This window comes from Xenopus laevis, chromosome 2L (genome assembly GCF_017654675.1).
Source record: "Xenopus laevis strain J_2021 chromosome 2L, Xenopus_laevis_v10.1, whole genome shotgun sequence".
Lineage (NCBI taxonomy): Eukaryota > Metazoa > Chordata > Amphibia > Anura > Pipidae > Xenopus > Xenopus laevis.
The window spans coordinates 94,709,558-94,781,352 of record NC_054373.1 but is presented as its reverse complement, the minus strand read 5'-3'; the positions used below and the strand labels follow the sequence as shown (position 1 = coordinate 94,781,352).

The 71,795-nt window shown below is 41.2% G+C and overlaps 2 protein-coding genes and 2 non-coding genes across 8 annotated transcripts; all 4 read right to left on the bottom strand.

The window, feature by feature from the left end:
- Window positions 1–12,676: 12,676 nt before the first annotated feature.
- Window positions 12,677–25,251, bottom strand: ppie.L (peptidylprolyl isomerase E (cyclophilin E) L homeolog). 2 transcript variants are annotated; one of them, XM_018245388.2, is made up of 10 exons: window positions 25,092–25,251; window positions 24,687–24,785; window positions 23,755–23,798; window positions 22,506–22,532; window positions 21,725–21,806; window positions 21,548–21,648; window positions 21,280–21,403; window positions 17,213–17,398; window positions 14,386–14,528; window positions 12,677–12,867 (listed from the first exon to the last, which is right to left on the bottom strand). In XM_018245388.2, exons 1-10 carry the CDS (start codon window positions 25,120–25,122, stop codon window positions 12,799–12,801), a joined length of 906 nt encoding a protein of 301 aa, XP_018100877.1. In that variant the 5' UTR covers window positions 25,123–25,251; the 3' UTR covers window positions 12,677–12,798. The 2 variants fall into 2 exon arrangements, with proteins under 2 accessions (XP_018100877.1, NP_001090502.1); NM_001097033.1 differs by lacking the exon at window positions 25,092–25,251 and adding an exon at window positions 24,925–25,084.
- Window positions 25,252–30,743: 5,492 nt separating this feature from the next.
- Window positions 30,744–54,660, bottom strand: pabpc4.L (poly(A) binding protein cytoplasmic 4 L homeolog). 4 transcript variants are annotated; one of them, XM_041580986.1, is made up of 15 exons: window positions 53,950–54,659; window positions 48,154–48,347; window positions 47,965–48,080; window positions 47,587–47,726; window positions 47,235–47,329; window positions 46,956–47,093; window positions 46,301–46,396; window positions 44,212–44,484; window positions 41,977–42,064; window positions 41,748–41,864; window positions 41,226–41,344; window positions 37,966–38,059; window positions 37,743–37,873; window positions 32,378–32,497; window positions 30,744–31,081 (listed from the first exon to the last, which is right to left on the bottom strand). In XM_041580986.1, the coding sequence occupies exons 1-14, from the start codon at window positions 54,140–54,142 to the stop codon at window positions 32,411–32,413; spliced, it is 1,881 nt and encodes a 626-aa protein (XP_041436920.1). In that variant the 5' UTR covers window positions 54,143–54,659; the 3' UTR covers window positions 30,744–31,081; window positions 32,378–32,410. The 4 variants fall into 4 exon arrangements, with proteins under 4 accessions (XP_041436920.1, NP_001085857.1, XP_018100552.1 ...); NM_001092388.1 differs by having other exon boundaries at window positions 32,398–32,497; window positions 53,950–54,612; XM_018245063.2 differs by lacking the exons at window positions 30,744–31,081; window positions 32,378–32,497; window positions 37,743–37,873; ... (2 more) ...; window positions 41,748–41,864; window positions 41,977–42,064 and having other exon boundaries at window positions 44,280–44,484; window positions 46,291–46,396; window positions 53,950–54,660.
- On the bottom strand, window positions 46,009–46,137 carry LOC121400260. Its single transcript, XR_005965666.1, has one exon. It is a non-coding gene; the product is annotated as a small nucleolar RNA SNORA55 (small nucleolar RNA).
- Window positions 49,634–49,763, bottom strand: LOC121400259. The gene has a single exon (XR_005965665.1). It is a non-coding gene; the product is annotated as a small nucleolar RNA SNORA55 (small nucleolar RNA).
- Window positions 54,661–71,795: the final 17,135 nt, after the last annotated feature.

Sequence of the window (71,795 nt, the reverse complement as noted above, 5' to 3'; positions counted from 1 at the left end):
AGCGCATGTAACAGCAGTGTTCTGCAGAGGGACTGTGATGAGAGAGCTGTCGAGTGGTATAATTAAAGGTTAAATAAGGAACACAGTGCACTATAGAAAAATATTAAAGAAAACTGCAGCCTCACATATTTCTGAGGTTTAATAAATTCATCCAGATGTGCTTGCCTGTGCTCCCTGCTTTAAGAAAATGAAGAGTGCGCACTGAATAGTTCCAATGTATTGCAGAGTTAAGAAACTCTCAGTGCATAAATAGAGTATTGTTAATGCATGTAACTTGTTATTCTTCTCAGTAATCTCTTGTCCAAAACTTCTTAGCGTGCTGCTGCGGCACAGCATGCATTATTCTTTCCAAGCCTGATAATAGAACCATTATGTATCGTTGATGTAAATGAAAATGGATGCCCAGTGCCTGAGCATTACCTATGCCATTAAACTGAATGGTTCATTGTGAGGAGGGAAGACATTATTGGAACCACACAGACATCTGGTAGCCAGGTCCACTTCTAACTAATGTGGCTGCGCATACTCAAGATAAATAGGCCACTATTAAGGCTGGGAAACACTAATGAGATTATGTTAATACTTTTCACTTAACCCATGCTTGATATTCCCAGAAAACACAGCAATTTAATATATTATACCAGTGATGTGAGCTTGTTGCTCAACTACAACTCTTTACATCCTTACAGCACAGGATGTACATACCAAACTATAGATTCTTTTTTGTGGTTAGGCAAGGGTGGGGGAGCGCTCTGCCAAATAATAATAAAAAGCTATGAGTGGAGGGTTTGTGTAAGGGCTGACAACTTGTCTTTCAACAAACCTACAGTGATGTGAAAATGTTTTCGCCCCTTCCTGACTTCCTCTTACTGCAAACTTGTCACAATGAAAATAAAGTAAACTATCAGACAAAGGCAATCATTGTAACGTTTAAGGAGCTTAGAAACCACATATCATCCATTTGAAAAAGTAACTGCCCATTTAAGTTGCTCCGCCTTTATCAGCAATAATTGGAACCAAACCACATGTTCAGTAGCTTTGGTATCTTTCCGATCCTCTTCTGTTTTTTGGTAATTACAGAGCTTTGGGGTCCACCTGTGCATGCGCCAAAAGCTGAAGTGTTGTCACTCATTTCACGAAGATATCGAAGCTACCGAACATGGCGCCCCTGAGCTCAGCTGTGCTACTCTGCATATAAAGGTCAGTGTTGCTGAATGGGACAGATTTATCAAGGGTTGAAGTGGATTTGAGTGGATTTTTGAAGTTCAAAAATTCGAATTTCGAAGTAAAATTTTGGGTACTTTGACCATCGAATAGGATGCTACGACTTTGATTCGAAGTAAAATCGTTTGAATATTCGACCATTTGATAATCGAATTACTGTCTCTTTAAAAAAAACTTTGCCTTCAATAGTTCACCAAATTAAACCTGCCGAAGTGCTATGTTAGCCTATGGGGACCTTCTAATGCATTTTTCTAAGTTTTTTGTAGATGAACTAAAATCGTTCCATCGATCGCTGAAATCGTTCGAATCGTTCGAACGATTTTACTTTGACCGCAAAACGGTCAAATTCTGTAAAAAAAAACTTATAACAAGTATAGCCATTCGATGGTCGAATTTTGAAGTATATTTCACTACGAAATTCGACCTTTGATAAATCTACCCCTAATTCTAGTAGAACACATGTAGGAAGGAAGTAGGGAGGGGGCCAGTGGCGGGTGGTGAATGGGGGCTTTTACCTGTATGGGGGTTTACTTCTCCTTTAAAGGAGAAGGAAAGGTTACATCACTGGGGGGTGACATGTCAGGAATTATCTGGTCTAGTGCAGAATTCATGGTAAGTCATCCTGGTTTGAGGCATCCATATACCATCACACTTCCCCCACGTTGGTACATTCATTCTGTGGAATACTGTTTTTTGCAGTTCATTAGATAGTGGTTTCTCAGTGGACTGCTGACCTGTTTTAACTCAGCATTTCTTTCATGTTTAGAGCAAGAAATAACAACAACCATTGATATTTCTTAACTAAAACAACAGGCAAAAAGTATGTTCAGTGCTATCCCTATTCACATGTTGGAAGACGGGGACAATGCAATGGTCAACTCCTTGGAAGTTCCATCTGTTGCATGTATATGTACCATTTTCTTTGCAGTCTCAAGTGGTCAAGAAGGTCCATCAGGAGCACTCATCAACATCATCATTTATTTATACTGCGCCACCAAGTTACGTAGTTCTTTATATTAATTCCTAACAAATGGAAATATTTCAATAATCTAGCCAATAAGGGTCGCAGAATAAAAAGAGGATCCAAGGGCCCTGCTCACAAAAGCGTACCATCTAACACATTGTTGCAGTGCTGAATAGGCTGCATAATAGGACTAAGATATCTGGGGAAGGCATATTCCTGCTTGTTTCATAAAACTCTACTCCTCTCTATTCAAGGGGAATTTCAAGCCTCTGAATTTGTTTATATGCATAGCAATTTTTCATACATAGTTATGTGACCTGTATAAAGAGTTAAGGCTCTCATTCAAGGGCTGATAAAAGCAGCTCATTGGCACGTGTGTGGGGTCTTCCGATGGGCATCCCCGATCGATATCTGGCCGTAAGTTCGGCAGATGCTGATCAGGAAGGGTAAAAAATTATGTCGGATCGCGGCCGAATCTGTTGGTTGTTGGGGTCCCGGGATCGACCGCCAGTATTGCCTCCATTCTAATCTGATCATTGGGCCCTAGTGCCTCCGAGATCTGCTCATTTCGCGACATCACCAAACGAGAGGATCTCCCTACGTGACGTATATAAAGGCACTCAGCCTGCAGCCTTGTGCTTTTATGTGGTCACGTAACTACTCTGTGACTTTATATATTTATAAATTACAGTAGGGGGTATATTATCCAATATATATATTGCCAACGTCCATTACTAACAGTTTTAGCGCCAATGCTTATATACAGGGAAATGAAACAACAATCATAGAAATCTATATTTTACTGCATGTGTATATACAATCCAACAATTTGTATTTGTTTTCAGCCTGCTTCATTTTCCACCACTCACGGGGTCATTTCTCCCCTGCCATCAACCCATTTTCACATCCTGAAAGTCCTGCTGGTTTGCGATCACAACCCATAAAGGTTTGCAATTTAAGTGGGCTAGAATAACAAGACTTATCCTTAATGCTGTGCCAAGTGGAAATTCAAGCGCCTTGGGGATTTTTTTTCTTTACCTGTTTCTGTATGCGTTCATTTAGAAACACTTGGTTCAGCAGGTCAGCCTGTTCACTGATTGAGAACACCCATTCATGCGAGCGCTGGGTAAACACAACATGAAGCATGAAAAGGACGGGAGAAGGAAACCAATATAAAACTCAGATTGTTAGCCAAGGAAACAGTAACAAAAAGACTCCGACAGGGTAAACACACACTTTCTGTGTTCAGAATCATACATACTCGAAGACTTTGTACAAAGCACAGGAAAATATTATTAGCCTGAAAAACAAATTATGTGTGCTGCAGAATGTAAACCATCTCTTTACCAGGAAAGCAGCAACTTAAGTGACTAAATAGGTTTACAGACAACTAGAAACAAGTTGGGATGTGTGACCTGAGCCCCATACAGAGATGATTGGATATATTTTATATAGAGAAACTTGCTAGAGGTTTACAATATGAAGCACAATAAACAACCCAAGACTCCGCCCTAACTGTCCCTTCTATTCAACCCGCTCTTCTTTGGACCCACTGCTACAAGAAAAATAAAAGTATAGGTATGGGATTCATTATCTGGAAACCTGTTATCCAGAAAGCTGCGAACAATGGGAAAACCATCTCCCATACACTCCATTTCACTCAAATAATTCAGATTTTGAAAAACTGATTTTTCTCTGTAATAATATAACAGTACCTTGTACTTGATCCCAAACAAGATCTAATTAATCCTTATTCACGGTAAAACAACCCTGTTGGGTTTATTTTATGTTTAAATTAATTTCAAGTGACCTAATGCGTTGAAAGAGAGATTTTTGTACTTACCGTTAAATCTTTTTCTCTTGTCCTATATTGGGGGACACAGGCACCGTGGGGATGAAGATCCTGCAGCTGGAGATGGACACTATGTTGCAAAATAAGACTCCTCCTCCTGCTCTGGGCTTCATCCCCTGCCTCCTCCTACAAACCTCAGTTTCAACCGAAGAAGGAGCAAAACAGCCAAAAACAGAAGAGAAATCGAAAAATAACACCCTCTGAACTGAACACCCGAAAATTGAGAACATACGAACACAATAGAAAAAACGTCACAGAATCGTGAAAAAACAGTGTCAAAATAGGGAGGGAAGGCCTGTGTCCCCCAATATAGGACAAGAGAAAAAGATTTAACGGTAAGTACAAAAATCTCTCTTTCTCTTGCCTAATTGGGGGACACAGGCACCGTGGGGACGTCCCAAAGCTCCCAAAAGGGTGGGACACTGTATAGTAGCAGCCTAGTTAACCACAGCGCTGAGCACCTTCCTCCCAAAGGCAGCATCGGCTGAAGCATGCGTGTGGAGCCTGTAGAAGCGAGTGAAAGTATGGAGTGATGCCCATGTGGCCGCTTTACAGATCTGTTCCGCCGAAGCTTGGTGACGGAAAGCCCACGAAGTGCTGAGAGAACTTGAGTAGAGTGAGCCTTAACCGGTAGCGGAGGATTCCGCCCCTTGACAGCGTATGCTCTGGAAATAATGGAACGAATCCACTTGGCTAAGGTTGTCTTGGCGGCCTTGGTGCCCCGTTTGGGGCCGTCGGGGAGAATGAACAGTGCGTCCGTCCGGCGAACTGCCTCCGTGGCTTTCAGATAGAGGGAAACAGCTCGAACAACGTCCAGTGTGTGGAGCTTGTGCTCGATCGGACCTTTGGGATTCGGACACAAGGAAGGCACCACAATGTCCTGGTTCAAGTGGAATTCAGAGACCACCTTTGGTAAAAAGTCCGGAGTGGGTCTAAGGACAACCTTGTCCATGTGAACAACTGTGAATGGCGATTTGCAAGACAGAGCCGCAAGTTCAGAAACTCTCCGAGCTGATGTGATTGCCAAAAGGAACAACATTTTCTCCGTAAGGGTGGACAGAGGAAGCTTGTCAAGAGGTTCAGAGGGTTCCTCCTGCAATGCTGAGAGCACCAAGTTGAGGTCCCACGGGGACAAAGGGCAACGATATGGTGGGATGATACGAGTAGCCCCTTGTAGAAAAGTCTTGATTTTTGGATTAAGGGCTAATTTGCACTGAAGGAGAATAGGCAAGGCCGAAACCTGCACCTTGAGTGAGCTGAGGGCCAACCCTTTCGAAAGTCCATCCTGCAAAAAGGAGAGGACCTCCTTGACTCTTGCCTTCTGCGGGTTAAGGGTTCTGTGCTCGCACCATGAAATGAAGGTCCTCCAGACACGGTGGTAGATCTTTGCGGAGACAGGCTTGCGAGCCCTCAGCATGGTGGGTGTCGCATCTGGAGGTGCTCCCGAATCTCGTAGAATCAAGGCCTCAAGAGCCACGCCGTTAAAGCCCAGAGATGAGAATTCGGGTGGACGACTGGACCCTGAGTGAGGAGGTCTGCCCGTTGAGGGAGATGGAAGGGGTCGTCGACTGCCATGGCGACGAGATCGGCAAACCAGGCCCTGCGGGGCCAGTAGGGAGCCACCAGGATGGTCTGGGTTCCTTCTCTTTTCACCTTTTTGATCACCTTTGGTAGAAGAGCCAGCGGCGGGAAGATGTAGGCCTTGGAGAAGTGCCATGGAATCACTAAGGCGTCCGCCGCGTGAGCCAGGGGGTCGAGGCTCCTGGAGACAAATGCCGGGACTTGCCTGTTGGTCCTGGATGCCATGAGGTCTATGTCTGGCAGGCCCCACCTTGCCACGATGAGGTGGAATACGTCGCGGTGAAGGCTCCATTCCCCGTGATCGATGGTTTCCCTGCTCAGGTAGTCCGCTAGCCAATTGTCCACACCGGGTATGTGAACCGCGGAGATGGCGGGAACGTTGCTCTCTGCCCACGCTAGTATCGCCTGGGCTTCCCTGAGGGCCGCGAGGCTTCTGGTGCCGCCTTGATGATTTATGTAAGCAACGGCCGTCACGTTGTCGGACTGGATTCGCACAGGGTGACCCCGGAGTACCATCGCCGTGTGTTCCAGGGAGTAGCGTATCGCCCTGAGCTCGAGGAGGTTGATCGGTAGCCTCTGTTCCACTGGAGTCCAGAGACCCTGTACTGTGGTTTGGCCTGTGACTCCTCCCCACCCTCTGAGACTGGCATCTGTGGTGAGAATCGTCCAGTGATGTGGGGGGAAGGGTTTTCCCTCCGTCGTCCGACGTGGTTGGAGCCACCATTGTAGGGAGAGGAGAACCCGACTTGGAATGGATATCTTGCGATCGAGGTTGACTCGATCTCTGCGTTGGTGCAGAAGGATGGTGTGTTGAAGAAGTCTGGTGTGGGATTGTGCATACGGGATGGCCGGGAAGGATGCGACCATCGTGCCCAAAGTCTGCATGGCTGACCGGAGGGGAATCCTGTTGGGACCCATGAGAGATCGGATCCGGGTTTGGAGGGTCCGGGCCTTGTCCTGCGGTAGAAATGCTCTCCCTTGCCTGGAGTCCAGTATGAGGCCGAGGTACTGTATAGACTGAGTCGGGTGAAGGTTCGATTTGTTGAAGTTGATCGTCCAGCCCAGAGATGTCAGGGTCTGGAGAACTTGAGAAGTGTGCTGATGAGCCAAGGCTGCTGACTGCCCCTTGACGAGTAGGTCGTCCAAATAGGGGATGACGGTGATGCCCTTTAGTCGGAGTTCCTCCAATGCTGCCGCCATGACCTTTGTGAAGGTGCGCGGAGCTGACGATAGTCCGAATGGCAGAGCCACGAACTGCCAATGATGTCCGTTCACAAAGAATCGGAGGAAGCTGTGATGAGCTGGGTGAATAGGTATGTGAAGGTATGCGTCCTTGATGTCTATGACAGTCATGAACTCGTTGTCTTCCATAGAGGCAAGAACTAATGGTATTGACTCCATTTTGAAGTGGCACCTTTTGACGAACGGGTTGAGATCCTTCAGGTCTAGGACGGGTCTGAGTGATCCGTCTTTTTTGGGAACCATGAAGAGGTTGGAATAGTAGCCTCTTCCCATGGAGTGCGGCGGGACGGGTTGAATGGTGCCCTCCGCTGCCAGGTCGTGTATGACGGACAGGAATTTGGTTCTGTCGGAGGCCTTGGCCGGCAGTCTGGAAATGAAGAACCTGTGGGGAGGGGTGTGAGAAAAGTCTATCAATAGTCCTTGTGAAACCACTCGAAGGACCCACTGATCCCGAATCTTGCTGTGCCAAACCTCTCGAAAGGATTTGAGTCGGCCTCCTAAGGGTATCCCTTCGGGAGGGGGCACACCATGCGTTGTGGGTTTTATCTTGAGAGGGCTTGGAGGCAGTTTTGGAGGAGGACCAGGGCTGCCTTTGTTTGCCCTGAAAACGGGAGCGAAAGTTGGAAGTGGACTTATCGACTTGCGTTTTTGACCTTTGTCCTTGTCGGAAGGGTCGAAAAAAGGGCCTCCTCTTGAAGGGGGGGTCTCTTGGGTCTGGTTTGAGGGAGTAGAGTACTCTTTCCTCCAGTCGCCTGAGAAATGATCTTATCCAATTCGGCTCCGAAGAGGAGCTTGCCTTGAAAGGGAATGCTGACTAGAGAGCGTTTGGACGTTAGATCAGCGGACCACATCTTTAGCCACAAATATCTGCGAGCGGCTACGGAGTGGGCTGAAGCTTGGGCCACCATCCGTGCTGCGTCAAGTGCTGCGTCTCCGATGTAGGTCGTAGCGTCAGCAATTTGGGAAAGGATGTTGTCAGTAGTTGTATCTTCGGATCCTATGAGTTGTGCCGCCTGTTCCACCCAGATCTCCATGGCCTTGGCCACCCAAGCGATGGCGAAGATGGGTCGGAAGGCCGAGCCGGAAGCTGTGAAAGAGGATTTGCAGAAGCCCTCTAGGCGCTTGTCTATAGGGTCTTTGAAAGCTGCTGCGTCGGCGACAGGAATGGTGGTATTTCTTGACAATCTGGAGACGGGAGGATCAACCGCTGGAGGTGAAGACCAGAGATCAATGCATTCCTTAGGAAAAGGGTAGGTTTGGGTGAATCTTTTGGAAAGCTGCACTCTGTGATCAGGGTTTTTCCATTGCGACTTGATAATTTCGTCGAGCTGATCGTATGCAGGGAACAGGCATGAGCTCTTCTTGTGTCGCTTAAAGATGTTCTTTGCCGGTTCGGGCGGGGGAGAAGCTTCCTCAATGTTAAGCGTGTTGAGAACTGCTTGAATAAGGCCTTCCACTTCCCCTTGGGTTCTGGGAGTGTCTATGTCGGGATCAGGGTGGTCCTGATCTGAGTCCTCGGCTGATAGGACTTGACCCTCTTCGTCAGATGGAGAAAGGATCTCCCCAGGGGAGTCTGGAGGAGAAGGGGCATGGCGCTTAGACTTCCCTAGCCGTTGTTGAGAATGGGAAGGTTGGGATAAGTGCTCAAGAACCCTGTCTAAGGTCTCGGGGATGCGGGCCAGATGTTGGATGCCTGCGAGTGAGAGGGAGAGAGCCCTAAGTATATCAGGGTCCGAAGTACTAGCCTGAGGTAGAGGTGGTATATCGGATTTTCTGCAGGCCCCACACAATGAGTCAGCCGAGGCTGAAGAAAATTTAGATTTACAATTTGAGCAGGCTAAAAAAGAGACCTGCGGGTGAGGTTGAGCTGAGGACTTAGTGGTCCTGGGCTCTTCTGCCTTATTAGCCATATTGCTCCTTCGTGGGAAACAGTTAGGAGTATATGAAAAAGTCCCAATTAAAATCCCTTTTTTTTTTTTTTTTTATATATATTTTTATATATATATGAGGCAGGGGAATAGGCCACCGTTAGACAGAGGTATTGCTGTGGGAATTCTCCAGGCAAGTGTGGTCTGTGGAGAAAAATAACAGAAGTATGAATGGGGGCCCAGTGGGTCCATCTACTCTGGAAGTATTAGCCATAGCATGTAGCAACAGAATGCAAAATCACCCAAGCATCCACATAGCCTGTTCAGAGGCATATAAGAGTTATGGAATTGTATATATATATATATATATATATATATATATATATATATATATATATATATATTAGACATGTATATAGAATAAATATGACCATGCATATGTATGTGTGGTAAAGTGACATAGCCCAGCAGAGAATGGCAGAAGCAGAGGCGCAGGAGGGAAGCGCGCGTGTAGGCTGAGCGGAGAGAGAGATGACAGGGATATATAATATATAGATTGGGCCAGAGGCTATGGATCGCCGTGAAAATAAAAACAGTACCGTGCGGAGAGGATCGTTAGTAGACTGCAGCGTCGGCTGTGGCAGGGCGCGCCTGGCGGGAAGGGAGCTGGGCGGAAGCAGAAGTGGGTGGAATGATGCGATGGAACGCAATGCGTTCCACCAGCAAAAGGGCGCGCATCCCGAACTCAAGAGGAAGAGAGAGAGAGAAGGGCGGGAGGTGAGGTGAAACGCATGCGTTCCACACATAAGAAAACGGCAGTAGAGCCAGTAGTGTGCGTTACAAAAAGGGGGGCAGACAGTAGAGAGGGTGCAGGAGAGTAGAATAAAAATAGGGTACTCACCATTAGAAAGTTGCCAGCTGAGTTGTGCCCTATGGATTACTTCCCCTAGGAATAAGAGACACACATATAAATATATATATATATATATATATATGCAGTTGTGAAATATATACATATATATATATATATATATATGTGAGCAATTATACTGTTATACACCCGGGTGGATGCATACCGCTGATGCAGACCTCCGTAGAGCGGGAAAGCAGCGTAGGGGGGTGAGGAGCCAGCCTGCAGACCTCCGAAGAGCGGGAAGGCTAAAGGGCGGATAGTATGCAGCTGGAGAGGCGCTTGAGTGAATCAGTGGCCCCTGTGTGTGTGGCGTGACCTTAGGCCTGGGGCCCTGATCAGTGCTCCAGCCACAAGATGAAAAAGCGTGTCGTCTCCTTCTGAGGACACTAAAAGAAACTGAGGTTTGTAGGAGGAGGCAGGGGATGAAGCCCAGAGCAGGAGGAGGAGTCTTATTTTGCAACATAGTGTCCATCTCCAACTGCAGGATCTTCATCCCCACGGTGCCTGTGTCCCCCAATTAGGCAAGAGAAATCCAAATTAAGGGAAGGTCCCTTATCTGGAAAACCCCAGGTCCCAAGCTTTCTGGATAATACCTGTACTGCCAGTTTTATTTAAGGAAAGTGCTCCATTCCTCAAAATCCCCTTTAACTGATAAAACCATTGTATTAAATGTATGCATTCATTTTCTTTTGTAGGGGAAATGTTTCAAAATAGCACAAAGGTGACATTTTATAGTAAAGGAGCACTTTAATAGTAGTACCAAGTTACCCACTTGTAAAATTGTGCTCTCTTAAATACTAGAGGTTTCATATGGGATTAATGTGAATTAGCTGTGGTTCAGACAAGGGGTTTCCCTTCCATAATATAAGGTTAAGTATCTTTCACTCCAGAAGACCCTGCCAGTCATTGATCAACAAATTCAGGTCTCTGGATGGTACCAGCCGACAATCCATATGGGCTGCTCAAGCTCTGCTTAATATAAGGCAGTATATTGTGTGTTGGGGTAGGCGCTAGATGAAAAACTTTATAAATAGCTCCAAAAGTCTTATTTGTCCCTTTTGCCCCAGTGTTTTTTTTTAGAGGGACAAAGGTACCAATGTATAAGCAGAAAAACACTTTTTACAGCAGCTACTACAAATCAATATGTCAGTGATATTTTAATTACTGGATTCTTATGGGGTTTACGCACCTGATAGTACCACTGAAGAACCATGTCCTATTGGGCATAGTGGTACCATCCAATAATTGTGCATGTTAGTAGTTACAGTTCAGCACACCATATTTATGCCAAAGAATTTGTGGACCACACATTGTTCATATTCACTCAATTGGTAGCGCTTAGGTATTCGATTTATGTTTGCTGTCCTTAACGGGTAAGCCGAAAACTGCTAAGTTAGAGAAACAATAATATTCAGGATTCAATTTATAAGTGTCCGAAAACACCCATTTGTGGTTTCAGACAAAATAAAGAGATGGGAATAGAGTAGAAAAGCACACAATACTTTGTCTGATAGTCAAACAACTACTGAGATCACCAGTTTTTTGATTTGTTGTATAACAAACAATACAAAGGAATATCGTATAATATATAGATAGTTGTGAATACTATACCTCTTTTTCATGGCACTGTTTACACTAATGCTGAAGCCGTTAAAGTGAGCCATATTTCTTTCTCAGAATCAAATGTCGTATGAAAATAGCAGTACTGAAAGAAACGCCAGTCCAAATAAACCTTTACTTAAATAAACATACACATAGGCAAAGTCTCATTCAGCCCTTGTGGAGAAACTGTCTCAAATGTGAAGACCCATTTGCTATTACTCTGAATAAGGCTAAGCCTCTGTAGCCCCCATGTCTGAGGGGGGAACATGGTCAGCATTTGTCGATACTGGGCAAGTTTATGTTAAGTCTTCAAAAAAAATACTTTGCAATACTCTGCTTTTCTGTAAAGATTGCTGATCTAATTTCACTGTTCATCCTCTCATAGAAAGTGGTGGAGGCTTTCCTCACGCATGTCAACGCACATGGGTACCATGCCATATATACCACATACATGTTTGTGCATGTTATTCTGGGCTGTAAATGGCATTTCTGTCCAGGAATGGGGATGACAAAAATGCCACCTTGCAACATATTGCATATTAAATATCAGGTCACTTCCATTTTTAAAATGAGAACTAAGCCCCAATTGGCCTCTTGGAACAGTCTACTGGCGGCAAGTCCTTCACCACTAGCAAATCACTTAGCTTTCTAGTGTGCCCATTAGCCATCATAGGTCTCTTGACCTGAGTAAAAGGCAGTAAAGAAACCGTCTTTATAATCTCGCATCTATTGTTTATTCAGTTTTCTTATTATAAATAAGATGATAATCTACCTAGTAGAGCATCAAATTAAAAAGTTCAGAGATGTCCCATCCTCCTTATAAGTGAAGGGGGAGGGGTTGGTATTGTGCATGTTCACAAATTCAAGAAGAGATTCCTGCCACACAGATTGCCAATATAACTCTTATAAAATAAAATGGCCCCCTACCAATTGTGTGATCTACCTGTTTTCATATTGTTCCATACAGAGATAAGCAAAGGATGGCACACAGTTTGGCCACATTGTAGATAATACTTGTGTCAGAAGATAAAATAATTGTGTGATAAGGCCATATCCAGCAATTCATTCAGAAAATCTGCAGGATGATTACACTTGGCTTTCAGCTACCATCTTTCTGCAAGCCTGTACATCATCATCATGTGGGATAATGACGTAAAAGTTACCTGCATCCATTGTTACCATGCAAACAGAAGAGATCATGACACTTAGTAAACACAGTAATGCCTGACAAAAGAAGGGCTTAACAATGCAGGGACCCTATCACTGCTGTGTCCTATGGCTGCTGTAGATCTTATGACCATGTGACTGCACCTGTTTTGGCCAAGGTTAAACATATGTTTCTTTGTTAACATAATTTCAGTCATAGGGATACGTAGATATTTACATTTACAGAAATGCTGTATACTCTGTGGAAAGCTCATACAACATGGTACAAAAAAAGGATTTATTTAAACGGGGAACATGTACAAATTGTAATCATAACCAAGAAACTTTTTTTTTAAACAAGAAAAGTTGCCTGCAATCAAATCCCAGAGCCAGTCAAGAACTGCTGTCACACATACTCCCCACAGTCTGATATGATGATCTTCTGTTTTGGTTTTCCATCTTTGCCGCCTTGCGCCTTTCAAAATAAAAATGAAAAGTTAGAAACACAATATTCACATAGAGCTCAGCTTCCCAGCGTGTGAATCATTAAACGTTAGTACTACTGTGCCATTTTGCAAACTTGTGTTATTTGAAATAATGATGTGATGGAACTGTAGTAAAATGATTCAATTTCATTATTTCCATAGCCTTTTACCACATTTAATAAAATTATTTATGGGAAGTAAAATACTAAAAATACTTTATTTTGCCTATCCCCTACCTTCCCTTTGAAATAAATGGGATTCGATTTGAACAGGCAGTAGTTAGAGAGTTTGGGTACCAGAGCTGTAGAGTCGATACATAAATCCTTTGACGTTTTTTTAAGGATTAGTAACACCAAAAACTGAAAGTATATCAAAGTAATTAGAATATAATGTACTGTTGCTCTGCACTGGTAAAACTGATCTGTTTGCTTCAGAAACACTACTATAGTTTATATAAGCAAGCTGCTGTGTAGTCATGCAAGCTGGAAAAAAGAAGAAATTGCACAGAGCTTATCTGTTATGAGCTATGTAACCTGTGCATTTTCTCCAGAATGAATGGCTGCCCCATTACTACACAGCAGCTTGCTTATATAAACTATAGTAGTGTTTCTGAAGCAAACACACAGCTTTTACCAGTGCATGCTAATAGTATATTATATGTTAATTACTGTACTTTTAAATACTATCAATTTTGGATGTTACTGTTCCTTTAATATACTAATGTATTTTCCATGCTGATGAAAGAAGTACACAACATACAAGGCATTTATCACTGCCAAAACTCAAAAATATAAACCACATACTTTGGTAATTCTAAACCAAAATCAAAGTTAAACTACATATTGGAAAACCTGAAAACAACTTATAAATTAATTGACCTGGCATATAGCTGTAGAATAACTGCTAAATACAATACAAAATTAACTAAAGTAGAAGTTACAGAGCAACATAATTGCTTCTGCCATATTCTCCTTCATAGAAGCTCTTAAATCGGATTTGCTTATTTTCAGTACTTGTAGTTAAAGTTATTAGGAGTTGGAAGATTGTTGGCGACCCTTAATCAAGATACCCAAGATTGCTCCCGACTCAGACTCCAGGTCTGTTGGGTACAGTAGTGTTAGAGTTGCATCGGAATGAATTATAAATGTTAATGAATAGGATGAGTCACAAAAATTCTTAAAATCTGCAAACTGAACTTACTACTCTGAAGATGTATTAAAAAGGGCCGTTGTATTATATACTAATTAACTGGCCTGTTATTCACATTATTACTAGCAGGGATCCATTGCAGCAAAGCACATACATGTATTTGTAAGCTTGAGTATATACATGGTTTTGAGCTTATTGTGTGCTGTGGCCCAGTGAATTAAGGCAGCATATGCCTAAATAATGCAAAGATTTTTTTTTTAAATTGCCAGTGGTATTTCTTGCAGAAGCTAATAAGACTGACTGGGTTATCTCACTGTACACATATAAAGAGTGTCTGAGATATAGCCCAATCCATTTACCTCCATCTGCCTTACAACATCCATCCCCTCCATCACTTCCCCGAACACCACATGCTTCCCATCAAGCCAATCTGTTTTGTCGCATGTGATGAAGAACTGTGATCCATTTGTGTTGACACCAGAATTCGCCATGGACAGCAATCCTAAGGGGAAAATCAGAGTGACAGTGATGAAAGTTTAAGTGCTATGTCAATCTCATCCCAACACTGCAAGGTAAATGCACATTAAAGACCACACTCTTATTATTTCCCCTCACTAAAATCTACCAGAAATTCACAATACACAGCTGTATTAACAAATAACTAGTAAAAAAAACACACACACAAGGAAATGATTACAATATCCCCTATAACAACATTTAGTCTATAATTAATGAGTTTAATGACAGATGCACCTTATTACTGAAGATCTGTTTTCATTTTACCAGTGCCCAGGTGACAGTCTACTCATCTAGTTAGTAAGGTTGGGTAAGTAGGTCATTGTAGAATGACATTGTATATATTTCTAAATGATTAAGGTGATTAATCTAGAATTCATTTAAGGCTTTGAGGGTTATTTTGTGTATATGCAAGCATATGCACAAAATATACATTCTTCAGGCTCACCGTAATTAGCAGTACTAAATATAACTTTCCTAAGCAAATAATACACAGCACAGTAAAGGAGACCACACAAGGGCTGATTTTCAGGTTACCCCCCCCCCAGACTGCCCCATAGTGTATGACTTGACCACACACATAGATAACTAATTGCACTGATGCGTTAGTCTGTCAACGGGCCTGTATAAGCAGATCACAAGGGGAACAGGTGGGAGTTTAACAATCATAACAGTGGACAATAACAAGAAATAATGTGCAGGGAAATCAGCCAGAGAAATTCCCTTCAGAGGGGTCAATCAATGCATATAGAAGGTAAACTGGTCAGACTACTCATCCATATTGCTTCATTGATGGTCACCAACATGCCCATGACTGATTGCCTCTCTACAACAGCCATTTTCAATTCAAGAGAGAAGTAACATGCTATCTAAGTGAAGGCAGAGCTGGGGTTATGTCCACTTAGTCAACCTGGTTCTCTCAGTGTGGTAATGCTCCTGTTTTTTGGGCCTTGGAGACTGATGCACATGCAAAAGATAATGTTATCAACAGAAGCTTTTGACAAAACATCTAAAGCTCCATTAAACAAACAAAAAAAAAAAAAAATCATCATTAAAGGACATGGCTGCCCCTATTCTAGTTTGTGTAAAAAAACGTGATGGTGATTTACCTATTACCCTACAATCTAACACCAGAACACCATTGTATTCTATTCTGTAGTGATTATGTAGCCTATGTACAGTGTGAGATGGGGTCCAACAGAGAATCTGACCCCAGGAGACCATCAAACAAGCCTGCCTGCTGGCACTGACATAGGGAAACCCTGGTACTACAGTATGTCCAAACATGGCACTAGCTTTACAATTTCCACAGCACCCTGCATCAATAGACAAAGCATACTTGAACCAAAGGAATTGGGTGGAAGTCTCATTTTGACACCAAGCACCAAAAATTATGACATCCCACAACTCAAGGCTTTCAGCACAATGTCACACAATTTAACCTGAAGCACCCACACAATTGCGTGTTTTATTGCATCAGACACATTGCTACCTCACAGCAGAAAAACACTGCATTGTAGATTAAAAAAAAAATACAGCGACTTCCACCCAAAATTGCACTTTGCTTACTGAACTTGTGGTTATAGTGAACTATAGTAGTGCTTAAAAAGCTGCTGGAGTGCCAAGCTTTATGAACGCTTACTTTATATAATGTGGTCCAGTACCTTGTACCTCTCACTATATATTGTATTTATTATATGTTTTTAGAATGTGGGAATATTGTTCATGAAATTCTACTGTATACAGTATATGCAGCCTTTACTGGGCAAGCTGATTCAGAGCTGAAGCTAATGGCATATCAGGCAGTATTTAAACAGCGTATTTTAGCTGGCAGAGCAAATATTATTTAAACTGCCTGACACAGCAAGTACAGATGGTTGTTGTCCCCAAAATGCACGCAAGAGAACTCAAATACCCACTTGAACAAGCTAAAATGCCCGGTTATCATGTCTGATATTTAAGGGATTCTGTCATGACTTTTATTATTTACTTTTGATTTCTAAATTACACTGTTTATATTGCAAACAATTCACTCTACTATTTAAAATGTTATTCTTGAACCAACAAATGTATTATTTTTTTGCTGTAATATTGGTGTGGAGCCTATTTTTAGCTTGTCAATCGGCCTTTATTTTTATGGATTTTTAATTATTTATTTTATTTATATTGTGCTTCTTTCCATATTGATTTTTAAATGCTATGAGGTTGTCAGAGTAAACCAAAAATGATGCTTGGAGATCCCAGGATAATCAAGACCCTAGCAACCTGACCTTCAACAACATTCCAAACTGGAGAGCTTCAGAATACAAAGTCAAATTAAATGTCACCCCTTCCCCAAAGAATGAAGGGCAATCATATCTTGTCTTAGAATATAATTGTCTAGAACAAATAAAAAGTTAACATTAAAGTGAATCTTCTAATAAGTTCCTTTACTCTAGCTGGTGTACAGGCAAACATACCGATGATTGCACTGGCATTGATGGGAGTGGACAGATTTTGTTTCAATAAAATTTATATAATTCATCATGTTATATTATAGATTTTGGACTCAAAGTTTTAGATACAAGACCTCTGGGAATGCAAAGCACTGTTTATGCAAAACCTTGTATATATTACTCTTCAAAGCATCCAGTTAATTGTCTCTTTCAGCTGGTCATTGGAACAAATTACCTGGTCCAGTGTGCTTTAAAATAAAGTTTTCATCATCGAACTTTCTACCATAAATGGATTTTCCTCCAGTGCCATTGTGGTTGGTGAAGTCTCCAGCCTGGCACATGAACTGCGGGATGATTCTGTGAAAACTGCTGCCTTTAAAGCCAAATCCCTTTTCATGGTTGCACAGACAGCGGAAATTCTCTGTTAATTAGAGGAAATATTGTTATAGTTATTAATATACACTCATCTTATAAAGGCATTACATTTTTATTATATAGATAATATCATACAGTATATCATGAGTAATAGATATCTGGTATATCATAGATAAGTGGGTGAGCAACTTGGTTTGGTGTTGAGAGGGTCAGGTACAGCCACAGGGGATTCTGAAACAGAATACTCTCCCACAAAGTTACAAATATAAATGTTATATTCCTAGAAAGAGTATGTGAACACAGAGAGAGCTACAAACCGCTGCACACGATACCATCTGCAATAAATTTGCTGGATTGGATTTGGCTCAATTACGCAAGGTTTCAGTATGACATCAAGAACTCAAACTGTAAGGGGGGGGTTATATTTTCTTATAAAATGCTATCAGGTTGCAGGTGCAATTACAGTGGCAGCACATTTTTCTAATTTCAAATTGCTTATTAACCCAACCCATGAAAGTAAAGAACACTGTATAGTTAAGAGTTTACTGCCATAGGAGAGTGTGTACAGAGTATGCTAAAAGAGACATAGTATCCTAGGGATGTTGAGTTCTAGGAAGGGAAAACCCTCTTCGTCGCACCAGTTGTAGTACGCATGCCATATTCTGTGGTATGATTTGCAAGCTTTCAGCATGGTAGAAAGGACCTCTTCTGATAGACCCTGTTTCAATAGCCAACCCGTCAAAAGGAATAGACCTGGGTTGTGATGAACTATTGGCCCTTGAATTAGAAGGTCTGACCTGGGGGTCAAACGTATTGGATGATCTATCGACATGTCCTGTAGTTCTGAGAACCAAGTCCTCTGTGGCCAGTATGGTGCCACCACGATTACTGTGAGCTGCGATTGTCTGATCTTCTTTAGTATCCGTGGTAACATGGGAAGAGGTGGGAAGACACATACTAGGTTGAAGCACCAGTTCTGCGTCATTGCATCTGTTCCTGCTGCTGTCGGATCCCGACATTGTGTGAAATATTTTGGGACCTATCGATTGGTTCTGGACACCATCAGATCTATCTATGGTAGTCCCCAGTGATGAACTAGTTCTGCAAACACTTCCGGGTGCAACTCCCATTCTCCTGCTTCTAAACGATTTAGACTGAGGTAATCCGTCTTTGTGTTGGATACCCCTGGGATGTGAATTGCTGAGAGCCTCACATTGTTGTCTTCCACCAAGCATAGTATTTGTTGAGCCTCTGCCAGGGCATCTTTGCTGCATGTTCCTCCCTGCCGATTTATGTACACCACTGTGGTGGCATTGTCGCTTTACACTCTTACTGTTTTTTTCCGGAGCAGTTGTGACCATTGTTTGAGTGCCAGCTTTACGGCTCTTCGTTCCAATATGTTTATTGGAAGTTTGGACTCTTCTGGTAACCATTGCCCTTGTTCCACGTCGCTCCCCATCCCCGAAGGCTGGCATCTGTGGCTATGACATTCCAAATTGGTGTCACCCATGACTGGCCTTTGTTCAGCTTGTTGGATTTCAACCACCAGAGGAGAGAGTTCCTTGTTGTTTGTGATAGAGAGAAGGTTCGAGATAGAGGTCCCCCTTTCCAAACCGCTAATATGTTTGCCTGTAGAGGAAGCAGGTGCATCTGCGCGAATGGTATAGCCTCGATGGCTGAGACCATAATCCCTAGTACTCTCATTGCCACGTGGAACGTAATCCTCTGATGAAGTCGTTTGACCTGATGTTTGATTCTCCTCTGTTTTTTTTGTGGGAGACAGGCTAGCTGTGTGATTGTGTTGAATTCCAGTCCCAGAAAGGTCATCTGATGGTTGGGGTATAGTTTGGACTTGGACCAGTTTATGGTCCATCCGAAACTCTAAAGCATTGAGATTGCTTTACTGATATCTGCCGTCGCTTCCTCCAATGTTCTGGCCTGTATGAGGAGATTGTCCAGGTAAGGTGTTATTGATATCCCTTGCAAACGCAGTGCTGCCCCGATACCGCCATCAGTTTGGTGAAGACTCGGGGAGCTGTTGAAAGACCAAAGGGTAGGGCTACAACTGGTAGTGTCTGTTTGCAAAAGCGAAGCGGAGGAAGCGGGGGTGTGGAGGCCAGATTGGGACATGGAGATATGCGTCCTTTATGTCCAGTGATATCAAGAGCTGATCTTGTTCCATTACCCTGATCACTGATCGTAAGGTTTCCATCTTGAATTGGAACGATCTGACAGATTTGTTTAAGAGTTTTAGGTCCCCCCTTTTTTGGGGACTATGAAGAGATTTAAGTAAAACCCAGAGAATCTCTCTTGTGAGGGTACTGGAACTATTAATCCTGATTCTTCCATAGTGGTGATGCAGTCCAGAAAGGCCTGAGTCTTGATGTCACTGGAGGGGACTCTGGACATGAAAAAGTTGTTGGGAGGGGGAGCGATGAAATCGATGTGGTAACCTTCCAATACAATCTCTTTGACCCAGGCATCTGAAGAGTGGTGGGTCCATGCCTCCCAGAATTGCAGTAACCTGCCCACTATTTGTTCCCTTGATTCCGGAGGGAGTACCCCGTCAAGCCGTTGTCGATTAGTCTTTTATAGGCTTACCGTGGGGCTTGTTATTCTTCCATGTTGGTCATCCTCTTTCACTTGGTTTGGAGCGAAAGTGTGACCTTTGTGGAGAGCGGTTTCTTCGATGAAAGCGTCCGCTTTGGCCTCGAAAAAACCTTCGTCTGTTGCTCTGCTTTTTGATTGGGGGAGGAAGGTGCTCTTTCCCCCTGTCGCTTGGGAAATTATTTTTTCCAGTTCTTCGCTGAACAACCGTTGTCCCTTAATCGGGAGAGATGTGAGTGATAGCCAAAGGGTCCGTCTTGCTGCTACTGAGAGAGCTGAAGTCCTGGCTGTGGTCTGGGAAGCAGATAGGGTGGCATCACATAGGTATGCTGATGCGTCCACAATAGAGAGTGTGGATTCAATGAGTTCAGATCTGGGCACACCCTCTTGTAAATCTTTGAGGCTCTGGATACCCATGCTGAAGCTAGTATCGGTTATAGGGCTGACCCCGAAGAGGAGTAAATTGCTCTCAGGGTACTTTCCATCCGTCTATCTGCCGGGTCCTTAAATGCTGCGGCATCGGTGACCGGTAAGTTGGTAGATTTTGACACTGACACTGGTGCGTCGACTACTGGGGGATTGGACCATTTTTCTACCAATTCCTTTGGAAAGGGATAAGACTTTGAAAATTTCTTAGATGCTTGAAATTTCCATTCCTCTTGGATTAAATTAGTCAGTTGGTCATGATCGGGAAAACAGGTTGTTGACTTGTGTTGTTGTTTGAAAAGACCTGTAGACTGGTCCTTCTCGTGTGTTCGTGTGATATTGAATATATCAAGTACCCCCTAAATGATGTCATCAGTGTCATGCGCGGATAAAACTGGTGGAATAAGGAAGTGTGTGGGGTTAAGATGGATATCCAGACACACCCCTTTTGAACAATTAGTGTCCTGCCTCCTGGAGGATGGAGCTTAACCCCTAAGGTCCCTGTGTCCCCCAGAGATGACAGAGAAAGGGATGCAATCCACACTCATTTTAATAGAACTACATTTAGGCACACTATTCATGACATTGACTATTTAGACTGTGTATGAATGATGTTTAACAAAAGCTGAGATATATGCAAGATAAACATAGTTTTTAGAATGTCTGTACATCATTAAGGTGAAACCTAAGAATAGGATATGCCACATGTAAGTGCAATCCTAAAGCAATATGACTCAAATTGTTTTATAAGCACAGTGGAATGCTCCATGGATCACATTTGTAGTATCCAAGTCCCAAGAAATCCTGTAGCCTACCAACTACAAATAAATCCCACCATTGATATTTCTTGCCCATTTCAGAAAATAGTACCCAAATCTTTTTGGATACACTCACCTACTGTCATTGGAACAATATCAGCTCTCAGCAGGAATCGGATTCGTCCAGCAGGCTTGTTCCCAATCTTGATGTCCATGTAGACTTGGGGATTTGCCCGAACTTTTTTAGGAGGAGGTTCTCCCTGTTACAAAAGAGCCACAACACAAGTGAATGTGAATGAATGTCAGAACCCACATAAATCAGAAAAACTGCAGTTATAAAGTGTTCCCACTGATTGATGATTTGACGATTTGCCTTTCCCCTCATTTGCACAAAATCCATATACCTCTTGGGCTGCAGGTTTTGGAGCTTCTACCCCTTCTCCTTCTTCATTCTCTTCCAGAGTTTTTCCAGAGAATTTCTTTAGCCAGTCATCATCGGACCACACTTAAATAAAGACGGATAGAATGTGAATAATAAAAAGTTTCCATGGCATCTTGCACCTTCCTAATAACCAACCTACCAGCCTTGGATGAACCTTCTTTTAATCGCATAGGCTTTGCTAGATTGACTCGAATTGTTCTACCAAACAGTTCTGATTCATTCTGCAAATTCAAAAAGGTTCCATGTTATCAATAAAACAGCACAATATTTACAATTTGAAAAATAAAATACACAAAAATGTAATTCTGCAAGCTTTTATGATACTAAGGTCCATTTAGGCATTTCAACTTCTGCAACCACTGCCTAATTTCTAACTAGCAGTAGGTGACTATGCGGTCAGTACAATTATAAATAAGACTGTTGGCAGCAAAATGTTTTGTAAAAAAATGTATATCACATATGCATGTATAGACTGCCATACATCATATTTGACCCTTTGTGTATTACTATACAGCTAAATTTCAACAGGGCAGTTACCCAGAGGAACCAATTTCTTTTTTTTTCTAAATTGTAATAGGCTGATCAAAACAAATTAATAATTGTTTGCTATGTGTAAATTCACCGGTAATATTTACTATTAACAGATTATCCCGGAGGGTCTTAATATATTGTTTTTATGTGCTGTACAAATAGATCTCTAAAATTGCACAGGATCACACATGGCAGACTCTACTGCTATAACGCATATATTCTGAAGCAAGTGCTGGGCAACAGAAATTAATAGGGATATTAACTACTTTCAGGTTTTGGTGTTATTGGACCTATAATTACAGAAGTGGTGCTTTGGGAATTGCTAGCATTTCTATAAATAACATATAAAAGTAAAAATAAAGTGCATAAACCACATATGTAATTCTTACCATGTTATCAATTGCAGCAGCTGCATCCTGGAGAAGGGGGAAAAAAAAAGATTCAACAATGCAAAGATGCATTCAATTAAAATACAAATAATAATCAATATAAGAGGTGTATGTAAAATTGCTATATAAAAATGCCATATAGCTATAGATAACTTTTTTTTTTTTAACACAAATATATGGTTTCCTCTCCTTCTGAGGAATCGAGTGAGAATCTGCCTTTGCCTCTTAAGCCGAAAGAGTCATTCAGTCACTGTCTCACTTTGTTCCATGTCGATGTGATGGATCGTAGGACTTGGAAGTCCCATTTTTCAGAAAATCTATTTGGCACCCATCATGAAAACCAGACAGCACATATCTTCAACATAGAAGAAGGCGTTGAATGCCAGTCTAAGGGATAGTGAGGAAATAATCTCTGTGAGCCAGAGGAAAAGAACAAGAGAAACAAAGGAAAGGAAAACAAAAAAAAAAAAAATGGAGGGGACAGGCAACAGACAATGCACAGGCAACGGGAATGAAAGAATGGTAGGATAAATAGTTGTACCTCTATCGTAGTTAGGGTTGCCACCTTTTCTGGAAAAAAATACCGCCTTCCAATATATTTATCTTTTTTCCTATTAATAACATTGGGATCAACCATAATTTTTACCGGCCAGGTGGCAACCCTAATTGTAGTCATGATATGCTGGGGCCTCACATGCTGTGCCGGTCATAAAATGCTGGGGGGGCACATGTGTTGTGCCTGTCATGAAACGCTGGGCAGCACACTCTGTGCCTGTTGTGAATTGCTGGGTAGGGGAACACACTGTGCTTGACATAAAATGAAGGGAGGGGCACAGTGTGTGTCAAAGTAGTGCCATTAGGCAGCCATAAATTTAGTTTGTTTTGAATTTTAACATATAAACTAAAAAATGTCCCATACACATCCATGATTGCCCAACATGCACTACCTTTGCAAGTTTATATTAAAAGTTCTGATAACATTTCTGAACCGTGTTTTTTCATAATTCCAATTTTATTTTTTCCCTTGTAAAACATGTATGTATGTGTGTGAGGCAATAGCCACTTGTATGTGTCATAAAAATTGCACACCTTAAACTAATTACAGGCAATTATCCTGAATGGTTCCCTAGGAAGATTTGCAAAGAATAAAATGCCAGAAACTCCCTGAGTCTAAGGAGAAATAAACAGAAGATAAAGTGTATCCACATAAAAAAGAGCATATTTAAGCTGTAAAAAGAACAATGCTGACCTCTGGAAGCTCAAACTCCACAAATGCAAATCCTCTGTGTTTTTCTATAAGATAATAAGACCATCAGTCATTAATGATACTGAGCATGAAATTAATCTGTTTATATCCACAAAAAAAATGTTGTAAATACAGAATTCATTATCAGAAAGCAGGAACACCATAAAAATAAGAACAGGTAAAGTAGCCCATAGCATCTAGTCAGCACTTCTCCTGAATAAATAAACTCCTGCACTGAACATAATTTTACCCTATCCTATTAAATATTTGTGTTTTTTTGTTATTTCTTGAAATGAACAGGGCAACACTGAATTTAAAAGGAAGAGTCATACCAACTTCCTGGTTGATTAAAACAAACTACCAGTAGGCTAAGAAACCCTCTGTATCAACCAACCTTCCATTCAGCCAGCTGCAGCCTTTGTTAGTCTTTGAGATAAGGGACAACTTATCTTGAACTAGTAATTTGTTGTTAACTATCTTGAATTACTCTTGCATTCATTTAAACATGCATGACTATAATTAAATGTTTTAACCAAAGACAAGTAATTTATAACATACTACGAAACAAACTGCCCTTGCATTTATAAAAGCCCAATCAGGTGTTACAAATGACTTAAAATGATTTGAAAACATGAGAGGGAAAATGTACCCCTTGAAATAGCATGTCACTAAAAATACATCATACAATTCAGTCCATATGGTACTAAGTTTTTGTCTAAGAAATCATTTTCATGAAGACTATACTTATCTAACAGTATGTGCCAGTGGATAATCCCAAACAGAAAAATAACCATTATAAGTCCTTAAATCCAGCCTCTGGCTCATAGGCACTTTGCTCACATGAAAGAGAAACTGGTATAAATCATACAATGCATATCAATTACTATGTCAAATTGAGCAGTGTATTCGTTTTAAAACAACCAAGACTTTCTTACCTGTTTCATAGTCAAGAGGTATCTGAATATCAGTAATGTCACCAAAAGGAATAAAGGCTGCATGCAGGATTTTTTCATCCACCTCCTCTGCTAGTCCACCTGTCAACCAATCACATTTGTTTCAGTTTAAGAACATTAAATAACATACAATTGAAAATGTTAAACATTTAAAAGAGACAGCTGTCTCGCTGTAACATATCCTCGCAGTAAGGAGCACAGCTAGAAGCTCGGTGCTTGCCTAAGTACATGGGAGTTGTAGTCCTATGATCCACGTGAGCATAGATGTCGCGCGCAGGTTCTCTGGGAAATCCCGCAAATACCGACAACATACATGGGGCACACTAAATTCACTTTGCACAATCCGTAACTGTAAACGTAGAAAATAGGAATTTGAAAAGTACTAACCCACGTACAACACCCTCTTAGTGGCCGCCATATTGCTGCCGCTGACCTTTACCCTATGACCCCTACGTCACAGCGTCCCGTTTACCTCACGCAGTAGAATGTAAATTCGATTCAGAATAAACTATGGAACGCTGCTGATAATGTGGATTAAATTCTAGAGGGCACTACTAATCTGTGATATAGTGCTAACAGAAAACGTCAGATCTGCTTTTGTCATGGCATGGCGTGTTCAAATAGTTGTCGCCATTCACCGGGTCGTAGCCATTTTGTTGGTTAGCATTGCTAGTAGCATTTAATGATACAGCTTAAAGAAACAGCAGCCGGTATTGGTTACAGAAAATATTAAATGGGGTGCGGCTAATTATCATTGCTAAAATACCGAAACTTTGATGTAAAACCCGAAAGTGGGTGACTTTTTTTTTAAATCGTTTGTAAGGTAGAGAGCTACATCTTCTGGCCGTACAGAATAATGCAAGTCTGAATTTTACTGCTAGACTGCATAGACACCTGCTTTAATGTTCTCTTGCATCTTGCTTACTCTATGGGTTCGTTTTCACCCTTTCTTCTTTGGTATCGCTTGAAATATAAGGCATATATTGTCCCTAATCTTTAATATATGTAAGGACCCATACTGTTAAATCTCCAACTGCTTTGCAGATTTTCCTATTGGCTAAGGACATGCCTATCACTGTAATCTAGGTGCCTGCCCTGTTGGCTCAGGGATGTTCTGACAAGTTCCAGTCTATATTTAATAAAATAAGTAGGTGCTCATGCTCAGTGCTCAGTGCTGTCATTAGAATTCTTGGGGCTCTGTACAGTCACCCATGAACACAAGTGTGTAGTACTAACATTTTTGGCCTCATAGGGTTGCCACTGTCTGGTAATTCACAAGTTTAGCCAATCAATTGACAGCTAGGGCCTGGACCATCCACCTATTTCCCAATGTTTTCTGTAGTGGAACTCACTTTCAAGATGTCTGCTAAGCTCTTCACAATAGGTAGCACTTTGTGGTAGTGATGTGCAGGTGACTAGCAGGGTTACAAATTCAGGTTGAAATTTGGCCAACTATTGTAGATTATGGTTGGGTGCAGGTCAGACTGTGTAAGTACACTTCTCCATTGTTCCCAAAGATTCAGTGTCCTGGAACCAGAGGTGAACACAGAAGGAGCAAACAGAATATGTTTACATTGGTACAGATTTAGTGAGGGTCCTACAATGGTTAGGGTCAGGTGTGGGATGAGTTTTTCCTGAGCCGCATTTCACTACTCCACTGCTCTAACCATCCCACTTCCCACCCCTCAGACATCATTGCCACATCCCTGCAACATGATTATCCACCTCCCTCCAAAGCAAAGTGTAATGCAAGTTACACAATTTATGTAATTTTTGCTACACTTCCAGGACCCTTTCCTACCAGCATTGGACTTGGCCCAGGCCAAATCCCCCCTCTTTCCTGATGGCGACCCTGCACACGGCTCTTCCTCTGCCCCTCTGTGAACAGAGTATTTATAGAACAAAAGCAGTAGCAACTGTAATAGTTCACCTCAGGTGTAAGAACATGCAAGCTAGAAAGAGCACTAATCTATTGTCTATTCCAACCAGGATCAATAGACTAGAGGTAGTTATCTCAGGCAATCCTCTGCCTAAAAGTGAGGGTACATCCAGCTGGCTAGGGCATCAAGCTAGTACATCTTCACAGACACATCCACTGGATGGGATTCTGACTACTAGCAATTTATTTCAACAAGTTGATCTTAAAGGGGTTGGTCACCTTTAAATTAGCTTTTTTTTTTTCTTTAAAGGTTTTTATTTTGCATTTTCAAACAATAAACAAACAAACAAATATTGTATTATGCATGGTTCCATCTTATTGTCAATATATCACACAGTATATCAGCATTTGAAATATTTGAATCCTGAACATTTGTATATACTTTAATTCAGGTATAATTCTGGATCTATTGCCCCTAGGGCACTTAAGTAGGTGATATAAATATATATGCCATTGTTATCCTGCCATCTCTAACATTAAGGCTCCTCTGTGGCCTCCAGCCAGTCCCGCCACACCAGATCATACTTCTGAGGACATCCTCTTGCAGTATAGGTGAGTTGTATTAGGGGGAGTGTTGTTTTTAGCAAGTTCAACCAGCCATTAAATGTGGGTGGTTGGGGGGGGGACATACAATTCAGGAGAATACATTTCCTGGCATAGAATAGTAATGTACGAAAAAGAATTCTCATGGCCGCCATTGGGGTTACCTCATCTATTACACCAAGAATGCACACCTGAGGGGTTATCAGGTTGGGTAGTGTCGTTTTATCCTGAATATAGTTGAGAACCTGAGACCAGAAGGCTTGGATTTGGGGGCATGACCAGATGAGGTGTAGGAAAGACGCCTCTGAGGCCCTACACTTAGGACACTGTGGTCAGTCGAGTCTGTTCATTCGAAATGGCCTATTTGGAGTTAAGTGGAGTCTATGTAGGATCTTGAACTGAATCAATCTATCTCTGGTTGAGACAAGATAGTCATAGGCCCTGTCAGTTGCTTCCTCCCAGTCCCCATCCTCCAACCCTGGGATGTCTCTGCTCCAGGCTGTACCCGCTGTGTTAAATGGAGGCTTAATAGTAGCTAGGAGAAGCGAGTACAGTCTGGTAACAAGTTTCTTGGTGGTAGGGGCTCTCAGGGCTGATTCTATCTTAGATGTTATAAGGTTCATAGCGTTCCCTTGAAATTGAGCATTGGTGGCCTGTCTAAGCTGGAAATAGGAGAAACAGGGGAGAGATTCCTGGGTTTGGACATGTTTAATTTCGGTCCTGGGGCGTATCATTCCATCCTTAACCAAGTCCCCTAGTGTATGTAGGCCCCATTGTGGCCATATTTTGTACTCTGCTATATGTTGCAGATGTGGGAGGAAGGAATTTCCCAATAGGGGTAAATGAGGCGACAGGAGGGGTAGTGTTAGATCGCAAACTTTAAGTGCTGCCACCCACACTTTGTATGGAGTGATTATAACTGGGTGGGTTGTATAAAAATCGGGGGACTTGCGAAATGGGATATATGAGAGAGACTCTATTGAGATTGCCAAAGTGGCCTGTAGTGGGAAATTCGGATTATATGGATCTGGATTAAGCCACCAATAGTATATAGTAAATCTGGGCTGCCAGTGAGTAAAAGTACCAATGTGGGAGGCCCAATCCCCCTTCGCTAACAGGAGCCCGCAGTTTGTCTCTAGCAAACCTGGGGGGCTTGTTAGCCCAGAGGAACGCTGTTTGGGCCATAGAGGGATGGAAACAGGGGAATTGTGGAATATGTAAAGGAACTTGAGGAGAAATATCATTTTTAGAAGATTGATCCTACCCCAGATGGAAATGGGCAGATTAGCTCATACTTTGTTTCTCTTTCATAGTGGAGAGGATTGGCTCATGATTAGAAGATATAAAGGCGTCTAAATTCCTACGTACCACAATGCCAAGGTATTTGAATGAGTCCACCCAGACCAGAGGGGTGGGAGGGAATAAGTCGGGGTTGATGTTGGTATCGATATACAGTATGCTTGATTTTTCCCAATTGATTTGTAGCCCTGAAAATTGTCCAAAGTGATCCACTATACTCAGGACCGTCTGAAGGGAGTCATCTGGGTTTTAAATTAGCTTTTAGTATGATGAAGAGAGTGATATTCTGAGACAATTTGCAACAGTTTTTCATTTTTTATTATGCGTTTTTTTGCATTGATTTAAATAAGAGACTGGAACATGAATAGGCCTGAATAGAAGAATAAAGAGAATGAAAAAGAGTAATAAAAATTAGCAATAACAATACATTTGTAGCTTTACAGAGTATTTGTTTTTTTTAGATGGGGTCAGGGACACCCATTTGAAAATTTTGAAAAAGTCATTAAAATGGCAAATCATTAAAAAAATAAAAAAGACCAATTGAAAAGTTGCTTAGAACTGGTCATTCTATAACATACCAAAAGTTAATTTAAATGTGAACCACCCTATTAAGCTGTCCAGTCCTATTTCCACGGTGTTACCAGTGTATTAACTTTGATGCTGATGAATGTCACTACAACAACCCCCCAGTAGATGTGTGGGGGTACTATTCATGTTGTAAAAAAAAAAAAAAGCTTACTGAATGGCTGAGAGACACCAATGTCCAAGATTTGGTGTAGTTTACTAAAACCATTCCCATCCTCCACAAGGGTGCAACTGATAAAAAGGGCTGCAGTGTAACCGCAATCTACTCCAGAGTAGCCAAAATACAGTTTGGGCCATCCGCAAATGGTATGGGCAACACTTAACATCCGTTAGAACTGAATACCATTTGACTGGTTTACCATCTGCAAAATGTCTCCTTGAGTACCGAGATTCTATATTAAGGGGTCGTTTTTTAAACAGCCAAAAGGGGCATTTACCCAAGACACAATGGGCCCACCATCAAACCTTTCATGTTACAACTTTTGCAGGAAGCTTTCCTCCAGAACTGCAAATGTACCCCAACAAAGTGGTGGGCTGTGATGTTCGGCTTGTTTGTTTTCCAACAAAGACCACAAAAAAAACCCAATATATATATTTTTTATTTCCTTTTTTTTTTATTAAAGTTCACCTGCATGAGACTAGTCTTGTCACACAGGTTTTGGGTAGCTTTTGGGCCCAACCAGTTTTGACATTGACCCGCTGGTACCTTAAAGCTGATACAATGGAGTTTTATGGAGACAATGCTGATTCGACTATAGTAGAGGCTGAAAGACCACAATAATCTATTTGGGCACCTTTTTCCTAACTCTATGACCACCTGGCTGTTAATCCCCAGAGTTGGCAGATAAGATGATTGGGGGCTGTATATATAATTTTAAATATATGTTCCCTTTCTTGTGGTGTGCTGGGGTAAGAGAGGCGCTTACATTTCCATGTAATTGCATTTAATATTATGTAGTCACAATTCAGTAATTGTAGTAAAAGTAGTCTTGCACAGTAATAATTCAGTTTCACCGGTCCTTCAATATGCACTATGCCTGCTAAAAGCTTTTCTTAAATCTTCCCAGCTACTTTGCCACAATATGTCGATTGCAGAGCCATCACCTGTGGGAAAACTGAGTAGGCTTTGAGTGAGGTCTGTTAAACAAGCAAGTTGTTTTTGTAACTTAATTTGACCTAACAGTAGCAGAGTCACTAGTGTAGAGTGTATTTCATATATATTCAGACTGGCAGAGAAACCAGTCTGTTCTGGTTACAAAAGGCCAAACTTTGTTTCATTTGTTTGTATTTAAAACAAAATAGTCCCTTGTTTGTGGAAAACCCTACTGTGAATAAAACACAGGAAACAATCTGCTTTATGTTAAAAATGTCCACTTAAAATGCTCATGTCCCCTTAATTAAAGGGAACCACATTGCTTCTGGCTAGCAGTGCCGGTGGGGATAAAGGAAAGATGTCAGGTGTTCTGTTTTGTAAACAGTAGTGAAAAAGCTACTCATACTATAGCATTTGGTAAGATGAAATGTCAGCAAGACAGAAGATTCCTACAGTTCAGGAGCAGACAGGTAAATACCTACTGATTATATTCATCTGGATAAGAACATTAATGCAAAAAATACAATTCTGTTGCTGGTCTTAAAAAAAAAAAAACCTCAAAAATGCAAAAGAAACAAAGTGCAATTAACAAATGTTTTAATATTTCACAGAGAAACAGCTTTAAGATGTTACATTCAAATCATGTTTTACATTAGTTGTCAACCCAACACCTGCAAAAAATAAAAATCCATTGTAACCTTAAAAGTCTCTCAGGATGTCCTTGGAAAGGATCCATTGATGCTCATCGAAGATGTGGCTTATCATCTCAAGAGCATAAAGCGACATAGTGCATAGACCTCATTATTAACAAATTAACATCTCCTGCAGAGACAACTGTTTATGTGAAGGAGAAAAGGTTCTTGGCAGCCACTTACCAACCCCTCACACATAGTGATTTGATTTTGGCTTCTTTATTCCCTGTAAAAAGATGGAATAAATTACATACAAATACCATATTCAACTCATTACTTGTACATTTTTTTAGGAAGGAAAAAAACAACAACCCCCCCAAAAAAAAAAATAATTAAAAAATAAACTGTATGAGTTTACAAAAACTCAACTTTTTCTTACTATAAAAAAAAAAAAAAATTGAAACTCCCAAACCCCTTTAATTTACCAGCAAATCTGAATGAAAAAAGTATGTGCGGGCAAACGTTGTGACAAAATCGTGCATCAAATTTTATCTTTTTAATTTGGCACCCAAAAAACATGACTTTTTGAATGAAAACTGGTCTGAAACCCTTGAAGATCACGAAGACAAGCACAAAAAAATCTGTAAAAGGGACATCTGCCATTGACTTTTACATGATTTTGAAAGGTTTCCGCTGGAGTATTTTCAGAGTTGTTGCAGTGTTGACACATAAATCCTGAAATGTGCTTTCTTCCCCACTACTTTTTTAGATTTTTTGCGACAAAAAGCACAACCCAAAAAATTAAGAGGTTTAATAAATGTGCCCTTACATGTATCTGGACAATATCAATTCCAAAATCAAGGGTATTAATATAAAGCTGGATCACCCTTCTTTCAGTGGATCCATGGGCACTATCCACTCACCCCAATTTTCCTCACCTCCACAATGTTCTCCCCAGGCTGTTTTGGCCAGGCACATTGCCCAGGTTACCTGGCTGGCTTCTTTCTGTCCCTGGTCCGACCAACACATCATGTGCATAGTTGTAATTTGCATATTGAAGTATATAGAATTAACTCTCTAGAATAGGGGGGTTGGGGAGGCACAATTATTTTTACCCCACCTTTAATTTTTTTTTCTACTTTAGACAGTAAGGGCGATTCCTTAATTCAGAGAATGACATTTCAAATTCTTCAAAATCAAGAAGCAGAGATTATTAATTTGCAGAGGACTAGTTCTTGCCAGTTTGTAATGTGGTTGTTAACGATGTGTTATTTTGTATGCACTACATGCTTTACAGTATTTTTTTTTTTAAAGTTTGTTCCTACTCAAGTAGTACGCCATACAATTTATTCAATTACAGTTGACTGGGGCAACTCTAGCAGGTCAGAAATTGACTTTTGGAAAGGAAGCACTGCCATATGGTCCTGGATGAAAGTCAGAGCTATTCAGCAGGTCCCATTCTATTGCAAATGTATGATGTTGTGTGCTTAAGTTTACACTTGTGTGGTACTACTTAAATAGAAATTGTGTACTTATGCATCTACACAATCTGTTAACTAGATCTAGAAATATCACTGCATACAGACTAGTGCAGATACTTGCAGGTCAGGCTGGTTCAAGAGGTAGCTGTGACAATTCCCACTTTCTGTGCAGCATCTTTCTTGGCTTGATGAGCCTGGAGCACAGCTACTGCCTCCTCTACCTGTGTAACAATAAAGCATTAGATATGAAATAAACACTTCACACAGTTACAAAAGTTACACTTTAAGCTAATTCAAGTGTACTACATTTTTTGTAATTACTACCCCTGCAACACACCTTAACACCCAGCTGCCATTTCTATTACCACTTGGGAGTCCATACAGTCCAAATAAAGTGTTAGCTACACTATGAGGGAATGTGTGCTTCTAAAACAGTTTTGCCTTTTCGAATCTATAGTCAACATGAAGAAATCTCCCCGCATCTAACAATGTTAAGATTTCCCCACAGTTTGGCCGAAGAAAAGGAGTTTTTATCTACTCACTGTTAAATGTCTTTCTCTTCAGTCGCTTGGGGGGACACAAGGACAGTGGGGTATAGCTGGCACCACTAGGAGGCAGGACACAATAAAAAAAATACAAACTTGATCCCTCCTCCTCTGTAGGCAGAGACACTCAGTTTGTACCAAAGGAGAAACAGGAGGTTATTAATAATCAACAGAAAAACTGATAACTAATTACAAGAAGAACAGATGGTTGAGTCAACCAAGTCTGAAGCCAAGAGAAGCCCCAGGGATGGAAGCCCTGTGTCCCCCAAGTGACTGAAGAGAAAGAGATTTAATGGTGAGTACACAAAATCTCCTTTTCTCCAGGTCTGCTTGGGGGACACAGGGACGTAGCACTGCTCCCCAACCGGAGAGGCTTGCATCTGTGTTGAGCAGTAGCCATTGTGGATCCCCTAGGGGTCTGCCCCTGGTCAGGTGACTGGTTTGCATCCACCAGAGAAGAGAGACTCGAGTCCTGCGGGATATATGAAATTCCCAGAGAAGGGATTTGCGCCTCCAGGCCGCAAGAATATTCCCTGCTTCTATCGTCGAAACCATGACTCCCAACACCTTCATGTCGAATTTCGCGGTGTGGGATGACTTCGAGAGTAGAGACTGAACAAGGGTCTGTCAATGCTGGACCTTGTCGCTGGGACAGTTTGTGTCTGGGTGTTGAACTGCATCCCGTGGAAGACCATGGATTGGCTCGGGGTTAACGAGGACTTGTCCAGGTTGATGAACCAACCCAACTCCTGTAACTGAACCATAGTGAAGTGCAATGCCTGCTGGGCCTCTGCGAAGGAAGGTGCCTTGAACAGGAGATCGTCCAGATAAGGAGTTATGGAGATCCCCCTGGTGCGGATTAGAGCAGTGGCTACCGCCATGATCTTGGTAAAGACACGAGGGGCCGAAGTCAGGCCGAAGGGAAGGGCCGTGAATTGGAAGTGGCGATTTTAGAAGGCAAATCGCAAGAATCTCTGATGAGGACGGAAAAATGGGACACGAAGGTTGAATTGGCCTGGGGACATGGCCACGATGACAGACCTGAGGGAGTCCATCTTGAACCTTCGCGGTTGAATGAATTTATTGAGTTTCTTGAGGTTCAGGATTGGCTGAACAGTTCCATCCTTCTTGGGAACTACAAACAAGTTCGAGTAATAGCCTCGGAATCTCTCCTCGGTCGGAACAGGGATGATGAACTCTGAACGGATAAGCTTGTCGATTGCGTCATGCAGCGCCTGAGCCTTTTCATGGGAATATCTGGACATGAAGAACCAGTGGGTCCGGAGAGAAGTGAATTCTAGGTGGCAGCCCTGACTCACAACCTCATGTACCCAGACGTCTTGAGTCAGATTCTTCCAAGAGTCTGCAAACCTGCGAAGTCTCCCCCCCCCCTACGGCTGAATCGCCGGAGGGAAGAAGGGGAGAGTCATGCAGACGTGGGCTTTATTAGCCTCCTTGATTTGCAAGGCCAAATGAGTAAGTTCTTCATGGGGGACCCCGTGGCAATTGCTCGGCATAAGGAGTCCGACCAAGATTGGACGGCTCTACTTACCCAAGCCGAGGCTAGAACCAGCCAGAGGGAGGTACCTGAAGTAGAGAAGAGGGAACTTAGAATGCCATCAAGCTTCTTGTCCATGGAGTCCTTGAAGGAGGCTGCATCAGGAACTGGTAAGGTAGTGTCCTTGGATAGTCGAGAGACAGGCGCGTCCACTGAAGGTGGGGAGGTCCACTTTTCCGTTAGATCATGTGGAAAAGGATATCGTTTGAGAAAACGGCGGTTAGACTGGAAACGTCTCTCTGGCTTGTTCCATTCCTGTTGGATAATTTGCTCGAGTTGAGTGTGAGAGGGAAAGGAAGGTGAGGACCTGCTGCGGCGCTTAAACAAGGAGGTGGAAGTTCTGAAACTAGGTTCAGGCTCCTGTAAGTGAAGGGTCTCTAATACTGAGGAGATGAGGGAATCAATGGCCTCGGAGGAGAGTTTGGGGGGGGAGTCCTATTCCTCTTGGTCGGAACTGTGAGATAGTTCACCATCAGACAGGGCCGGATCGCCCTCGGAGGCAGGCAGCAGGGGAGAAGTAGTGATGGACTCCGCCTCACACTCATCCTCGGAAGGAGAGGGGGCTCTACCTTTTTGAGGCTTAGGCAGAGGATTATCTAGCCGCGCTAGCAGTTTATCAAGGGAGAGAGCCAATTTAGGAATGCCGGCGGCAAGCTGAGATGCCCATTCTGGGAGAGGCTGGGGGTCCAGGGGGTGGAGTCCCGGGGCTGGCCTGATGGGTCCCCATGGGAGGCTTGGCTTACCCGAGGACGGAGTTCTGAAGTTTCCGAAACGGCCTCAGGTGGCTTGCACGTGGAACACAGAGGTCCTTGTGACCACTTGCAGGCGTATGCAGCATTTGGCAACTGAGAACACCTCCCCAGGGTACTGCTGAGTGCAAAGCCTTTGAGTAGCGTAGAAGCCTGATAAGGCAGTAATTACAAAGCCTGCTGCCCTTTGTCAAAAGCTAAAAATCCCACTGCCCTGTTGTGTTCTAAGAAAAAACAGTGGGGGAGCTGCACTGCAGAGAAGCTGGGGAAGAGCACTGCCCAGTGTGGTGAGTCTGCTAGTAATGGAGACTGGAACGTAGCCGGAAAAGGAACTTCCTCCAGAATGAATGGGAAGCAGCTGCCTGGGCACGCAATGGAGAGCGCGAAGAATGGCCCCTCCCCTAGCAGTGACATATGGTGGCGACGCGCGCCTTAGAAAAATGGCGCCTAAGGCACCAGCGCTCACTTCTAGGTTGCGCGTACAGTAAGCGCAAAATCTGGCCAAGCCGTTGCCTCCCCAGGTAGAGTGAAAGACAGCCTCTGCGAAGTAGCTCGTAAAATAGTGGTGTGCAACCGGTGCTAAGCCCACAATAACTGTCTTGCGCTGCAGACAGTGAGGACAGTAGGAAACATTGCCATTTCCATTTCCTGCCTGTGTGATTGGTGGAGGCTTTTTAACATACTGCACGAGTCTGAACTAGTGACCTGCAGGTTGCAACAAAGTCTCCTAAACTGCTGTGCTATAAGGCAGATGGATTGTGAAGAGGGGGAGGGTGCTCAGAGAGTGAATAGGCTGGCTATTAAGGATATATGCTTACCTTAAATGAGCCACGGCAGGAATTCCCAGAGTGCTAGTGTTGGGATCCTGGAGGCATATAAGGAGGAATCAGCCACAGGATGAAACTGGCTATACCGCAGCCCTGTGTCCTGGCCAGTGCATCCTCACTCTGGATGAGGAGGGAATCAATGCTGGATGGTCAGTGCAGAGCACAAGAGACCCAGGTGACATCCTGAAGTAATGGATCAGACTACTCAGTGTAGCTGTCCAGCTCCATATAATGTGAAGGAATTGTAATGAAATAAAAAGAAGAGCAAAATAAATACTAAAATACTCTGCCTACAGAGGAGGGGTATAGCAGGATGAGGGATCAAGTTTCTATTTTTTTTAATTGTGTCCTGCCTTCTTGTGGTGCCAGCTATACCCCACTGTCCCCCAAGCAGACCTGGAGAAAAGCATGCATTGCAGTTTAAACATGTGTCACTTTCAATGTACAATGTACTAAGTGCACAAGTCAAACAGCCTGCTTTCTCATACTGTAAACGAGCAGCTGCAAAAGCACAGAGAAGGTAATTTGAATATTTATCTCAAGTTTTTATTGTAAAAACCCTTCAGGTGTCACACACTTACGCTATACTAAATCTTGGGAGTCCACAAACACTAAGGAATAGTTGGCAAATTATGAAGAGAAAAAAATCAAAAACTCTCTAAAAATATGCCAACCCCAATTCATTTTATAGACTTTTTAAATATTTGTAGAGAATCTTGCAGTCAACTTCCTTCACATATAGTTAGGCAACTGGCAGCAGTTTTTAGAATACTGAGCCAAAGCCACACTGGTTAATCATCACTTACCTGATACCCCAACATTTTCTCAGCAAGCACCACAGAGTGATCCTCTCTTCTTTCTTTAATGGTCTGGGCAGACAAATGAGCAGTAGAGCAAATAATCTGGCTTTGTTACAGTTACTGTAATGCACAAGTGCATCTGCGCAAAAAAGGAAGAGGATCGCTCCGTGATGCTCGCTGAGAAGAAACCCAGCATGGGTTTAAATCATCCCACATTTATAGAGGCGCTTTATATGTAGTATTTTTTTAAAAAATTCTGCACATTAAAAGACAAGGAAGGATAATTCACCTGGTGGGGGGGGCTCCAAAATCTTAAGTGCCCAAAATGAATTAAATTGTTTTTTTCCTGGGCCTGTGCCTCCTTTTTGGAAAACTTGCAGCCGTTTGGCGATCTATTTAAGGAAGCCCTGCTATCTTACATCTATTCACAGGTATCCCTTGTGAAGGCGTTAATAAAATTGGCCTTTTCTCAATTTATTATTGATGTGAGTGAAGCTATGCTTCAGACCAAATGAAGCTCTACAGGTTTAGCGAGTCTAGTTATTATCAAGTGACATTCTGATTGCAAAGAAATCTTACTGCAATTACAGCAGTAACAAAGAGGTGACAGACGGACCTCTGAATTTTTCATTCTTTAGTATTGCGATTTGTGAAAGTCGTACAGGAAAGCTTTGAACCACCAGGGTTCACCACCAGAATGCAGTGGTGAATTCATAACCAGCACTGCCCTAGGCATGGTTCTCCCACACCCAATATAGAAGCTACACTACTGGTGAAGGTCAAAATGCCCTAAGTGCTCTTAGGATAAGGGCAATTATTTTAAGGCTTGAAAACCATATTCATTTAAACAATTACAAAGGAATGAGGTAAAAACATAGGCCATTTATTACATATATTTATTATTACATTACATATTATCTATACAATACATGACAAGAGAAAAACAGGTTCTCTCACTAACTCACTATTCCAGCCAAAGTTACATACCTTAGAGCGCAGAGACTCTGGGGACTCCAACATGTGTAACAGTTCTGAGTTGTCTATTTCCAGCAGCATTCCTGTAATTTTACCCGCCAATGACGGATGCATGGCTTGGATAAGAGGAAATAAACGTTCTCCTGTGGATAGAATGGAAGATGGAATCTCATCTTTTTTTCTCTAACTCCCACAAGTAAAACCACTTCCTTTAGCAAAAAACCGTAAGACTCACCCAACATCTGCTTCTGTTCCTGGGGTGGAGCAGAAGCCAACATGGAGGCCGTGAGAGGCTCCTGTCCCTGCACATGGACGGCTGGCTGGGGGGCCTTTGGGGAAAAGAGAAAAATAAAACATCTGAGTTACTTAAAGACAAACAATACCTTTAATTTTTGTATTTTTTGTTTTTAATAGTTTACTAAAAAAAAAAAAAAAATACTATGACATGATTTCCTTTAGTTTTATTTTCAGTCTTGTATAAAGATGGTCAGACTCAAGCAAATTTTGGCTGCCAACTGGCCACCCCAACAAAATGCCGATATACTTGTTCAGATGTTAGTTAGGAACATAAATTCCTTTGGAGAAGGATTGTATTCAATGACATAGCTAAATGATATTCCTCTGATTAGCCAGGATCCTTTTCATCTGCTGTCTGGCAACAAGATTCCTTATAAGCTCTCTTAGCTTTTTTTATTGTCTTAAGTAGTGGGCCAATTACTTTTCATAATTTATTGAGGGCTACATTATTTTAGAATTATGTTATACAAGGAACTAATATGTAGCCAGTAGGGGGGTGTAAACCGTTGTCTTAATTTGCACGGAAGTATTCACCACAAAAAATAAGGAGCAGGCAACCATAATTGCTCTCTATATGCTAAGATGGCCATACACGGGGCATTCTCTGTGAAGGATATTTGGTCTTAACGATCGTTTGAATGAACAAGTCACCCATGAAAGGTAAACAATATATGAGGAAACGGTCACCTAGGCTGCAAGATCTCATATACATTAACTGATAGCGGTCTGTTCATTTGTTTCCTTTCGCAAAAGGCATGTGCAATGAACGATTGTTTAACAATGCTTATATGGTTGTAACATCCACTGAAATTTTTTTAAACCTGTACGACTGACTATTGGGACGACTTTATTGGAACGATACGACCGTTTGCACCCCATCAATGTAACTAAAAGTAGACCTTTTTATCGGATCGGTCATTTTACACAACAAAATCTGCCCATGTATGGCCACCTACCTTGATGGCGTATTTCAGTCTCCAATGGATGAGTCTTATTTGAACTAAATGATTGCTGTGGCATGTTTTCTCAAAGCATTGCTTTACCCCTCTGTGTACAGACCTACTTTCCTCTTACAAGCATCAGTTTAGGTAGAAGTTATCATTAGTTTGTGCTGCTGTGATGCACATTTCAGTAGGTTTAACAAACACAGAATTCTAGTACTTCGAGTTCAGTAGAACAAATTAATACTGGATAAATGCATTTAAGTCTTCTCCATTTTCTCCTATCACCAGATTGTTCCAAAGCATAAAACGCTCATTCTCCATCCATAATTCTACCTTTACCAGGTTGGCATGTTGCCAGAAAAATGGATGTGATGTAAACAACAGACATAAACCATGTTAAAAAAACATGGGGTCATATAACTGGTATAAAACGTATGGCCTAGCATTCTGAAAAATCCTTCAACCCGAAAAGTGGAATATTATTGTATGTGAAGCAGAATTATCAGGACCCCACAGTAACACGACCATAGTCTGCAAGGCTATTGCCAAACAGGGCAGACACGGAGGAGATTTTGCTGTGTAATTCTGTACTCATGCCGATGCAGTGCCACTCGGTGTAGACAAGAGGAAGCAGAAAGATATGTTTACATGCAGCCTAAAGTCAACTATTGAAGAGGATCCATATAAAAGAAAACTGAAAAAAGTAAATAGATCAAGGATGGGACAGTATCTTCTGCATTTTGTAATTTATTCACATTTACGAGAAAACGTATAAATGTTTATGAGCTGCTTTGTAACTCCATCCTTCTAGACTCTTAAGGGCAGGGGCACACGGTCAGATTCGGGGAGATTAAGTCGCCTTGCGGCACTTCGATTTCCAAAGTCGCCTGAAGTTTCCTCACGAGGAGTTTTTTCACTGAAGCAGGCGGAAGACACGGGGAAGCAGTTCGGGGAGATTAGTCGCCCCAAAGAAGAGGCGGTTAGTCACCGGGTGACTAAATCTCCCCAAATCTCCAGGTGTGCCCTTACCCTAAACAGAGGTGTATGCATGATTAGTTCCCATTCTACTTTGCAGATCAAGGTTTGTGATCTCTTTATCATAAGCACCACCAGTCTGTTTGTAGTGGATAAAGGCTTCATCTGACTAACGTAAACAGAGAGTAAATCTGCCTGGAAGAATGCCAAAAATCTCTTATAGTGTGCAAAGTTGGCACTGTACATACATACCCCAAATGACAGTTGTTATTGCTTGAAAAGTTGGCTCTATAAAATATTAAAATGTGGGCACTGAATACCTTTGCAAACAGCATATTTCAGTTTATTTTCCTTCCAAGATTTTTTTCTAATATAAAACAATGTCACATAATAAATGTAGGTTTCAGTGCCTTGAAATTTAAAATTTTCTTTGATATTTTTATTTTAATGCTGGATTTGTAAAGTTTAGTAAAATATATATATATCTATATCTATAATTATATATAATTAATTTCCATCCCTTTACAACTCTGCTCACTCAGTGTAAATTAGTCTTAAAAAGATAAAACTCTGAAAAGGTACCTGTTTACATTCCAGCATGGTTTTATAGTCACATTTGGAAACCAGTGCTCACAAATCATGAAAAATGTAGAGGGCTATTTACAATTTTCCAACACATAATACTTCACACAGGAACTGCAACCACTCTCTGCTATTAGTAGTGGCAAAACAGAATGTGGTAGACAAGGCTGGTTTTGAGATGACTCATGAAGAATTCACTGACAAGCCAGTGGAATGATTGTAACGGACTAAAGCCAAGTGGTAGTTAACCACTTCTGGAAGCTCATTCAGAAGCAATCTGAAGGGCTTGTCTGCATAGGACTAGAAGGTGAAGTGCATTGAGCTACCTCTTAGGAGGGTCCTTCTCTGCTTGGGGGAATTAAATCAGGCTGGCCTGATCCTGACCTTCTAAAGTCACTACTAAATCTGATCTGAATTCTGGAGTGCTACGAGGTATAGATGCAGAAGAGTAGTATAATAGTTTATTGCCATCAGTCTGCCTTCTAGTGGTAGCAGCTACATCATAATGTTCCTGTGTCCCCTAAACTGACTAAAAAAAAAATGATGTTCGATTTTCACAGCACAAAACCATGGCTTTCTAACAATAGTAACAGAGGATAAGTAGAAGAGAATTAAAATGGAGGGAGTGGAGGGTATTTCATATTGTAGTATATTGCAGTATATTGTATTGCATTTAGTAGACACTGGATTAATGTACCTGCAGAGGCTGCACCACTGGGAGAGGACAACGGGTGTACTTGTATGGAGGAACAGCACGTGGTGGAGGAGCAGAGACTGGAGGCCTAGGACCCATTGTTTGGGTAGAAGAGGATACTCCTGCCAGAAATGTAGCATAGAATAATCAGTGCATACCCACAACAGCTATTACCATATAATTTTGACATTTTTGCTCTGCCACATACAGGACTACACATAGTAGGGAAATGGCAATTTTATTGAAATTATAAAATGTATGGCATTGCAGTAACACAAATTCCAACTCAATGGCCCAAGAAGCTAGTCACTGCATAATCTAAAGGAAAATCACAACCTAAGAAAAATGGGAAGCACCTAGGAACCCAGAATCCACAGTGACTGTGCCCTAGAAGTTTTGGTATTAAGCACCAGAAATGAAGCAATATGAACAAAAATAATTCCCATCAACAGCATATTGGGTCCTGCTGATGGCACATGAACAATTTCCCAATTGCAGAGATATAACTTTAAAAATATTCCTTACCGACTCTTTGGGTTACGCCGGGAATGCCACGGGTACCCTGAGCATTAGATGGTGGCATATGGCGCAGTGACTGCCGAGGGCCACTGTGGCGCAATGTGTTGGGCATGGGCTGAAAACCTTATCATATTTTTTAGAAAGAAAGAGGGGAAAAAAGGACATTGTGTTAGGATGTGAAGCAATGGTTGAGCTGATAATAGTTCAGTTTTCTAAAAATATTGCATATGATTACCTTGAGGTCGCCCAGTTTGCTGCCAACGAGGACCAGGTCGTATCTGAGCCATATGGTTTGGTGCATAGTATGTAGGTCTACTCTGGGTCTGCAGTTCAAACATCAAATTATAAAAATAACAGATACACATGCAACAAAGCATTAAAGGGTTTGTTCACTTTCGAGTTAACTTTAAGTATGATGTAGAGAGTGATAGTCTGAGACAATTAGCAGTTGGTTTTCATGTTTTTTTATTTGTGTTTTTTTTACTTATTTAGCTTTCTATTCAGCAGCTCTCCAGTTTGCCATAACAGCAATCTGGTTACAAAGGTCCAAATTGCCTGAATAGAAAGAGGAGTAATAAAAAGTAGCAATAACAATACATTGGTAGCCTTAAAGAGCATTTGTTTCTAGATGGGTAGAGTGACCCCCATTTGAAAGCTGGAAAGAGTCAGAATAAGCAAAATTCAAAAACTACAAAATAAATAATGAAGACCAGTTAAAAAAAGTTGCTTCTATAGCATACTAAAAGTTAACTTAAAGGTAAACCACCCTTTAAATCCAAATAATATGAATAGCCAAGAGTAGAGGAGGTAATAAAAAAAATTACAGGGACCCAATCTTCAAATTTAAATGGCTTTTTTAGGGCAGGGGTTATACACAGTTATATTTTTTAACACTTAGGCCAGAGGTTGATAAATGCTTTGTCAAATGTAAGGTAGCTCTGGGGTTGACAACAGAATGAGTTTGTGCTAGTTTATGTACAATTCTAAACACAGCTGCAGTGGCGCACAAGATGTAAAATATTGAAACTGAGAAGTTCTATTTTTTTTTTTTTTTTTTTTTTTTTTTTTTAATACATGCACATTTTGAATTTGATGCCAGCAACATGTTTCAAAAAAATTGGGACAGGAAAAATAAAAGACAGAAAAGTTGTGTAATGCTTAAAAGAGTGACGAGGGTAAACCACAGTGAAATACTGAACGGGCAAATACTGCAATGATTTAAGAATGATATTCAATGTAAAACTGCAAAGAATAGAGAGATCAACTACACAACAGATTATCATTAAAAGATTCTGAGAATCTGGAGAAATCTCTGTACAAATGGGACAAGTTAGAAAGTCAATATTTGCACCCAGCAAGCACTGCGTTAAAAACAGAAAATTCTGTAGTGAAAATTACTGCATGGGTTCATGAAAACTTCTGAAAACCATATTTTGTGAACAGTTTGTTGCTGCATCCACAGATGCAAGTTAAAACTCAACCAGGCAAAGAAGAAACCATATATAAACATGATGCAGAAACACTGCCACCTTCTCTGGACCCAAGTTAATTTAAGATGGACTAAGGCAAAGCGGAAAACTATCCTATAGTCTGACCAATCAAAATTTAAATTCGTTTTGGAAATCATAGAGGCTGAATTCAATGGGTTAAAGAGAAGGGCCATCTGTCTTGTTATCAGAGCAGAGTTTAAAGGAGAACTAAACCCCCTTTAGCCAAATGTCCCCACTGGCCCCCTCCCTGCGGCCCCCCTGCACAGTCTTACCCATGAATTGTGTACCCTCTAGAAATACTGATCGCACATGCAGAGTCAGCATAGCAGAGCTCATGGGTGCAAATAATCACATTCCCTTTTAAATCATATTTTACACCGTGTCCCAATTTTCATTCAAAAAGCCTGTGTTTTGCGCTATCACAGTTAAAGGTAAACTATACCCCCTGAACAATGTAGATCTCTATAAAAAGATATTGCATAAAACAGCTTATATGTAAAACCCTGCTTCATGTAAATAAACAATTTTCAGAATACTGTAATATACTTTTTTAGTACTATGTGCCACTGGGTAATCCTAAATAGAAAATAGCCATTTTAAAAAATAAGGGCCGTCCCCTGGGATTGTAGGATTCACGGTGCACACAAACAATCCATACTTGTTACGTCACATGAGCCAATTAATAGACTGTATTTTGCTCCAAGACTTGTTACAGTTAAAGTTGTAGTATTTCTGGTCAGTTGATCTCTTAGGCAGCACACAGACCATCACAAAATGGTGGTTCAAGGCAAGAGATGTAAAAGGGCAATATTTACTAAAATATATATTCCAGTTTGGTTAAGATTCTTTAATATGTCACTTCATATGATAAAAACGGTTGCTTAAATATTCATTTTGGGGGTAAAGTTTTCCTTTAACTTTATACCTCTTCATGTTAATATATTGTCTACAGACACACAAGTCTCATTTACAACCCTTACCTGTGGCACAGCTGGCACAAAGTACCCCCCAGGTGCAGGCTGGAACTGGTTGATAAGTGTATTAGCAGGCAGGGCCCTCATTCCTGCAATACGCTGCATGTACTGATTAGTAAGATGAGCTTTACGTTCTTCTTTTCTCTGAGCAAGAGCTACATATAGAGGCTTTGAGCCAACAATGCGTCCATTCATCTCAGTCACTGCTTTAGTGGCCTCTTCTGGTGAGGAAAAGCAGACAAATCCAAAACCTTTGCTGCGGCCTTCCTCTAGCATCACCTGGCAGAAACAAAGAATTTGTAGCATTCAAAGCAAATTAGATACTATATATCTATATATCTATATATCTATATATCTATATATCTATATCTATATATATATATAACTGAGCACAGGTTGAGTTGGGCTTGTTTAAAAAAAATTATGCCCAAAAAGTTTCCTGGTCTTTGATCATAATAAATTAACTTTTTCACTTTGCAAATGAGTGATGAGAATTCTTAAATTGGTTATGATTTGGGACACTTGGCAAGGCACTAGCTAGGCTGCATCACTCCAAGAAGATCTCTCTCTCACGTTACAAAAAAATCTAAGTGCCTGGGTGCAGTCATAAAATATTGAATAAACGAACAACAATGTCACTTGTGAAAAGGTTATTTATTGAAAAGAAATTCTTGTCTTTGTCTATATGCACACATGATTCATCAGTGAAGAAACTATGACAGTCTGCCTGCTACCCACAGATTTCCTGGAAAGCATAGGGTTTACAAGTACTTGAATCCACCACTTTACAATGGAACAAAGTGAGGGAGGGGTTGTATGATTAGTAAGCTTAATGGGGGGTTGTGAATTGGTTCCTGCTACTTAGAGGCAGACTATGAAGGTTTCCTTATAATTAAAGGGATGGTTCACCTTAAAGTTAACTTTAATATGCTATAGAATGGCTGATTTTAAGCAATATCTAAATTGATCATTATAGGGATGCACCGAATCCAGGAATCAGTTCGGGATTCGGCCTTTTTCAGCAGGATTCGGCCGAATCCTTCTGCCCGACCGAACCGAATCCTAATTTATAGTCGGAGAGGTAAATCACGTGACTTTTTGTCACAAAACAAGGAAGTGAAAAAAGTTTCCCCCTTCCCACCCCTAATTTGCATATCCCTACTTCATTATTTACTCTTGTTTTTGAATTATTTGCCTTCCTATTCTGACTCTTTCCAGCTTTCAAATGGGGGTCACTGACCCCATCTAAAAACAAACTCTCTGTAAGTCTACAAAGATATAATTTTTGCTACTTTTTAATTAATCGTCTTTCTATTCAGACCCTCTCCTATTCAAATCAATGCATTGCAATGGTTGCTAGGGTAATTTGGACCTTAGCAACCAGATTGCTGAAATTGCAAATTAAAGAGATTTTGAATAAATAGCCAAATAACTCAAAACAAATAACACATGAAAACCAATTGCAAATATTCTCAGAATATCACTGCATTATACTAAAAGTGCTTATGTCAAAAAGAGGGTAAAGGTGGCCATACAGGGGCCGATAAAAGCTGCCGACAGACCGTGTCGGCAGCTTATTGGCCCGTGTATGGGGCCCCCCGACGGGCTTCACCGATTGAGATCTGGCCGACATCGCCAAACGAGGGGATCTCTCCATGTATGGCCACCTTAATGTTTCCCTTTAAAAGAGAATCTGCTGCTTGAAATCCAAAATCTTTTTTTGTTCCTCACCACACAAGATATACATATAGAAATAGTATAGCATTGTTATTTTGGAACACACACATACATAAATAAAATTTTGAGTATGGCCAAGGTGTAGAGACAGAACACAAAGCAAAATATGCTCCATCTGGATTTCCTCTGCATTGCTCTAGCACTGTGTGACCTTGCCCAACACTTAACAGCAGGGAGAGGATGAGAAGACAGTGCAATGTAAAACTACTTTATGCTGCAACTTACTGACTATTTAAAGGGCAGTTTAATATTATTCAAACACCCATTCTAAGGCAACAGCAATTTTACATAACATTATAATTATATAATATGATTTCAGTAAAAATCCAACAGGACAGGAAGGCTTACATTTTCTCACCTTAGCACTTGTGATTGAACCAAATGGGGAAAACTCTTTTCTGAGTTTCTCGTCATCAATGGTGTCATCCAAATTTTTAATATATAAATTGACTCCCTAAAACAAAGAATAAGGTCAGCAGATAGATGTGGCCACCCAGACACATGAGCAAAAGCAAAGTGCCTTTTACGTGTATTACTGGAAAGAGAGAATAAGTCAATAATATGTCTAAAATATGCAGCATAGACCATATATATGTTTGTGTTGTTACTTCCCTTCAGGTAAAATCTCTGAAATAGTTTCTAAAAATGAGGAGCAAACAAAGTGCCAGTTATAATTTTATTACTAAAAGGGAAAACAAGTCTATGGCTTGTCAAAATTATTTTGTGGCAGTGGTTTGTGTAATAAATCTCCAACTGAACACCACGCACACAAGTTTAACAAGTTACCTCAAAGAATATATATTCAACAGTCTATACACCATATACATCATCTCCATTAAAGTAGAAGCTCCAAAGAAATAAGGAAGCCAGGTACAAAAATAGGATTACTGGGTCGTTTACTTCCCTTACACAGAGGAAAAGTAAAGCACTAAAGTATGCGGACACTGGATATATACCGTGAATTAATCAGAAGGCAGTACATTGTGCTGGACTTTATTGCCTTTTATACTAACCTGGTAGCGGCTAATTCTCTCTTGCTTCAATTGCTCAAATCTCCGCTTCAGCTCTGCTTGACGTTCCACTTTTTTCTGGGCCCTGCCTACAAACATTATCTTTCCGTTGACATCTTTTCCATTCATGTCATCTACAGCCTGGAGAACAAGAAAGCTATTAGTTGTGGCACTCTCAAAGCTTCCCCCCTTGCTTATGTATACAAGTTTAGCAGAGCTCCCCAGCACCTGGTATTCTGCAGACTGCAAGTTGTCTGCTTGATAACTCAGGGGAGCTCTTACCTTATTTGCATCTTCGTGCCTTTCAAAGCTCACAAAGCCAAACCCTTTGGACTTGCCACTGGGGTCGGTCATCACTTTAACGCTCAGAGTCTTCCCTGCAGCCAAGAGACACCAGTTACCCGCAGAGGTCACAGGGTCACAGCATGCAGGTGCACGGCACACGCGTGATACCAGCGTCCACATGCGGGAGCGGAGTCATTGAGCTCAAAAGGTTACCCACGACATACATGTGAAACCATAAGCCCACATGCAGGGGCACAGCCAGGGAGCTCACGAGGTTAAGCACGACAAATGCCAGTGGCCAAATGTGAGACGTGACCTTGCACAAATGAGGAATAAGTCACGCAGTTACCATATTTGCTAAACGTCTCCTTTAATCGCTCATCGTCCATGTCTTCTCCAAAATTCTTGATGTAAACATTTGTGAATTCCTTGGCTTTGGCTCCAAGCTCTGCTTCACGCTCTCTTCGGCATTTAAACCTCCCAACAAACCTGCAAAAAAAAAAAAAAAAAAATGCTGCCTTTAAACCCTTATGTAATACACTATCATAATTTCCCATTAAAGTTCTACCCACCCAAAAAGTCTTGCTTTTTTTAAATTCCAATTCATTCTTTCTTCATAAATAAATGCAACTCTATCTTTATCTTCCCTTTCAAGAAATATTTTGTCTAACCCAATCCAGTACACAGCCATTTGCTTTGCTCACACCCTGAATATAGTGGCTCTCACACTTTGCGGTCGTTGAGCAGCATGCCGTTCATCTTTTCTATGGCTCGATCTGCAGCATCCTGAGTCTCAAAGTGCACGAAAGCATAACCCTTGGAACCATTCTCGTCACACACTACCTACAAAAGAGAAAGGTCTTAAATACAATAAATACTTTTAATGAAAGGAGCACATGAAGGAGAACAAACTCACCTTACAAGAAAGGATATTCCCAAATGCAGAAAAAGTGTCATATAGTGCTTTATTGTCAATTGATTTGTCTAGATTCTTTATGAAAACATTGCCAACACCAGATTTCCTCAAGGATGGGTCCCGCTGAGACCACATAATGCGTATGGGTTTCCCTTTAATAACATCAAAATTCATAGTATCCAAAGCACGTTCAGCTGCAAAGAAAATACATTAGTCATATCTGCTCTGAAATGTTTTCTTCAGTGGTACAAACAAACCCACCTCAGTCTTTGAAATCTTACAAAAGTAATCTTTTTCTTAAAGGGAAAGTAAAGTCTAAAATAGAATAAGGCTAGAAATGCTGTATTTTGTATACTAAACATAAACGTACCACACTTGAAGCCTAATAAAACAAATGATTTATCCTTTCAAAGTTGGCCCCAGGGGGTCACCATCTTGTAACTTTGTTAAACATCTTTGCAAGACCAAGACTGTGCACATGCTCAGTGTAGTCTGGGCTTCTTAGGGAACAGCACAAGTCAAATATCTGCCAGAAGCCGATAGAGCAAGACTGATTAATAATCAGGATATGCAGACTACACTAGGTCCTGTGTGGTCATGTAATCTAATGTGGATTTTATAGTTTTTGTATTGTAATACAAACTTTCTCCAACTCTGCAGAACCAGTGGCTGCAGAAAAATAATCCTCCAAATAGAATCCCAGTTTATCTGTTTATATCTGACTCCGTGATCTTTGTCCCTGCAGCTGGAGTTGGAAACCGTAAAGGGGGTGTAAAGGCAAAAATAAAATCCAATACAAATCTCTACACAGTCGCCGACTGCTCTACAGGGAAACAAATAAAGCTGCTTGAGTTCTGCGTGGCTGGGAAGTAAGGTGGGGGGGCTCCCTGCTGTTCATAAGCAGTTAGGGACCGTCTGACAATTCCTATGCACAGCAGTAAATGAAGGGAGAATTTCACTGCATACAGTCAGGTTTCTTATAAAACAATGTACACATTTTTTAATTAAAGTATATTGGAGGTAGATTTATTTTTCATTGAAGAAAGTAAAATTGTATTTTAATTTTTGCCTTTACATCCCCTTTAAAACCAAAATTACTAGACCAATAAGGCCATACACAACCTCACCAAAAAAGTGATCTTAGCTCACTTTGGTCACCCAAATTCTGGGCCAAAACAGGCTGATATTATTCGGCCCCTAGGTCAACAATCTGACGTCCGCATCTATGCCCAAACCAGTTTCCATCCAAGGGGTTTTCAAAACCTACCCAATAGCGATCTGGCTGATTATTGGGAAGGGCAAACACAGGCAAATCAGCTGCAGACTGAGTATAAAGGAGGGAAATCAACAGCTTAAATCTCCCGATGTATACCCAGCTTACATTTTTTTTTTAACAAATAAGGGGAAAATTATTACCAGATAATCAAAGTTGGCTTGAAATAAGATTTGTTTTATAGATTTCAAATGGTATGCAGCAGCAGCATGTGGCTGAGGTGTAGGGACAGAACACAAGGTAAGAACATGCTCTGTCTGGATTTCCTCTGCATTTCTCTAGCACTCAATTACCTCCCTCTGCACTGCACAGCAGAAAAAGGATGAGTTTTCAGTGCTTTATGAAGAATCAAGACACTTTTTGAACATGCACTGGTCCAGGGGCAAGGGATAGGGATCCCCTATTTCAAAATTAATTTTAATATCTAAACTTGATTTATGTTAGATATAAATATTATAAAAATACAAAAAAAGGAAAGTATTTCACTTTTGTAGAACTACCATTTGCAGCAATAAGAGACAATTTTCTGGAGTGTAAATATGTTTAATTTGCACGGAGCAATTTTGGCCCATTTTCCCAGACAAATTATCATTCGGATTTAGGTCGTGATGGTGTCTGGGCCTTTATGGACACTTACTTTTTATTGTTGAACTGCTCCCGTTTTTTAGCCTATTTTGATTTAACTTTCCTTCTGTGGCCCAGTACCTGCTAATAAAATTCGCCCCAACCGCATGATTCTACCACCAGTGCCATAACCTCTAGTTACTGTGCTCCAAAGCAACATCACTTTAGAGCCAACTACATTTTGGGAATAGGAATGAAACAACAAAAAAGGTGATTGTGGTACAACAGCTCAGTGAGCCCATGACACAACAATGAAAATCACCTAGATGTACTTATGGCGCCTGCTAATAAAGCTGACAAGTGATAATCAGTGTTTCTCAAATTCTTAGAATGATTTACAGAACGCCAGCAAAAGTATTAAGTTGTGCAGTATTTCACCATTATAATTTACAGAGGCATGGCCAAAAATAATAATAACCTCTGAAGCAAAAAACGCTCACACTATGTGGGGCAGTTATGGTCATTTTCATTTTAAATTATAAGAAGCACTGACAGACATATGGGCATTTTGAACACAGGACAGCAGTCAGTGAAAATAGAGACATGAATGGGGGGCAGTATTGTCTCTCTCTACTAGCTAAAATACAAGATGGTGCCCATAGCAGAACACTGATATTAAGCAAAGAAACATGGAGCTCCTATGAATTCAGGAAGGTGAATTCCAAAGGTTATGGCAGACAATATACACTACTGTGGGGTGAAATATCTTCCAAAATTACCATCCTTTTTTCAAATAACTAATGTACTTTACTTGGGGCAATTCAAATGTTCTTGAAGGGGATGATATTTCACCCACCCTAGTGCAGAAAACTGCTAATAGCTAGAAAACTAAAATAAACAATGATCATGTAACATTCAAAAGTGCTCAGAAGGGAACTCTAGACAATGTTTATATTAATTTGCCTGAGTGAGTTCAAGTTCCCCTTAGAACATAACATTTTTAACCTATATACAGACAGCACTTTAGTAACAGGATGACACTAGGAGGAGGGTCCTTTTACCTAGAAGATGTATTGGAGTACACTATTAAATTCACCAGAAATCCTGTCTCTCTACTTGCAGAATTTGTGCAAAAAGCAGTTATTTAATTACATATTAGAGTCAATTATTTAAGTGAGCTCTAATTCTTCTGCTAGGAAAGGAAGTCCCCCTATAAGATATATTGAATGTAACTTTCAATGATTATCCAACAGCCAGCTGCTGCATGAAGACAAAGCGACAGAAAGAGAAACAGATGCTGAGAGAGGGATGGTGAAGATATTTAATTGATTGTATTTACAAAGTTTCTTATTTCAGTATGCTGAAGCTTATATTAAATTTTCATAAAGTTCCCCTTTAAACTGGCCATAGATGTGCACAGTGGAATCTTCTGACCTACAACTAACCATTCAGATTACAATAGTAAAAAAACAAATCAGACTATGTTTTGGCCAAAAATAAGAACCAGAATGTTATCCTTGGGATTCTTATTAGCAGCAAAAGGAAAAAAGAACAAGGGGATAACACAACACACAGACAGGAGGAGCTTAGGTCAAACATCATGCTTAGGAAGTTAGGCCAAAGCTTTGGAAGTTCAGTACAGGCAATAAGAACACACAGCAGGGGCAGCAGCTGGTGTTTAGATGAATTTATTTATAGCAGAGCAGGGTTATATTCGGGTTACAGCGGGACTGATCTCAGAAAAGCATGCAGGTTGCTATTCCATCGTATCTGCTACAGTGTGTCCTTGCTATCCTGCCTCTCTCTCTGTTGGCATGCATTGTCCTGTTTCACAGATCAGGAATGCACATGTAAAGAATTCATAAGACCTAAGGGGTGATTTCAAATTTTCAAAACTTAAAATATGATGAAAATTAAAAGTTTCTTTGACAATATATGTCAAATGAGTGACTAGTAAAACTGCCTTTTCAATAACATTGTGTGTAGTCATGAAAAAGTTACAATGAAAAACACTTGTTCCCATAAACCAGAAAGCTTTGAATTACATCAAGACCATCTCCCATGGAGTCTTTTTTTATTTTTATTTTAATAATTTCTCTTTTCTCTGTAATCGTAACTAAGCCACATAAACTGATAACGGTATCAAATTAATTATATAGGGTTTATTTAATGTTCATAAATGATTTTAAGCAAAAAGGTACAATGATCCAAACTGCAGAAAGATTCCTGGCCCCAATCTTTCTGCATAAGAAGTCCAATACCGGTTCTACTTTCATATGTCATTCTATTGAACAAAATAGCTGCATTATAAGTACTATGTTACATATATGAAAACAAATAAGCACTGCCTTGTTTTCAGACAAGAACAGCCTGACAAGTGCTGGTGGTAGAATATTCTTAAGATTCAAGGGGCAAGGAGGAAGGCAAATGGCCAAAATCAGTCAGTATGCCATTGCCTTTTCATACAAACAATAACTCATACCCATTTGGTATAAGTGTACAGTGGATAGGGTCATCAAAATAAAAACGTTTATATAAATGTTTTGATTATGCCTTGAATAGTCACATTGTGCAACAGATTGCAACATTAGATGTGGATAAGGTTGTTGCCATTCACGAAAAAACAAATCATAGACCTTACAGTATCTGCACTGCACGTGGGAGATAATTTGTACATGTGACTATGCCCTACTACAGTTATTGGTGTATGCAATGTTCTTATTGCTAATTCTAACACTGCTAATTACTGCTGGCCATTTTTCCATTAATAAATATTCCCAGCTTATTTTAAAATGGTTGTTGTTTCCTTTGCTATTCCATTTTGCCAATGATTCCTATAAAGGGACTCCTGCAGTGATGTAAACAATGGGTTTCCAATCATACCTTGGCCTTCTATAAACCAACTGTTTGGTTATAACCCTAAAACAAAAACGGTGGTACCGTGTTAGCCAGTAGCATAAATAATAAATATAAAAAAACAAACAAATACAAAAAGTATTGCAGAAATGATACCTATATTGGCTAACAATACATTTTTATTGTTAGCTAATATAGGTATCATTTCTACAATATTTTTTATTCGTTAAAAACCTAGAAAGGAAATGGTTTTCATTTTAAAATGGAACATTTTGTTTTTTATGATCTCAAGTTTGGAGTTGAAATGGCTATTGTGAAACTAGGGACCCCTTACCCTGCAACTGCACAGTAGTCTGAACGACACAACATCAATGGTGGCTACAACTAACTTGCTGTACACTGGTTCTGCTGGGAGAATAAAGCAGAGGGGGTCAAAGACCAAAAGGACATTTAGGGCATTATATCAGGGAGCACATCAGTGGGCGTAACTAGATGTTATGGGCACAACAGCAAATTAAGTTTAGGGCCCAGTGGTGTAACTACAAAGGAAGCAGACCCTGCAGCTGCAGGGGGGCCCAGGAGATATAGGGGCCCCATGAGGCCTTAATTAATATACAATTTCATAAAATATTGGTAAAAAAGGGCAACCTCTTGACATTTTGGGGACCTGAAAAAGTTATGTCACTGTTAGGGTCCCCAACATATCCAGAGGCTATCCTGTTTTACCAACATTTATTAAAATTGTATATGGATTATGGTCTCATGGGGCCCCCCTGCAGCCGCAGGGTCTGCTTCCTCTGTAGTTACGCCCCTGGAACGCATTTAAGACAACCGACACAGTCTCACACATTCTAAATTATAGCCTATGATTAAGTTCATGTCAGATGTACTAAAAGTGTCAAGATCTATCAAGAAAACATTTTAACAAGTTAAAGGGTCAAGCAAAATCAAGTATATTTGCTAGAAAATTAGACATATTAAGAATGAGACCAACTGCAAATTTCCCATGACAGCAAACAGGCACACATTTGTAACAAAATACTCGGGTGCAAAGTATCCAAAATCCATCCTGTGAAAGAGCTGGAGATGAAAGCAAGACTCACCATCAGCAGGCTGTTGGAAGTTAACATAGGCATATCCCAGAGAGCGGCGGGTAATCATGTCCCTGCACACACGAATGGACAGGACTGGTCCTGCAGGGCTGAACTTCTCATAGAGCATGGCCTCGGTTACATCGGGGTGCAAATCCCCCACATATAGGGACGCCATAGGATAACTGCTAGTAGCTGTGTGCATCACCCAGACAGGGGGCACTGAGCAATAATGGGACGGCTAAACTGAATAGGATCTCCACAGGAGACGTAATAAAGATTAAGGCTTAGTAAATACAGGGAAGTGGTTTCTATGGCGTGTCTGTATACTCCTGCAAATAGCAAGGTGTAGAAGCGCAGGACACCGACCGTAGGGATGTTTAAGAGCTTGCTGTGGTATTTGCGGGGTGCCAATATGTTGCTGGCCACAAGTCCTATGAGGTGATGTCAAATGCCGCCTTATGGTGATAGGAGTAGACAGGAGAAACGCTATATAGCGGGCCTAACAAATGGGCAAGATTTGCGGTGCGTCTGCGGTATTTATGTACCTAAATATGGAACAAACATAGGTCAGGTTGAGAGCTTATGTGTATACAGGCGCAGCACAAATATTTGTGTTTCAGTGCCCGAGCGGTTTGCCTGGTTACTCGATCACCATCAGACAGCAAACTCTAGCCAGCACCCCGCACCACAGCGAGGACAAAAGAGGCAGAATGTCGCTTGGTGCGCAGCTTTTATATCCGGGTCGCGGAGCTACTAAACCTCGGCTAAGCGCACAGCGCCCTCTATGGACCTCCAGAAGTACGCCGCGTGACAGAACGTAGTTGAACCCGACGGCCATCTTGAGTGTGGCAAGTCTGTGGGGAAATTGAGATGCACAGCAATAGCCAATAGGACACATTTACACGGTTAGTGTTTGGAGAGAGAATCTGCTCCAGCAATATTTGCAATTACCGACCGGTGACGTGGTTTGGAGAAATGTGACGTGAATGACTGTATAATTGGTACTGTTCCCTGGATAACTACAGGTCAAGCGGCCGTGGAGTACATGCAGACGTGCAGTACCAAATTCTTAGCGCAACCTAGGGTTGAAACGAGCAGCTGTTCACACAGTATATATTTATATATACATATGAAAACACAGCTGTGTCAGTCATGAAGCCAAAATGATATACAAATACAAGAGAGCCTCTGACCTCAACCCATTATCAATATATTTAAGACAGAGACATTTTGTACATACTGCTACTAAAAAATGCCTTACCATTTAAACAAAACAGGGATCGTTTGTCTATATATTGCAATATATTTAATCTGGCCAACTACGTCAAAGTCATCCCTGGTATGGCCAGTGAGCAGGGCAGCCATCAGGGGGGGGAGTTGTAGGGGCCCCGGCCACACCACACTTACTTGATTAGCCGGGCCCCTCATCTTTCTCAAAGCTGCTGACTTCGGGAAGGCAGGCCTTGGCCACCAATTTTCTTATAATGTGGGAGGGGGGGCTGGCCACCAATTTTGGCCACCAATTTTTTTTTCTCATGTAGGGTCCTAACCACCAATATTTTTTAATGGGGGGGCCCTGGCCACAAATGTTTTTTTATGGGGGGCCTTGACCACCAATATCTTTTTTTTTTTTATTAACATGTGGGAACCCTATCCACCAAAATTTTTTTGTTTTTTTACTGTGTGGTGGGGAGGGCTGACCTGTAGGTGGGGCTTGCGGTGGGCGCAGCCCAGGGGGCCAAGGAAATTTTGTCGTATGGGGCCCTGCGATTTCTGATGGCGGTCCTGCCAGTGAATATGTTACAGGTAAAACGTAGTCCCTGTGTAAAATGTATAATGAAACAATAGAATCCTTAATGAATCAGAAGAAAGTTGAGTGTAGACAGGGTCGGACTAGGGGGCCCGGGGTCCACTGGGGCTGCTGCCTTTTGAATAAAATTGGTGGGGGCGGGAACAAAAGGGCTGACCACGATGTTAAAAGGAGTGGGTTGTGATGGAAGAAGGGGTGGAGCCATAGCGCGTGATGGCCCGAAGGAGGCAAAAGGGTAAGTATAGAGCGGATTGGGGCCTGGCCAAGGGCTTTTGTTATGGGTATTACAAATTTACCAGCAGCTACCAGCCGGGTGGCAACCCTATTCACTGTAACTGCGCGCACGCAAATTTTTTGCCGCAACTGCATACCTACCAACTGTCCCGTTTTTAGAGGGACAGTCCCTATTTTGACAGCTCAACCCGCAATCCCCAGTTTGTACTGGAAAGTCCCATTTTTCTCTGCACTGAACAGGCAGAAAAAGAAACAACTTAACTTAATTGGCTTTTGGCAGAGAGCCCAGAACAGCCACAGCAGCAGATAAGATACTTTTGTAACAATTTTGAGATAAGCAAATATGTAACTGTAATAATATATGATAACAGGTACCTTGGGAAAGTTAGACTCACAGCTTAAAGGACAATTCAAAATGAACATGGTAATGATGGGGTGTGGCCACAAAAATGGGCGTGGTCAAAACATTTTTCCCGTCAACTTTTTTTGTCCCTCATTTTATTTCCAAAATGTTGTGAGGTAAGCAGCTTCCTCACGGCCCACCTCGGCCAAACGTGTGACCAGCTGGACCACGACCAGCAGAAAGAAACACAGGGTGTGGACCCGGGGGCCCACTGGGTTCTTTTCGGGGGGCCAGTCCAACTCTGAGTATAGGACTGGTTAAACCAGGGGTGACTTTGACGTAGTTGGCCATCTTAAATATATTGCAATATATAGACAAACAATCCCTTTTTTGTTTAAAGGGTAAGGCATTTTTAGTAGCATAAGACACAAAATGTCTCAATGTTCTAAATAAATTGATGATTGGTTGAGTGCAGAGGGTCTCTTGTATTTATCTATATGTATTTTATGGTCACAGCCTCATTGCACCCCCGCCTAATGGTTTTAAAAATACTGGTGAGCACAACTTTCCCTTGTTTGTTATAGTTTATACCAGTGGCCAGCCCCATGTTGTAGCTCCCACCCTTCCCAGCTATAGTCAGGTGATCCGACTGGTGGCTGATAAAAGGGCAGCCAAGTTTGGGAGTTTTAACCTTGAAAGCAGCAAGTAAGTTGCAGGTAAACTTAGTCCCTGTGTAAAATGTATAATGAAGCAATAGAATTCTTTAATGTTTTAGATGAAAGTTAGTGTGGCACTGGCCATACCAGGGATGACTTTGCCATAGTTGGCTTGCTTAAATATATTGCAATATATGAATATATTCTTTTTTATTCAAAGAATAAGGCATTTTTTTAAGCAGCAAAAGGCACACAATGTCTCAGTGTCCTAGATATATTGATAATGGGTTGAGTGCAGAGGACTCTTGTATTTGTCTATATGTATTTTTTGGTCACAGCCTCATTGCACCCCCGCCTAATGGTTTTAAAAATAGTGTTTGTTTGTTATCATTCCAATATTATGTAGAGCTGTAAATTATTTTTAAAAGGAGTGCCCTTTTCTCAAATTGATTAGTGCACAGAGAAAGAAAATATAATTCTCATACATTTTTCAATGTATTTTACTTTGCTATGGAAAGTTGTATATGTTTGAGCGTTCAATTTCTCTGTACTTCTGGCTCTGAAACACTGTAGCAGAAACAGCTGAACAATATATTGGTTCAAGAGTCAAAACCAGAGAAGTGAAAAGGATACACAAATAATGCTTTCAATTGCATTTACAAACTAGAGGGTGTCGTTTCTGAAGAAACCACATTGAATAGCGTTTGGTAAAATGTGATTGGCTGTCTTAAGCTCCGCCCAGTTTTCTGAATTTTAACCCCAGTTACCTAGTCATGGTCAGTGCCAAGTTTGGGGCCTCCGGTTTTAAAACTGTGAGAACGGCGGTAATACAAAATTTTACATTAAAGTCAAGAGGTGAAAACTGATTGGCTTTTTTTGGCTCCACCCACTTTTCCTAAATTTTGACCGCAGTCACCCAGTGAGTAATTGAGTCAAGTTTGGTACACCTAGCATTTAAACTGTGATAATAGCAGCAGTTTATCATTTTTCTTTAAGGTCAATGGCTGAAATCTGATTGGTTGTTGTTGCCCCGCCCCTTTTTTTCCTAATTATGAACCACAGTCACTCAGTGACTAACATTTCAAAGTTTGTGAATGCTGTGATTTAATGTGTAAAAATGGCAGCATTTTTATTTTTTTCTAGTGAAAATCAATGAATGAAATTCGATTGGTTGTTGGTGGCTCCGCCCACTTTTTCTAAACTTGAAGTGGAAACCCCCAGCGGCCACAATTGTGATATTCAAGGTCCCTGACATCAATACTGTGAGAATGGCAGCCTTCTTAATTGTTCCCATTAAAATCAATCAAAGAAATCTGATTGGCTGTCTTAAGCTCCGCCCAGTTTTCTGAATTTTAACCCCAGTTACCTAGTCATGGTCAGTGCTAAGTTTGGGACCTCTGGTTTTAAAACTGTGAGAACGGCAGTAATCAAAAATTTTACATTGAAGTCAATAAGTGAAAACTGATTGGCCGTTTTTGGCTCCACCCACTTTTCCTAAATTTTGACCGCAGTCACCCAGTGAGTAATTGAGCCAAGTTTGGTACACCTAGCATTTAAACCGTGATAATAGCAGCAGTTTATCATTTTTAATTAAGGTCAATGGCTGAAATCTGATTGGCTGTTGTTGCCCCGCCCTTTTTTTTCCTAATTGTGAACCACAGTCACTCAGTGACTAACATTCCAAAGTTTGGGAATGCTGTCATTTATTGTGTAAAAATGGCAGCATTTTTATTTTTTTCTATTGAAAATCAATGAATGAAATTCGATTGGTTGTTGGTGGCTCCGCCCACTTTTTCTAAACTTGAAGTGGAAACCCCCAGCGACCACATTTGTGATATTCAAGGTCCCTGACATCAATACTGAGAGAATGGCAGCCTTCTTAATTGTTCTCATTAAAATCAATCAAAGAAATCTGATTGGTTGGTTTTGGCTCCACCCACTTTTCTTAATTTTAATCCCAGTCCCCCAGTGACCAACTGTGCCAAGTTTGAGGACCCTGCCATTAACCGTCTAAGAGCGGCAGCAGTTTAACATTTTCCTATTTATTTGAATGGCTGAAATTTGATTGGCTGTTGTAGACTCCGCCCACTTTAGGTAAATTTTAGCCAAGTCACCCAGTGACCCACGGTGCCAAGTTTGGGAGAGCTCTAGCTTTAATACTGTGAGAATTACAGCTGTTTACATTTTCTCATTGAAGTCAATAGGGAAAATCTGATTGGTTGTTTGCGGCTCCGCCCACTTTTTTGGGTCCCCAAAATAGGACAGAATTTTTCAGTTTCACCCCATGACTAAATGAGCCAAGTTTGGTGAGTGTAACTTCAAAGCTGTACAAGTGGCAAAAGTTTCAAGTTTTCCAATGAAAGTCTATGGGGAAAAAAGGGGTCGTCGGGGGGTCGCCACAGGGGCACGGAGGTTGGGATCGCTTAACAAAGCACAAGCAACCTATTCGAGTATGAGTCGAACAAGTGTGCAAAGTTTCATAATTGTACTCCTAAAACTCTGGGAGGAGTAGCGTTTAGAAAATTGCTCAATTTTCATTGGGCGTTGGTAGCTCCGCCCACTTTGGGGTGCCCCCCCAAAATACTTATTTTTATTCGGGGTGACATCAACTATATGTGGTCCGAGTTTGGGGACTGTATCTTCAAAACTGTACAAGTGGCAGCGATTTGAAATTTTTCCCTGTCAATCTCAATGGGAAAAAAGGGGTCGTCGGGGGGTCGCCACAGGGGCGGGGTGGGGGCGGGATGGGTCCCCAAAATAGGACAGAATTTTTCAGCTTCACCTCATGACTAAATGACCCAAGTTTGGTGAGTGTAACTTCAAAGCTGTACAAGTGGCAAAAGTTTCAAGTTTTCCAATGAAAGTCTATGGGGAAAAATGGGGTCGTCGGGGGGTCGCCACAGGGGCACGGAGGGTGGGATCGCTTAACAAAGCACAAGCAACCTATTCGGGTATGAGCCGAACAAGTGTGCAAAGTATCATAATTGTACTCCTAAACCTCTGGGAGGAGTAGCGTATAGAAAATTGCTAAATTTTCATTGGGCGTTGGTAGCTCCGCCCACTTTGGGGTGCCCCCCCAAAATACTTATTTTTATTCGGGGTGACATCAACAATATGTGGTCCGAGTTTGGGGACTGTATCTTCAAAACTGTACGAGTGGCGGCGATTTGAAATTTTTCCCTGTCAAAGTCAATGGGAAAAAAGGGGTCGTCGGGGGGTTGCCACAGGGGCGGGGTGGGTGGGATCGCTTATTAAAGCACAAGCAACGTACTTTGCTATAAGAGGAATAAGTGTGGAAAGTTTGGCGCTTGCACCCCTAAAACTATAGGAGGAGTAGCGTTTAGAAAATGGGGTTCGCCAATAATAATAATAAGAAGAAGAACGAGCTGAACTCGAAGAACAGTATGTTGGCTATTTCATAGCCAACATAATAATAAGAAGAAGAAGAACGAGCTGAACTCGAAGAACAGTATGTTGGCTATTTCATAGCCAACATAATAACTAACTTTGACATTTTATAACTAATGTATATTAGAAAGTGGCTTAGAATTACATTTTCTTTTATTATGCAGAAAATATGTTTTTATCTGGAGGACCCGTTTAAAAATTTGGCCTTTCCTTTTTAGGTTTCCATGAGTATCCAGGAGAACAAATAGTCCTCCTCTGCAAATCTCTTACTGGGCTTCAGCAGGGATGAAGATGCTGCCAAGTCCTTTACCTGGGGTGGCAAAAACCAGCTCCTGTAACTTTTAGAGACAAGAAACCAACTTTAAAATAGGAATTGCAGCTTTTTTAATTATAGAGAGTGTAACTGTGCTCCCTGTACTAGCTATGTGGCCCCTCCTTGCCCCCTCTCCAATGCTGGAAAGATACATGGGGGAGACAGCATCTGAAAGCCGCCTCGGGGTGGCACAAACCCCCAGATTGCCACTGGGCCTTTGCAATCACTATTAGGGTCCTACTGGGTGTTAGTTTTGCTGCCCACATTCTGTATACAAGGAGGCAACAACCCAGCTTCATAAGTAAGTTGGGACTGGCGATTTTGGCACCTGTATCAAAACACAAATTTTGAGCTAAATAAAAGGGTGATCCATAAAAGATATCAGTTCCTGGGAATTACATTGATATACATATTTATATTCTTTACATGAGCACTTAGGGTAATTCTCTTGCACCTGTGCAACGTGGTATGAAAAATGACCCCTAGTATTGTCTTAATAAATTCAGAAGAACACAAGCATATTTTAGTTGCTGATTTGGCCCCTTCAGGCTGAGTCAGCATCTTATCTGCGCATGCATGGGCTCTATCCAACAGATATCTGGGTGAAAATTCACCAGATATCTATCAGACATGTTTAAAAATCCCACTGGGACACGGGCTGCATTAGCTAGTTGATGCATCCTCTTCTACTGGCCTGCACAGGCACAAGATGGCCATATCAAATAAAGATCTTCTTGTTTGGCAAATTCTTTACCCAAGCAGTGGCGAAGAAATTGAAGAAGCGATGCTGTTACAATTGGTGTACCCTTAGTACCTCCAAACTTTTTATTGTGCGGAATAAAGCCAAACATTTCAGGAGCCTCCTGCTCCCTTCCTCAGTGGTATAGTGCACTATTAACAAGTTAAATAAAAGTGGACTTTTAACAAACAGATATACACCAATCACATCATATTTTCCCTCTAGCACCAGCACCTCCAGCTCTCACATTAACCCTTTAAGTGCCAGCAGAATTTCACATTTTGGTTACGCGAAATGCCAGCCGTTTTTAAGCATTTTGTGCTCTCTCACTTTAGGGGCATTTTCTGAGGGGAAACCTATAGTTTACCTAGGAAAACTATACATTGTTTTTTTCGGTAGAAACTGAGCTTTCTAAATCTGCCTGAGTTTTCATGTATTTCCACCTGTGCAAAAAAATTTATAGTGCTAAATAACAAAAAAAAATGAAAAATTACCATTTTTCATTGTATATCAATTTATACCAGAAAAATATTTCATTTTACAGATGAAAATCCAACTGATTTGGAAAGCCTTATGTCTCTCGAACGTGCCAATACCAGATATGTATAGTTTTAGGGAGATTTAGGATTTCTGTACAGCAAAAACTCCCGGCAGTATATTACTGAATTTTGAAAGCACTAAGGCAGAAAACGGCATGCTTTAGATTCCAAGGCAAAAAATCCTGAAACCATAGGTTTACCCCAGAAAACCATACATTTTTGAAAAGTACACATTCTGCCGATTACAAAATGGGTAACTATGTCTCTCTACTCCCAACTACCAAACAGAAAAGCTTGTCTGAACATAGCGGTTTTTCAAAATAAAATTCAAAATTTTGAAAAATCATTTCAAAGGTTTTATTTTGCTGCTCCGCATATCCCAAACTATATTACGTACCAAGAAAAAGCACCTGAAATATGATTGCCAGGGGTCCACTGAACAGTTTGATATCCATTATGCATAGGTTTACCAAAGTATCTGGCATTTAGAGACACAAATATGAAGTTAGCGCATCCAAATTGTTCAGGACTTTACTTCAGCTACTGAGAAATCAACACATTGACTGCATTTTTTGTGGGGTAAAAACACAGAAATATATGTTTACCCCCCAAACCCATATATTTTTGGAAAGAACACATTCTACAGAATCTAAAATGGGTACCCATGCCTTTCTGCTCCAAACTACTGAGTCGCAAGGCTTTCCCAAAATTGTCGGTTTTGGTGAAATATCTGAAAATTGCCTCAAAACTTCAACTTCCCAGCACCATATCACCCATGTATCATTACGTACTAAGAAAAAGCACCCTAAATATGATTGCCAGGGTTCCTCTGAACATTTTGGTGGCCATTGTTCATAAGTTTACCAAAGTATCTGGCATTTAGAGGCCCCAAAATGAAGTTAGCGCATACAAACAGTCCCGTGAGTAACTTCATCTAATGAGAAATCAACACATTGACTGCATTTTTGTGGGGTAAAAACACAGAAATATATGTTTACCCCCCAAAACCCATATATTTTTGGAAAGTACACATTCTACAGAATCTAAAATGGGTACCCATGCCTTTCTGCTCCAAACTACTGAGTCGCAAGGCCTTCCCACAATTGTCGGTTTTGGTGAAATATCTGAAAATTGCCTCAAAGCTTCAACTTCTCAGCACCATATCACCCATGTATCATTACGTACTAAGAAAAAGCACCCTAAATATGATTGCCAGGGTTCCTCTGAACATTTTGGTGGCCATTGTTCATAAGTTTACCAAAGTATCTGGCATTTAGAGGCCCCAAAATGAAGTTAGCGCATACAAACAGTCCCGTGGGTAACTTCAGCTAATGAAAAATCAACACATTGACTGCATTTTTGTGGGGTAAAAACACAGAAATATATGTTTACCCCCCAAAACCCATATATTTTTGGAAAGTTCACATTCTACAGAATCTAAAATGGGTACCCATGCCTTTCTGTTCCAAACTACTGAGTCGCAAGGCTTTCCCACAATTGTCGGTTTTGGTGAAATATCTGAAAATTGCCTCAAAGCTTCAACTTCTCAGCACCATATCACCCATGTATCGTTACGCACCAAGAAAAAACACCCTAAATATGATTGCCAGGGTTCCTCCAAACAGTTTGGTGGCCATTGTTCATAGGTTTACCAAAGTATCTGGCAGTTAGAGGCCTCAAAATGAAGTTAGCGCATACAAATAGTCCTGTGGGTAACTTCATCTAATGAAAAATCAACACATTGACTGCATTTTTGTGGGGTAAAAACACAGAAATATATGTTTACCCCCCAAACCCATATATTTTTGGAAAGTACACATTCTACCGAATCTAAAATGGGTACCCATGCCTTTCTGCTCCAAACTACTGAGTCGCAAGGCTTTCCCACAATTGTCGGTTTTGGTGAAATATCTGAAAATTTCCTCAAAGCTTCAACTTCTCAGCACCATATCACCCATGTATCGTTACGCACCAAAAAAAACACCCTAAATATGATTGCCAGGGGTCCTCCAAACAGTTTGGTGCCCACTGTGCATAGGTTTACCAAAGTATATGGCAGTTAGAGGCCCCAAAATGAAGTTAGCGCATACAAATAGTCCTGTGGGTAACTTCAGCTAATGAAAAATCAACACATTGACTGCATTTTTGTGGGGTAAAAACACAGAAATATATGTTTACCCCCCAAACCCATATATTTTTGGAAAGTACACATTCTACCGAATCTAAAATGGGTACCCATGCCTTTCTGCTCCAAACTACTGAGTCGCAAGGCTTTCCCACAATTGTCGGTTTTGGTGAAATATCTGAAAATTGCCTCAAAGCTTCAACTTCTCAGCACCATATCACCCATGTATCGTTACGCACCAAAAAAAAAACACCCTAAATATGATTGCCAGGGGTCCTCCAAACAGTTTGGTGCCCACTGTGCATAGGTTTACCAAAGTATATGGCAGTTAGAGGCCCCAAAATGAAGTTAGCGCATACAAATAGTCCTGTGGGTAACTTCAGCTAATGAAAAATCAACACATTGACTGCATTTTTGTGGGGTAAAAACACAGAAATATATGTTTACCCCCCAAACCCATATATTTTTGGAAAGTACACATTCTACCGAATCTAAAATGGGTACCCATGCCTTTCTGCTCCAAACTACTGAGTCGCAAGGCTTTCCCACAATTGTCGGTTTTGGTGAAATATCTGAAAATTGCCTCAAAGCTTCAACTTCTCAGCACCATATCACCCATGTATCGTTACGCACCAAAAAAAAACACCCTAAATATGATTGCCAGGGGTCCTCCAAACAGTTTGGTGCCCACTGTGCATAGGTTTACCAAAGTATATGGCAGTTAGAGGCCCCAAAATGAAGTTAGCGCATACAAATAGTCCTGTGGGTAACTTCAGCTAATGAAAAATCAACACATTGACTGCATTTTTGTGGGGTAAAAACACAGAAATATATGTTTACCCCCCAAACCCATATATTTTTGGAAAGTACACATTCTACCGAATCTAAAATGGGTACCCATGCCTTTCTGCTCCAAACTACTGAGTCGCAAGGCTTTCCCACAATTGTCGGTTTTGGTGAAATATCTGAAAATTGCCTCAAAGCTTCAACTTCTCAGCACCATATCACCCACGTATCGTTACGCACCAAAAAAAAAACACCCTAAATATGATTGCCAGGGGTCTTCCAAACAGTTTGGTGCCCACTGTGCATAGGTTTACCAAAGTATATGGCAGTTAGAGGCCCCAAAATGAAGTTAGCGCATACAAATAGTCCTGTGGGTAACTTCAGCTAATGAAAAATCAACACATTGACTGCATTTTTGTGGGGTAAAAACACAGAAATATATGTTTACCCCCCAAACCCATATATTTTTGGAAAGTACACATTATACAGAATCTAAAATGGGTACCCATGCCTTTCTGCCCCAAACTACTGAGTCGCAAGGCTTTGCCAAATTTGGCGGTTTTGGTAAAATATTTTGAAAATTGCCTCAAAGCTTCAACTTTCCAGCATCGTATTGTCCATGTATCATTACCAGCATAAAGCATCCTAAATATAAACATAGGGGTCTACTAAACAGTTTGATGCCCAATGTGCATAGATATACCAAACTATGTGGGGCACAGAGACCCCCAAATGACAATATGTATAGACATTTTCACAGCTGACGCGCTGGCTGCTGCAATATAACCACCCGGTGTGTGTATTATGCGACATTAGACCACCTAACAGTACAGAGACCCCAGAAAACCATATATTTTCAGAAAGTACACATTCTGACGAATCCAATATGGGTAAATATGTGTTCCTACTGCAAACTGTCAAACTGCAAAGCAATGCTGAACGTAACGGTTTTTATCAAATTTCTGAAAATCGTCACAAAGCTTGAATTTTACCCCATTATATGCCCCACATTTCGTAACTTATCAGCATAAAACATCCTGAATATGAACGCCAGGGGTCTACTGAACACTTTGATGCCCAATATGCATAGATATACCAAACTATGTGGCGCACAGAGACCCCCAAATGACAATAGTGTATATACATTTTCACGGCTGACGCACGCTGGCTGCTGCAATATAAGCACCCGGTGTGTGTAATATGCGACATTAGACCCCCCTAACAGTACAGAGACCCCAGAAAACCATATATTTTCAGAAAGTACACATTCTGACGAATCCAAAATGGGTAAATATGTGTTCCTACTGCAAACTGTCAAACTGCAAAGCAATGCTGAACGTAACAGTTTTTATCAAATTTCTGAAAATCGTCACAAAGCTTGAAATTTATCCCATTATATGCCCCACATTTCGTAACTTATCAGCATAAAACATCCTAAATATGAGCGCCAGGGGTCTACTGAACACTTTGATGCCCAAAATGCATAGATATACCAAACTATGTGGCGCACAGAGACCCACAAATGACAATATGTATAGACATTTTCACGGCTGACACGCTGGCTGCAGCAATATAACCACCCGGTGTGTGTGTATTATGCGACATTAGACCACCTAACAGTACAGAGACCCCAGAAAACCATATATTTTCAGAAAGTACACATTCTGACGAATCCAATATGGGTAAATAAGTGTTTCTACTGCAAACTGCCAAACTGCAAAGCAATGCTGAACATAACGGTTTTTATCAAATTTCTGAAAATCGTCACAAAGCTTGAATTTTACCCCATTATATGCCCCACATTTCGTAACTTATCAGCATAAAACATCCTGAATATGAACGCCAGGGGTCTACTGAACACTTTGATGCCCAATATGCATAGATATACCAAACTATGTGGCGCACAGAGACCCCCAAATGACAATAGTGTATACATTTTCACGGCTGACGCGCGCTGGCTGCTGCAATATAAGCACCCGGTGTGTCTAATATGCGACATTAGACCCCCCTAACAGTACAGAGACCCCAGAAAACCATATATTTTCGGAAAGTACACATTCTGACGAATCCAATATGGGTAAATATGTGTTCCTACTGCATACTGTCAAACTGCAAAGCAATGCTGAACGTAACGGTTTTTATCAAATTTCTGAAAATCGTCACAAAGCTTGAATTTTACCCCATTATATGCCCCACATTTCGTAACTTATCAGCATAAAACATCCTGAATATGAACGCCAGGGGTCTACTAAACACTTTGATGCCCAATATGCATAGATATACCAAACTATGTGGCGCACAGAGACCCCCAAATGACAATAGTGTATACATTTTCACGGCTGATGCGCGCTGGCTGCTGCAATACAAGCACCTGGTGTGTGTAATATGCGACATTAGACCCCCCTAACAGTACAGAGACCCCAGAAAACCATATATTTTCAGAAAGTACACATTTTGACGAATCCAATATGGGTAAATATGTGTTCCTACTGCAAACTGTCAAACTGCAAAGCAATGCTGAACGTAACGGTTTTTATCAAATTTCTGAACATCGTCACAAAGCTTGAATTTTACCCCATTATATGCCCCACATTTCGTAACTTATCAGCATAAAACATCCTAAATATGAGCGCATGGGGTCTACTGAACACTTTGATGCCCAATATGCATAGATATACCAAACTATGTGGCGCACAGAGACCCCCAAATGACAATATGTATAGACATTTTCACGGCTGACGCGCTGGCTGCTGCAATATAACCACCCAGTGTGTGTATTATGCGACATTAGACCACCTAACAGCACAGAGACCCCAGAAAACCATATATTTTCAGAAAGTACACATTTTGACGAATCCAATATGGGTAAATAAGTGTTTCTACTGCAAACTGCCAAACTGCAAAGCAATGCTGAACATAACGGTTTTTATCAAATTTCTGAAAATCGTCACAAAGCTTGAATTCTACCCCATTATATGCCCCACATTTCGTAGCTTATCAGCATAAAACATCCTAAATATGAGCGCCAGGGGTCTACTGAACACTTTGATGCCCAATATGCATAGATATACCAAACTATGTTGCGCACAGAGACCCCCAAATGACAATATGTATAGACATTTTCACAGCTGACGCGCTGGCTGCTGCAATATAAGCACCTGGTGTGTGTATTATGCGACATTAGACCCCCCCTAACAGTACAGAGACCCCAGAAAACCATATATTTTCAGAAAGTACACATTCTGACGAATCCAAAATGGGTAAATAAGTGTTTCTACAGCAAACTGCCAAACTGCAAAGCAATGCTGAACATAACGGTTTTTATCAAATTTCTGAAAATCGTCACAAAGCTTGAATTTTACCCCATTATGTGCCCCACATTTCGTAACGTATCAGCATAAAACATCCTAAATATGAATGACAGGGGTCTACTGAACACTTTGATGCCCAATATGCATAGATATACCAAACTATGTGGCGCACAGAGACCCCCAAATGGATATATAGTAGATAAAATTTACATAGGCAAAACAAAATAACACAGAACAGTGTGAAATGCAAATAAATCACCAAAAACTAATAAAACCACAAAAATCAATGCTTTTTTTTTTCACACTAGTGTAATCGGCCACCAGAATTACCGTTTGAATATTTTAGCTGGGCCAAATCGATTATACGGGCAGAAACAAGTGAACAACACAAATGCAGAGCTGAAAATGCAATAAAATGGCTAAAAATTCAATAAAATGGCTAAAAATGCACCAAAATACCCAAAATTGCAATATAACCACCAAAATAACATACAAAAGCTATTGCACAGTACGGTTAGCGAATACGCTATTCGGAACGGCAATAAAACATTTTTTTTAGCCCAAAAAGAGACGATGCGATAAGAAAAAAAAAAAAAAAAGCCACAAAGCCATATATGTACATATGCGTGTGCACAACGGGTAAATTGCATGTTATTTGCGCATGTGCGCGTGTGCAAGTGTACATGGGTGCTGTGAGTGTGTGTGACCCCCCCAATCCCCAAAAATCTATGTGTGAGTGTGTGTAAGTGTGAATGTAAGTGTATATTACTGTAATAAGTGTGTGTTGGTGTGTTTGTGTGTTTTTGTGTGTGTAAATGTTACACTTACCTGGGGTAGATGCTGCAGATCGATCAGAAAGGGTCCCACGCAGCAGATCTCCAGCTCCAACGATCATCAGCCATGTGGGGGCGGAGCTGGGCGGAAGTGCGGCGCAGGCAGCAGCAGGACGCATAGGAAACGCGTCCCTGCTGCTGCTTTGGGGCCCCTGGGCGATCGCGCCCCAGGGGCCACACGATCCCCTGCTCTGCTCGTTGTCTAGGGGCAGGGGATCGTGAAGGAGCGGAGCGAGCGGCTCTAACAGCCGCTCCTCCGCTCGCAAACCCGGAAGTGCTGCAGAACGTAGAATCTACGATCTGTGGCACTTTGGTCCTTTGATCCACAGAACGTAGATTCTACGTTCTGTGGCACTTAAAGGGTTAAATCAGATTCCTTGCATTTGCAAACCATACATTTAATACTGGTACCAAATGACATGTGGTCCTCCCTATCCTTAACAGTACCCCCAACCAAATCTCTTCCCTCATTTTCCTTTCCTTTGCCCACTAACTCATCTAACCTGTCTTCAACTGAATCTTTTACTGAACCCTCCCCCCTCCCTCTTCTGAAAGCGAAAACTATGTATACTAATCTGATATCCATGCATATTTTCTAATTCTCTTTTTTTTGCCTTTTCATTTGCCTTTATATTCAATTAATTTTCCTCTTATGCACTGTAAATTCATACCTGTTTAGAATAAAGAATAAAAAAAGATCAATTTCAAAATTGTTAAAACAGATCTCACACTTAAAGATCCACTTGTTTGGCGAAATAGCCAACCAAGCAGATATTTCCAGATATGCCATTTTTACGTTTGGGATATTGGGTTGAGGCACAAAGGCTATATGATCGGTTTACAATGATGGTGAATGCTGTTCGTTGGGGGCGAGGACCACATCAACAAACTAATGCTGTCCTTGCCCCTGCCCCATTGATATCAAACAGGCACCCAGCAATTGGCCCCATACATGGGTAATAATCTGACAGTTAGTCAGTAGCTGTTAACAGCCTGTGTACGACCAGATACTGACATCAGAAAATAACCTTTTTTTATTATCTATCATAGCATTGTCTTTGAATGTTATTTATAATTTTGCCATAAAACAATACCTTTCTTACTACCCTGTTCCTCTATGAGGGGGCTGCTATATTTGTGCAGCAGTAATCCATTAGCATTAGAAACTTTAACTGACAGGTTAAGAAGGGACAGTCAGGTTGGCAAAACAGTCAGGTTTAGGAACTTCAAATAACAATTACTTACAAAAGCAATACAATCAGAGCTATTTAGTGAATATGACATTGTATACCATGCTACAAGTTAGAGTTCTGCATCGGGTCAGGTACCAGCAGAATAGCTTCAGCGCCGTCAATCCCGGCCACTTTGTATCTATTCCTGTACCTGTGGGTACTCAACCCACTGCAGGACTCTTGCTTTGGTATCCGGTGGTCACCATTTAATTTTTGGATAGGAAGGTTACAATTATAAGTGCTGCTTTCTGTGCTACAAAGTTGCATGTCTATAGAACCCTTTCTGCCCTCCCACACAGTCCACACACTGTTTAGTGCATTGGTGTGATTTTTCAGTGGGAATGTTGAAGTCAATAATAATAAGAGCTGGTGAGTTGTAGGAGGAGAAAGTGTATAAGCAAAGCAGCATTGTTATCCAGAAAAGTAGTATAATGACCAAGGGAACAATATACAACTGCAACACAGAGAGATTGGGGAAAGTACAAGTATGCTGTGGAATTAAATGGACGTAAAGGAAAGAGTGAAGGGTGTGGTTACAGTTTGAAACCAACATTCAGAGAATAGAAAAATTTCAACACCACCACTGTGACAATCTTCAAGTCTAGGGTATAACTAAATAAGAAGCTTCCACTGTGATAAACACAATGATTCTCTGAAAACTAGGAATGCACCGAATCCAGGATTCGGGTCGGGATTCGGCCAGGATTCTGCCTTTTTCAGCAGGATTCAAATTCGGCCGAATCCTTCTGCCCGGTCCGAACCAAATCTGAATCCTAATTTGCATATGCAAATTAGGGACGGGGAGGGAAATCGCATGACTTTTTGTCACAAAACAAGGAAGTAAAACATTTTTCCCCTTCCCACCCATAAATTGCATATGCAAATTCGGATTCGGTTCGGTATTTGGCCGAATCTTTCGTGAAGGATTTTGGGGTTCGGCAGAATACAAAATAGTGGATTCGGTGCATCCCTACCGAAAACATCTCTCAGCCCAGTTAGCATTTTATTTGCTAACATAAATGATCATCAGATTGCTGAGTGAATTATTATATTTACCATAATAACAAAAAATATGAAATGAAACTAGTGGGAGACCACAGAGACAGCACCGGGCCTGCCTCTGTGTCTGTCGTGGTTTTGACTCTCATACATTAATTTGCATGGAGATACTGTCAGTTGGGGGAGAGAAGGTTTGAACAAGGCATATTCTGAAGTAGTTAATTTATGATCTATGTATGGATAAGACCTTTTCCTTCATTTACAAGTGCACCATAACTTGCCCTTTAACGACCTGGCAAGCCATCTCTCACTGAAGGGGGGCAGGCACAAGTATACACATAAAAACAGCAGAGGTAGGTGGGGCATAACGTCATGAGCAAAGTGGCTGAAGGAAGAGTTCAGTCTGCACCCACCCATGACCCTCCAAAAATGTGTGTTCAGCTGGCCATAAATGCAAAGATTTGAAGGATTTGAGGATTCGAACGATCGGACTTATCGGTCTTCCCCATCTCCTGACCTGCCACTAA

Bases quoted from the DNA above. Each gene is read 5' to 3' on its own strand.
- pabpc4.L (XM_041580986.1), bottom strand. From the start codon at position 54,142: ATGCACACAGCTACTAGCAGTTATCCTATGGCGTCCCTATATGTGGGG. The intron at 47,330-47,586 runs GTAACTGCGTGA...TCTTGGCTGCAG, and splicing joins GGAGACGTTTAGCAAATATG to GGAAGACTCTGAGCGTTAAA. The intron at 41,865-41,976 runs GTAATCATATGC...AAATATGATAAG, and splicing joins GCAAACTGGGCGACCTCAAG to GTTTTCAGCCCATGCCCAAC.
- ppie.L (XM_018245388.2), bottom strand. From the start codon at position 25,122: ATGGCGGCCACTAAGAGGGTGTTGTACGTGG. The intron at 21,807-22,505 runs GTAAGAATTACA...TTGAATTTGCAG, and splicing joins CTGCTGCAATTGATAACATG to AATGAATCAGAACTGTTTGG. The intron at 14,529-17,212 runs GTAATTTGTTCC...TTTTCCCCTTAG, and splicing joins TTTAAAGCACACTGGACCAG to GATTGCTGTCCATGGCGAAT.